This window comes from Pararge aegeria, chromosome 5 (genome assembly GCF_905163445.1).
Source record: "Pararge aegeria chromosome 5, ilParAegt1.1, whole genome shotgun sequence".
NCBI classification, from domain to species: domain Eukaryota; kingdom Metazoa; phylum Arthropoda; class Insecta; order Lepidoptera; family Nymphalidae; genus Pararge; species Pararge aegeria.
This window is the reverse complement of record NC_053184.1, coordinates 11,725,340-11,797,428: the sequence shown is the minus strand read 5'-3', so window position 1 is coordinate 11,797,428 and position 72,089 is coordinate 11,725,340. Positions and strand designations below refer to the sequence as shown.

Sequence of the window (72,089 nt, the reverse complement as noted above, 5' to 3'; positions counted from 1 at the left end):
TGCCGGCTCTTCTCAGGGGAATCTGCCTTCGGTACCGGTGGAAGAGTCACTACAAACAGACTGACTTGACGTTTTAAAAGTGCTTATAATTTAGGCCTACTTGAAATAAATGAATTTTGAATTTGAATTTGATATGGCAATAGAAAAAAGATTACAACATTTTGATTATCTTTAGTATTCTTTTTCTATTCTGATAACAGAAAGTTATGAGAAAGAAAATTGGCCATTTAGTGTTTTAAGACATCTTGGTTTTGAAATTTGTCATTGTGTATATTATACTAGCCAATCTATTTGATGTCCATACTGAGGGATTTGTGAAAAATTTGTAATCCGCCATTTTGTGACGGCGGCAATCTTGGGTCGATTTTCATCAAACAAAGAAACATTTACAACTAATTCACCTTTAAACAAAAACAAAATCAATATTAGTAAAGATAGATATGCTAAATCTTAATAATATAAAAAATCAAAGAACCTTTTGCAAGTAATATGCCGAGCCGAGAGCCGAGGATCATCCTGAAATCCTTAAGGAGCATATGTCATATTGCCGCAGGTATTTTTAAATGTTAACCAGGTGCTTAATCCATTATGCCGTATGCGTGATAGCCTGGTATGACTGCTGCCAACTTAAACGCGACCGATTCTACGTCACTGCTTTGTGCACTTTTCTATTTACACCTTATTTTTACCAATTTTAGTTGTTTAAAAGACTTGCAACAGTCTCCTAAACGTTAGTTTTCTTCTTAGTTTTACTTTATGCTAAGTGACAAAGACAATTTTTTTGATAAGCTATTCGGCAAGACCTTACAAAATGTACTCTCTAGGCACGTTTTGCTTTGACACCCACGCGTCCTCAGATGTTGACTTTAAAATGTATACGTTATTAAAAAAAACTTTCGTTTACTGTAGCTATTACTTAACATCGCCAAAAAGCATAAACTAAAACTAGCCCATAGACACGTCAAACTTATAACACCCAACCTGTGGCCTGGAGGGTTAAAAAACAAGTGACACCGCCGATCTAGAATGCGACGTGATACGCAATAGATGTATCGCCAACTTGTTGTCGAAGCGGTGTTCGGGATACGACGTGACGGCTTAATTGAGCTATTTGTGTTAGTCAGCCGTGACATCACAGCCTAACTTAATTATCGCCATTGTTCACACGCTGTACTGTGAGATTATCAAAAGCTCTATTCAATCCAAGTTGTGTTCGACGATATCCACACCCACACTTCCACACTAATATTCATCAATAATTTCCTAACTCCAGTACTGAAAATTTCTTGCCAGTAAAACTCAATCATCATCAACTCCACCACAGGACGCCCACTGCTGGACATAAATCTTTTGTAGGGATCACCACTCGTTTTATTTCGTCTGTCCAACTCATAAAGCGTACCAAAACTGAGCTTGCTAGTGCCGGGTCGCCACTCCAGAACCCTGGGGAAAAACTCCATACCTTACGTTTATTTACCGCGCCCAGGACTCCGGACCTCATGAACTCGACCCCGGACCTCGTTAGTCGAACGTATGCTAACCACTAGACCAAAGAGGTGGATATAAAGTCACATTATCGAGCTATCAAATATTCCATACATGGTGCACTCGAGCACAACATCTCTTTGTCCTCTTAGAAAGGAGATGTCCTGGATGAAGGGATTTGAACTCTCCACGGTTTTGTGCTACTAGTGTACAGTAACTCACTTGATGCCATCTCGCTATACCTGGGGTGCAGAGTCCATCGATTATCTTAGCTATATTCATTACTAATTTAATTTTGCACGTCGTCCAGCCATTCATGGTGTACCTTTTACTACACTTATAAGATATCCTGAGATAAAAATCTTCGCTTCAAAATATCCCAATTCCAACCTTCGTCAATTTTCGCCTTTTAACGAATGTGTTTATATAACAACTTAAAAACCCTGACAGTGCCGTCTTTCGACTGAACAATTTTTTCTTTCAATTTGATTTTATTATTTTTAACCGGACTAACTTCAATGTTGTGTATACCTGTACTATGACTTTAAACTATAATTTAAAATTATCAATAATAATACAAGTATAGTTTCTATATCTACAGGAAAAATAAAAAAAAATACCCTAGGATGAAAGTATTTTTTTTTAGATCTTGTAAAGAGGAACAATATACTCGTACCTATTATTTTGTAAATATGATATTATTTTGGCGTAACTTTAACTTTAACGAATTTTATATAGTCTTTAGCCTTCCTGGATAAATGGACTATCCAACACAAAAAGTATTTTAATTCGAACCAGTAAACAAAACACACCCTTCCGCTTTATAAAATTAATAGATATATTTTACTACACAACAAAAGCGTGGTCGAAATAGACATTTTAGACCGCCATTCTAAAGTTTTGTTTGGGAACCGTAGGTACACTTGGATGCTGTGCTCATGTTGTGTCTAATGTAGTACTTGGCGTGGACACACGGCGCCATCAAAATACCCTCCACCTCCTACCGCTTTTCAAGATAGTTTGATGTATCAATCCAAAAGGAATAAAACTGATTATTAGCGCAGGACACTGATTTTATGTTGAGCATGAATATAAAATCAATAACAAACAAAATGAATAGTAATTAGTTAATTAAAAGTAAAGTCTCTACTAATTTGAGTGTTTAAATACGTAATTTATTAAATATATCTTACATTAACTTTGCAATTTATTAAATATTCTTAACCTTCTTATAATGCAATATGATATTTGATTTCTTGTCAAAAGCAAATAAAAACTACGAAATTCATTTTCCTTTCACTCCCTACTTCGTCCGTGAAAGTGTAATGAAGTATTTTCAAAAACTGTGAAACAATTGTATATTTTTATATGTATTGATAATATACCAAATCCTCATTTATGCTCATATTTAAGTTTTATAATTCTTTGAATTATTTTAGTTCAGTTAAACAAAAGACTTTATATGTACTTACTTATTACTTAGATAAATATCTTTTACTTCAAATTGTCCTCGTCTGAGGTTTAGGTACATGTCAGTTCTTGTTATTTTCATTTCCTTCAAACTGTTGATACGATTTTTCTTTTATGTTATCAGTTATAAAAAGAAAATTATCGTATTAGTATTTTATATTTTTTTAAGTAGAATTCCTTGACCATCAAATATTAAAGGAAAACAATTATAATATGTATAAAGTATAAAGTGGAAAGATCTATAGCACGAGTAAGTTTTGCTTTCATCTCTAATATCATTCTGGTACTATTAGAGGTCAAAGTGAAGTACGTACATTTAGATGTTATGTAAATGTCCTCATAAAAATGCCAGCTTCCATATACCGGTTTCAAAACTAGTGATTTTAGAGACATAGTATCGTCGTATACTCATTTATATTTTTGAGTTAGTAAGGTGAGAAGTATACAGTTTTTAACACTTCGTGATTATGTCAATATGAAAAACATCATTGATTTTTATATTGTTGCGTTATTAGTTCTTGATTGTACAAAAAAGGGTTGTTGCGCAGAAAATGGAGCTTATAAAGGTATGTTCTGCTTATACTTTAATATTATGTAATTACAAGCAAAAGCTAAAGTATACGATTGTATACTTTAGCTTTTTGTTTTTAAATACTATAAAGTTTTTGTTTAAAATATCGTCACTTCATTTTCGGATTTTAGCTACATAGCATTATATATAACTTGTCATGTTAAAGCCTCTTCCGGCCCAATACAGGGACCGCTCATCTCTCAGAATGAATAGGGTTTGGGCCGAAGTTCACCACGTGCGGATTGGTAGACTTCACACGCCTTTGACAAAGATAAGAGAAACTCTTTGGCATGCAGGTTTCCTCACCATGTTTCCTCCACCGTTAAAGCAAGTGATATTTAAATTGCTTAAATTATAAACGCACATAACTCCGAAAACATAAGAGGTGCATGCCGGGGATCGACCTAAGCCCTAAACATAGGTACGAGTAAGTATATAAAATTCAGGTGAAAGAAATCATTTTTACGATCAAGTTACAATGACTGACAGGATATTATCATAGTAAAGTTGATCGCAGGTTCAAAAAAAAAACTAGTTAATCTCGTTGCCCGCATCTACCTTTACCAAACTCCATTTTCATTATTTGTTTATTCAAATATTAAGAAGATTTGAAGTGAAATTTAAAAGGTGTAAAACATAAACTCATAAAAGGAGTAGGTACCTATTCATAAATGGCCAGAATTCTTTTGGAAGCCATGACGAAGTTTTCGTGGAAAAAAGTAAATGGATGAATCGTTTTTTAACTATATACCAAAATAAATATTAAGTATCAGTTAGTCACTCGTGAACCTACATCGCAATATATTTGTTCAAGCTATTTACAATGTTTAGTACCTACTAGCTACTAGTTGTTCGCCGCGGCCATACCTGCGTAAACTAAGGACCGTAATTAAATAAATGTTCTATGAAAGCATAATATTAATATCACTTATTTTACTCGCTGAGAGCGTAGCTTTATATCGGTGATATTTTATTGAAATCGGTTAAGTAGTTTAGCGGGCAACTATTTTGATCTCCGGCACTTACCTACAACATTTCGGAGTTATATGCGTTTTAAGAAATTAAATAAATATCATTTGCTTTTATAAATATAAAATTGTATGCTTGAGAGTTTTCCATGATGTTCTCAAAGGCATGTTAAACCTTTCAATCCTACCTACACCTAACTCTTTCTGAGAGGATACCTGTGACATAATGTTGGACAATCAATCAATCATCATCATCAATCAATCATCGTCAATCAATCGTCGTCATCAATCAATTAATTACCTACAAATGAGAAGGGTTAACTCCGAAGTCCACCACGCTGGCCCTGACCTGGCTGGCTGGGATTGGTGGACTCGACAAGCATTTGAGAACTCTTAAGCATGCAGGTTTCCTCACGATGTTCTCCTTCACCGTTAAAGCAAGTGCTATTTTAACTGCTTAAAATGCACATAGCTTAGAAAAGTTATAGTTACGTGCTAGGATTCGAACTCTGCTCCTCGAAAGTGAAACCGAAATCCTTACCACCATTCTATCACTCCGCTGGACCATTATAGGCTGGTAATGAGATATAACTTTGTAGCTAAGGAATGTTTAAAATTTTCCGTAAGATTTATTTTGTTGTGGACTTCTTTTTACACCAGGGTGCTTTCGGAACTAAGTTTTAACTTAATTTTTAAATCTTCCAGTTACAGTTTTATTATAAGTATAGATATAAAAGTTCTTTTATATCTAATTTTGATTGGGGGATGCTTTATAATGGATACCGAGCCCAAAACAGATTTTTATTTAATTTTTGTCTGTCTGTCCGTCTGTCTGTCTGTCTGTCTGTATGTCTGTCTGTCTGTCTGTCTGTCTGTCTGTCTGTCTGTCTGTTTGTCTGTCTGTCTGTCTGTCTGTCTGTCCGGGCATCACGTGAAAACTAATGAACGGATTTAAATAAAATTTGGTGTACTGGTAGCTGGTATTCCGGGTCAACATATAGGCTACTTTTTATCCCGATAAACAATAAGTTTCCTCCAGGAAACGGGATGAAATTTTTTATAAATTTTACTTCATAGCTCCGTTAAATTCAAACCGATTTTAATAATTCTTTTTTTATTTGAAAGTGTATACTAACAAGCATGTATTGTGTAATTTTAATGAAGATCTGATAAATATTGTTGGAGATAAAGGACATAACTCTTCACAGATACTAGCAAGTCGCAAGGCATATGGCACAACGATTGAATGTAAGCGTACCATCCTATTTCTGTAAATTGGCTGAATTATAACGATGTTTTGTAAAGATGTCATGCCGAATTTTAAGTCACAAAATGCAGCGGGCCGCACGGCCGCGAATAACATAATTTGGAAATAAAACTGGACCTGGTAGCGTTGCAATTTGTTTCTAGGTTTTAAGATATTGAAACCTCTAATAACCGATTCGGTGCAGACGAAGTTGCGCAGGTCAGCTAGTATTGTATATAATCAAAATGTATTAATAATAATATCCCAATAGTTAAAATAAATATGTGCGAACGCTTTAAAAGTTGAAGAAGGAATGTTTGAATTTGGATTGGATTATTTACATAAGATGAGATAATTAAGTTAAATTTACGTTTTTTATCCCGGTATTGAACACCCTAGCACGAGATCCTACTAAATCACTCTTAGCCAGTTTTTTTATACATATACAGCTTTTCGTCTCGGCTTTTCCTAGCTGAGTTTATCAAGGAGATAAATTTAAAACTGCAATAAATATGCCAATTAAAAATAATATTTGAATCATGATGCTATTTGGTTTTACCCCAAATGACCTGTTTGTTATCTTCATGTCAAGTTTATTACAGATAAAGACGTAAAAGCCGTAAATTACACGCGAAATATAATATCTTTTGGATTGTAGACCTGACGTAAAAACCCATTTCACACGTCTGCCTGAAAAATTTCTAAAAAGTCAATGATTTTCGGACGTATGTTTGTATACTCTCGAAATTCCTGACTGGATTTTGATTTATGAGCTATCTGTTCCTTATGTAAATCATAAGGAGTGACACTAGCTAAATCCCTACTAATATTATAAATGTGAAAGTGTATCTGTTTGGTTGTTTGTTACCTATGTTTGGCTCGACCATTGAACCAATATTGTTTGAATTTTGCCCACATGTAGTTAGCATCCAAGAGATGGATTATCCCTAAAAAGTTGCTAGCAAAAAAAAAAAAGCCTACCCACGGGATTAAAAAAACATATTTGTAACTATATTTGTTTATACATGGCTTAATCACGATCTTATCTTAGAGAACTTTTGCACTTTTGTTCTACTGTAATATTTTTATACTTTTTGTAATTCTGTACTAACTTGTTTCAGAAAATAAGGCACCGCTGCACATCTTGGCGCGCATAAATCTAGGTGAAAAAATGGATTTCAACACTGCATTTAAAAAAAACGATGATGATCTCGAGACTGCCCAAAAAAGTAATGAGAGAAGTTTTTCAGACCCAATATATATCAATTATAATAGATCAAACAGCGGCGGGATATCGGGAAACAGCGAGTTGTCAGTAAAAACCAACCCAGACAGAAGTAAAAATGATCATTATATTCAATTTCAAGAGGTTTCCCAAGAAGAATATGACAGAGAATTGGCAAATTATAACGAATATTATAAAACGGCTCAATATCGCAAGATATATTCTCCTTATAAGGAGTTTGGTCTATTTCCACTCAGAAAATCTGCCTCGGGGGATCAACCAACTTTTTGGGAATCTCATATCAAATCTCCTGCCAATACCAGACCACCGTCGCAGTATAGACCTCATAGTGTATTATATATTAATCGTAAGCCGCTTATTAACAAAGAATCATCTCCACATGGGGACGCCCAATCTTGTGAGGACAAGATGATCAGTAAACCACCTTCACACATTGGATATTTTCAAAACGATAGACTACCTCTCCATGGTGATAGAAAATCGCCTTTCCATAGCGGATCTTCTCACCAAAAAAGTTTACCTCCTCCTCCTCATAATCCACCGTTTTACGATAAAACAACTTCTCACAGTGGAATTTTTCAACGTGGCAGATCACCCCATCATGGTAAACCAAGCTTACATGGCGGATCTTTTCACCACAACAGACCACCTACCCATGTTAAACCACCTTTCCAATCTTCTCAACTCGACAGACCACCTTTTCATGGAAAACCATCTTGCCATAGTGAATCGCCTTATCAAGACGAGCAACCCCATTATATACCACCATCCCAGGACGAATTATCTGCGCATTACAGACCAGCTTTCTATGGTAAACCACCTTTCCAAGGTGGATCTTCACACAGACCACAGCTTCACGATAGTCCTCCTTCAGATGGCAGACCTTCCCACCATGAAACGCCACAACCAGAAGGCGCATCTGCTCACCCTAATATACCGATGCACATCAGCGAACATTCTACTCATGATTTTCATCATCTTTATGATACATCACCTCCCCATAGCGTTCCCCTCAGTAGACCGCCTCCTAATGACAATCTTTCATATGAACATCAATCCCTACCAACAAATAACGAACCAGAATTTCATCACGAAAATGTGGATCAAAATTTTGCACATATTATTCCATCTGGTGTACAACCTGAATTTGATAATTTTGGCGTCGATGCCGCTACTTCCATAAACCAAATGATTAATGACGAAATAAGCTCATCGCCAAAGCCTGCAGTTATTATTAGCAATAACCTTTTGCAAAATGCACAACATAATATATCACCTCTATCTTTATTTCAAGCATTGCCAGTTATTCCTATAAACGAGATACAATATGGATACTTTAATTATTACTATGCACATTTGATAGATATAAAATAAAGTGATAAAAAGAACTTCTTTCTAAGCAAAATAAACATGGGTATACATAATATTGTGTTTTAGAAGTCAAAATAAGTTCGGAAGCCAATTAAAAATCTTTAACTGATATTTTTGTTAATGAATAAAATAGGTTCTTAGAACTAAATAAGTTATGTTTATTTTATTTTGAAATGTATTGTTTTCAGATTATTTTTACACTTTTGTTTAATAAATAGATAAATTAATTTTAGATTATTTTTCAATTTTAATGAAATAAAAAGGAAACATATTATTTGATGAAATAAATACATTTTAAAAACTAAATTGTATTCTTTACTCCACCTGTGCCTACATGTGGTGATTAGTGGTGAATAAGGTGTGAAGAAAACATCATGAGGAAACTTGCATCATCCTCAACAGCCTATTAAATCCACTGCTGGAATAAAGGCCTCTCCCAACTGCAGGATTTGCCCATAATCACCAAGCTGGGCAGGCGGATTGGTGATCGCAGTAGATGGTAGTAGTAGCACAGATGACGCTGCTGCCCGCTCTCCGTTATATTCCCTTAGTCGCCTCGTACGACACCCGCGGAAAGAAGAGGGTTGATGACATCTGTATTTTGATCTGCCGCCACCACACGTAAACCTGCATACCTAAGAGTTTTCCATAATCATTCTAAAACGGGTGTGATGACTACCAATCTGCATTTGGCCTTAACCCAAGAGGAGACCCGTGCTTTTTAGTGGGCCGGTAATACATTGATAAGATGATACAAAATCTAGCAGAAAGTTTCCGGTTTTTTTATCATCGTCAGCATCATCTTCTCCAACACATACTAAACCAATAACACAGACCAATGTCGGGCCGAAGCGATCAGTATAGTCCTGCGCTGACCAACCCGCCGGCCCAGCGTAGTCATTATCGGAATATTATGTATACCTATTTATAGGTCTGTTTTATTTATCTATTGAGTTACAAAAATATTGTATCTGCCCTTGTTGCTCTAGTGTAACCATTGGAGCTCCGAATAACTCTGTTCTATATGAGACAATAGAAGGAAATATACCCAACAGTTGGACATATTAATACTCTTATAAATAAACACCAGCTGTTCGGAGCGACTTCGTCCGTGTTTGTTTTTGTTTTCAAAGCATGTAAAAATTTTTGTCATGTAATACATAACTTTTATGTATAATCAAAAGTTTGCCCAGCGCACTTTAAGACGTAATGATTTTTAGAGGCAAAATTTTACTACTTTGGGTAAACTGCGTTTTAGTACTTTGGGTATTTTCTGAAGGATTCCAAATAAAAAAAAAAATAGTTATAGTTTAGCTTTTTTTTTGGCAAAGAAATTGTTAAAATTAGTCCAGTAGTTTCGGAGCCAATTGGGTACAAACAAAAAAATAAAGATTCCTGTTTATAATATTTGTATAGATATAAACAAAAGTCCAAACTCATTCGCTGACTTATCACCGCCCAGCTTATAACCTGATACTCATCAACAACATTTGTAGGTATTAGTAGGTATTTTGTACGTAGTTCGAAATACTACGGTCTGATGCCGCTTGGGTCCATCGGCTCCCTGCGACTCGTTTGATGTTAGCTGTACACCTCGTCGGGGGTCTACCAACGCTGCGTTTAGCTGTGCAAGGTCGCCATTCCGGCACCTTAGGATCCAAACATCCATCGGTTCTAACTTCAGCTTCGCTAATCGTTGAGCTATATCGGTAATTATGGTTCTTCTACGGATCTCCTGATTCCTGATTTGATCATCTAGATACACTCCGAACATAGCTCTCTCCATCATCCGAGTTACTCTTTTTACATATAAAAAGTCTTCGATAGATGAAATTACGTAGTACACAACGTGACAGTTGATATCAAATGTAAAATATTAAACTAAAAATACACGACTAAGCCTCTGTCAATATGCTCATGACTACTGAGTCATAACCAAACAATAGTCAAAAAATTACGTGATCAGAATAAACGTTAGTCATGACTGAGTTCATCGTCAACGATATGAGTAATAGGCATTCTTGTGTTGTACTGGATTTTTTGAGGCGGGAATCGTATGGCAACTACCCGAAATACCTATAAGAAGTACAATAATTCGTAAAAGTAATTTTTTTTTCAGCAGCTCTTTCCTGAGTGCTGCTACAAAAACTTAAAACCATTTATGACATATGAAGTGAAAGCGATAAAAGATAAGTCATTCTTGGTTATCAGCTTTAAACCAGTAAATAAAATTGAAGTACGTTTTTCTCAGTTATTATTAAAATTTAATTATTCTGATTTACTTATTCTCTCCAAGTGTATGTCAAAACAATTTAATATTAATATAATAATTAAAGAATTGTAGGCAAGTATGAGCTTTAATCGAATTCAAATGAGTTCGATTTTACTCCGTCGTTCAAGTATTTCCATACTCGTAAACATCTCCTCGATTGCGAGCGAGCTAATTTTGTACTACTGCGTATTTTAGTATTGAAGTCTCATCAAAATCCAATAACACTTAGTCGTAATATACAGTAGGCAGTTACTTAAGGCTAGAAAGTAGAAGAGAAAATTATGTTGGAAAAAGCAATCTGCTGAGTTTCTTGCCGGCTCTTCTCAGTGGAATCTGCCTTCCGAACCGGTGGTAGAGTCACTACAAACAGACTGACTTGACGTTTCAAAAGTGCTTATTAATTAAAAAATTCATTTATTTCAAGAAGGCCTACTTCTTGAAATAAATGAATTTTTTAATTTTTGAACTAAGTGTTCTCCTCTCAAAATGGGAAGGTAAAGGGCACCGCGCTGACCTAGTGAAGATTGGAAAATTTTTAAATTTAAATTTTTCTTCACTATTACAGCAAGTGATACTTTCAGTGCCTTTATTTAAAACGCACATGTGCATTGCACGTACTGGGATCGGGCTCGGTTCTTTTGAAAGGCAGGCTCAAGCTCAAACCACTAGACTATGACTGCTAGCAGTGGCGTGCAGAGGGTTTTTCACCAGGATAGGCAAAAAGCAGAAAGATAGGGTAATATAGAAAAATCCTACTCATAAACTAGCTATAGGAACAATGTTGGGTAGTCAGTGCTATTGTGCATGTATGAAGTGAACGCCACTGACCACCAGTGGCGTGCACTGGGTTTCTTACCAGGGTATGCAAAATTGCATAAAACGGCAAAAATTCTCCTCCTATACGAGTTATATTTCAATTTTAGAGTAGGCAGTGCTTTTGTGTATGAAGTGCACGCCACTGCTGACCGCTAGGAATGTCCTAATTTAAAAGGAATAAGGTGCAGGTATAAGGAACAGGTGCTAAAAAAAACCAATGAATTCAAAAGTGCAAAATGAGATCGATACATGAATTCACTAGGAATGCCATGTTTACCTATTATCCACCATTTGACCTTTCTTTTAAACTTGGCATAAACCCTAAGTTAATTCAGTGATTGATAAAAACTAAATATGCTCTGAGGCTGGTATTGCCGGCCCGTAATCATCATGTGGGTTTAAACGTTTACGAGTATAAAGGTGGTGTCACATCTGCGACGCGATGTTTGGCAGAGATGAGCGTGAAATGAATTTACTCGCATATGGAAAAATATACTTGTTATTATGTAAGGCGGTCGGCGAGAAAAATTGCTACTAAATATAAATTTTTTATTACCTGCCTTATAATCTAAGCAATGTTTTCCTTACTTTTTAGTGTAAAGTTTATTTTAAAATTATCAAGAAAATATTAACAGCGCGCGCACGAATGTAAACGTTTGTTTGTTTTTATTTTTTATATCGCAATTGGTTTTTTTTACATTATCTTATACGTTTTTTACATTATAAGACAAGTGAAAAAAATAGACTGTATAATCCCGTTCTAGGTACTTCATTTTTTAATTTATTTTTGTTTTATGTATTGTTTTACTAAATAACCTAGACAATCATGACATTCAAATAATATTATGATTTTCATAGCATGATTGAAATTATAACTACGTCTACTACGATATGTATAGCTTTACTATAAAAATAAAGATGAATTTGATCAGTATAACTACTTATTATTGATATACTACTTATTATTGATAAGTAGTTATGAAAACCATTTTTTGCACACATTTTATAATTTCATTAAAATAAGGCGTTCCACCTCACAAATAAGTCTTACTCTAGGCATTCCAGCCTTTCTAACGCCGCCGGTGTGAAGCACCTTAACACTATATCCTACTACTTTTCAGGCGATTTCATCCTTGGTGTTTGTTTTTCCGGCATAATTATTATACAAATCGCAAAGTAAGATTGGTTCAGCGTTTGAACGATATATAAATAAGACACGAACGAATTTTTAAATTTAGCTATTTTTTTTTGCCTGTCTTTTCGCGCATCAAACAAAAACTACTGAACGAATTTGAATCCAACTTACCTATATTTTTACATAATTAATACTCTGGGTTAACTTTATGTAGTTTTATATCCATAAACAATGGGGTGAAAAGAAATACTTATTTTTTACCCCTAGTAAAAAATAAGTATTTCTTTTTACATATTTGAAGATCTGATAAATTTTATTGACCATACAACAAGCTTTTCATGCCACATAAAATTTAAAAAAAAAAATGTTACTAAATCATAGCCGATTGAAACTACAACTATAGGTTTCGCTTCTTTTATTCATTATTGATATTAACTGACGACTTTGTAATATTTACAGATACATTAGTATCTGGGATTATTATTAATAACAGTCCGATTTTTTTTAATGCTTAAACAAAAGCATAATTTAAATAAGTTACAGAGAAATAACTCCTTACAAATACACAAGTTACAAATAACGCAACAATATTAAAAAAAAATTATTTCAAAAGCAACTACGTACTACATTAAAAGATAATTGATTCACAAAACTTGACTAAGATTCAATGGTACCTATTCGATAGCTATGGCTGCCAAATTGGTCAAGTAATAACTGATAAACTTTTCTCGTTTATGCAAAAAGCACCACACTTCTTTTAGTACCAAACCAAGGTTTACCTACCGTTATTAAGTTAACATAGTATACCTACTAAAGAGACCCTATTCTTTACAATATTGTTCAGTACAGCATATTATTCTGAGTATACGTTATCTTGTTGACCTCACTCAACTTGCTGGTATATAAAGTATATCATTCTTAAATGTACCACAAGTTGTATTTGGTGTCCGAGAAGACAGACGCATCACGTGTTTTTATTAATATAAAATTCCAACTATGTATTACTCGTCTGCCTTTGTGTTTTGTTTAGTAGCAGTGGTCAATATATCATTAGGTGGAGCACAAAATTTTGGGTTTGTTTTTTTTAATTTAATCCAAGCATAATATTTATCTTAACACAATATAGTTTTAATAATAAACAACACAGCTACAACGATTATCCTGGAGTGTACCAAAGGAGCCTTTCCTGCGGTAATACCTACTTATTATAATTAAAAATCCAATTGTATAATATTTGGTGGCATTTGATTGTACAATATTTTTTTTTATAAAATACTAGGCAAATCCGGCCACGCTTCGCTGTCTGATAATAATTCCTGTATATAACTTATTGCAATACTCTTGAATATAGATATGTGCAGCATTGCAAAAACAATCTGGTTAATCCATTGTCTATTATTCGAGTTTTGCGCACACTTACGGGAGCTGTTATTTTTATACGGAATTGTATAGTAGAATTTATAATAACATGTAACGAATTTTACCTGTGTTAGTAATTACCAGTAAATTATTCCGCGTAGAGTTTATGATATTCGGTAGTCTAAAAATGAATCCAAAAACAATTGCAATAATGTTTAATATCGGTTAAGTAGTTTATGAGTTATAAGATCACAAAAGACACATTTTCAGCACTTTATTTTCTTTTATGTCTGAAGTATTATCATGTATTCTACCATCCCTTATGTTTTGTTTTCAGGAATAAGCCTAATTCAATATTTTATTACTTAAATTGTTTAACCTAATTATTGATTTTCATGTATTTGCAGAAGCTTTACTCTCTAGGTAATTAACACGTAACATAAACATTCTTTTAAAAATCATTTAAAAATTGCAAATTATGCAATAGTATATATTATACAGTATATATACAAATTTATAAAATAAAAAGTTTTTAAAGACAGGTAGCATATAGATACTGGCAACCTCTCTGTCTGTTAATTTAATAATCATATAATAAAATAATTAAATAAACCATCTAGCCCCAAAGTAAGCGTAGCTTGTGTTATGGGTACTAAGATGACTGATGAATAATTATATGAATAACATACATAAATACTTATAGTATATAGATAAACACCCAGACACTGAAAAACATTCATGTTCATCACACAAACATTGTCCAGTTGTGGGAATCGAACCCACGGCCTTGGCTCAGAAAGCAGGGTCGCTTCCCACTACGCCAATCGGCCGTCAAAGTTAACGTTTACAAGTTTACGTCCCGAGATATACTTTCCCCAGATTAATTATTATCAATTATTCATATTGTTTTAATTATCGTAAAAATAATTTTCTGAACAATATACCATAAATACTTATGAAATAATATACAAATAAACACTGAAAACCATTAATGTTCATCACAGAATCGGTTACGGGAAACAGGTTGTTACTCAGAAAGCAGGGCTTTTTCACATGTTGAAGGAAATTTGGAGACAGATTATATTGCTTTTCTTCGCTCATGCCCCCTATCCCAACTTAGCCTATATATGCCTATAGTAGCCCAATCACTATACTTTATTTATTTAATAAAATTTATGTACTTTTTCTTTAAATTGAATATTTTATTTAATTTGAAATTAATTTATTTCGAGAAGCCTAATACGTCAAGCCTTAGTTTTGAAGTAACTCTACCAACTTTTCTAAAGGCAGATTCCACCAAGAAGGAATGGGAGAAATTCAGCAGTTGCTGTTTACAATTTAACATTCATTATTGTATTTTGAGAAATGTAGCGGTGTGCGTTAAAGCAACCCCTTTTTTTCACTGTGAATAACGAATAAAAGATTATTAAAAGATTTAGTACTTTAAATCTCATTTCGCAACTTTTTATATTTTTCAGACACCAGAGGAACACGGAACGCGAATCGCTGATTAGGGTAAGAAAAAAGTACCTACCTAATTGTTTGTGTACTTTAAATTGGCTGAAATATAACGATGATTGTTAGAGATGTCATACCGATTTGGAGCTTTACTTGCGTACGCCGCGTAAATGTTTGAAGATACACAAAATAATGTTCCACATGTTTAAAGTGAGAATTATTATCTACAAAAAAGTCCACGAGGCTATGTGTCTAACTGTTATAGTTAAGACACAATGACCGCTTTTTTTTATAATTTGTCAATCAAAACCCGGGTACATTCAAGATGGTGACATTCCTATCATGATATTAATCCTTATCCAAATAAATAGTTTGATTGTGTACCAACAAATTCATTTCTAAATTATCCGAATTGGACCTATCGTTTAGAAGTTACGTCAATTGTTACGAAAGTTTGCCAACTGAATTGATTTTTGTAAATCGGTTAAAAATAGAAGCTTATTATTAGGATTTTTAGAAAGAAAGGCATGAATGTACCTGTAATGTTTATTAACCAACTTAAAAATAAGGAGGTTCTCAATTCTGTTGTTCTTTTTTCATGTTCGTTAGCTCGGAACTCGATTTGAATTTTTTTTTTCGAGACGGTTTTTTTTTTGTTTAATACGGTTTACTTTTTTATGTTACTAGAAGTAACGACTGATACTTTCGTTGCTACTATATAAAAAGGAATGCGAAGTTTATAATCTGTACATAGGAACTTTCTACATTTTACTTGGCTCATATACTTATAATTGTAGTAGAAAACTAAAATATGTATTTCTTGCTTTTTAGTTGAATAACAAAGTTCTTTTTTGTCAAAAATTGGTAAATGGTATTGTTTTTTGTTTAATGGTTTCAGTTGCCTTCATCATAAGTTTAGGTGACTAAGAGAGAATATGTAAAGTTTCATTTGAAAATACTTAAATCGCTATAGATGTTCCTATATATGTTCCTGTATATCCTATACATGCTATGGAACCATTAATAAAACATCATTTATTTCTGTACACTATTTACTTACCTATTTATATGTCGAAATAGTTTTAGCATCTAAACATATTACTACGTTATATTATAAAAGAGCCGATGCCGTCAACAAACTTTTGAAAGACGTTTGAAAAATATCTTACTCTAGTAATTGTCCCTCGATTTTCCAGGATCCGTGCAATGGATCTTCACCAAATTAATATGAGACAATGTAATTTATTTTCAGCCCCAAACGTATTCCAATCCAAATACAGTTGTTAATATTGGAAATGGAGTTAATAGAAGAAATATCGTCACTTTAGACCAGGGGTCCAATAATGGCGGCAATAATCAACGTGGCCCTGCCCAGGCTGAAGCTGAACCACTAAGTAACAGATTTAATACTAACTACGAAGGCGCACAACGTCGGGTTGAATGGTCAAGTCCAACAGTTAATAACATTGGAAACGGAGTTGAAAATAGTAACACAGTAATGTTAACAAGTAACAAAAAACCTATTCCAAATATCAGGGTTAATGGAGGACAAGCTTATGAATCACGGAGTGGAACTGACACATTCAATGTTGGTTATGGGCCTAAAAACTCCAATAAGATCTATATTGATGGAAGAGAAATACTTCATTCAGCAAATGGCGGTACGCCTCTTCAAACCCATACCTACGCCCAAAATGCTAGGAATAGTGGTGGCTTTATACCGAACACCCAGATTAATCACATCATGGTTAATGGGAAACGAGTAACACCAGACTATGTGGACAATAATTATAGTACATATAAATTAAATGGGCAAACAATACACGTTCAGAATGCAGGTAAAACATATTTTCATTAACATTTATTTGTTTTTAAAACTCCTAACAGTTACTCCTATGCTACAGGAGAGTGCATCTTTATCTTAGACCAGTTAGGTAACATCGCTATTCACACTTTGCACTTAAAAATAAAAGCAATACAACTTGCATCAAAGAGTAATCTAGAACCAGCATGAAAATAACAAAATAGTAGCTTTTTCGGCACTAACTTTATTTTAAAAGTTCATAGAACAAACAATTTTACTCTATGTTATAACTTATTTAAGTTTTATATGCTTTACTTATTGAATAATAACTGCATTATAAATAATAAATAAATAATTTATATACTACGACAACGCACACATCGCCACCTAGCCCCAAAGTAAGCGTAGCTTGTGTTATGGGTACTGGAGATGCCTGATGAATATTTTTATGAATAATATACATAAATACTTATAATATACAAAGGAACACCCAGACACTGAAAAACATTCATGCTCATCAACACAAACATTTTCCAGTTGTGGGAATTGAACCCACGGCCTTGGACTCAGAAAGCAGGGTCGCTGCAAACTGCGCCAATCGGCCGTCAAAATATAATTTTAAATTTAAAGTTAAATTTAAAGTTAAATTATGTCATCATTACTAATTAATATAATAAATGCGAAAGTGTGTTAAGTTGTTTGTTTGGTGGTCCTAAGCAAACCATCAGCTTAATTTTAAACTAAGAAATAGGTAGTTCAAATGGAGAGTAATATAGGCTACTTTTATCCCAGGAAAACAAACGGTTACCACAGGATTTGTGAAAAAACAGGAATAAACGCGGAGAAGAACGCGAGCAACAGCTAGTAAAATATAACATGTAAGCCAGAAAAAAAAATTACAATTGATCGAATTTTACTTGTAACTGAATCGACATTAAACGGAATATACCACTGTTTATTTAATTGGGAATGGAGAATAAAAGTGGAAAGTAGAGTGTATACTCTAAGCTGCAGTGTAATAAAAGACATTTTATACACTAGGTTTCAAGAAGTACGATTTTAAATCATCAATAGCCTATAACAGTCCACTGCTGGAGTAAAGGCCTCGCCCAACGGAAGGGTCTGGCATAATGACCACGCTGGTTTGGCGGGTTATTGATCGCAGTAAATAGCAGTAGTCAGGGGACGCTGGTGCCCGTTCTCTATTAAATTCCCTTAGTCACCTCGCACGACACTCGCGAGAAAAGGAGAGGTGGTGATAACAGTATTCAGATTTCACACATTACACACAATTTTTAAATAACGCTCTTTCAATATTTCAGCGTCCCTACAACCGGCAGCGGCCGACAGAGCAAGCGTGCAAAGATTGTACAACATCGACGCAACTTTGAAGCAAGTTCAAACGGAATTGCGACAAGAAGCTGCGAAATTGAACGTTAGATTATGAAGACATAATATTTAAATCCAACAAAAATATGTGTTTATGAAAAATAAACCTCTAACAATATTATTTATAGCTTTGAATTGACATGATCGCCTTTTTACATTAAAATTGCTTAAAAATGACAATTACAGTGTTTAATAAATTATTATTTTAATTGATTCTTTAAAAACCCTTAAATTATATAATAGAAACCACTGTATACACTGAAGCGAAAATTTCATCCTCTCGGAGACTACACTGCGATTTCGCGCGCTCAAGAGCTAGCATGCAACAATAAATAAGGTACAGAGCTAATGCTGCAACTGGAAGAGATAGTAGTTTCTTCTCTAAAATAAACTTCAATTAATTGTAAATAAATAAAACGAATCGTATAATCTAAAAATATATTTTAAATTTTTATGACACCACTTTTATTGGCATAATGAAATAAGATTAAAACGTTTGAAATCATTTCAAAGAAAAGAAATACATTTTGGAAATAAATAACACCCTGAATACCACCGTGGCTAACCACCTTTTTTGTGTCTATTTTCGGCGGTATTTAATAATCACCGTTAATGACCAACAATCCTCAGCTTATAAATATTCCACTGCCGAGCGCAGGCTGCATTTCTCACAGGAGAGACGTGGCTGGAGAACGTCAGACTCTCTACGCTTCTTTATCGTTTATTATCAAGACGAATGTGATAAAAACCCGTACCGGTGGCCAAAAGTGGTCTCCGACTCATGTTAATGAGAGTCTCCGACTCATGTGGCTGTTAATGAGAAAATTTGCCAGATAACCCAACTACTTTCTGATCGTCTGGAAATCAAACCCAAAACCTCTTGATTGACCTTGACAAACATGCTCACCTTTAGAATAACGAAACAACTTAAGCTCTTCAATCTTTTAATTATAATTCTATAACATAACAAATAATCCTTATGATGAGAGGCAGTTATTTCGAAATCCCAGACAAACACTTCAATTTTATTTTTTTCTACATTGTAGAGCATGTTTTAAAACAACTAAAAATACTTTATCACCTATAGTTTTGCCTAAATGTAATAATTCTTTTGAATTCAGACAAATTAGCAGCTCAGGCATTATTGAAGCCTTAAATTATTAAATAATTGTGCGCCAAATCGGTTATTACCTGTTCACCTATCAAGCACATAAGTTTATTAAAGATTTTATTTAAACTAAGATTTTCGTGGTTAATCAACATTTCTTAAATATAGTGCAACGGGTATAAATCTGCAAATTTCAAAAAAAAGATTTGCAAATCCAAAATAACATACCACGATGATATTTTGGATTTGTCGATATTTCGACCCAGTTGCATGGATCGTGGTCACGACGGGACTCCCGGGAGAGTCACAGGGAGTCCCGTATGTACCCCTTGAACTATATTTAAGACAAGTTTATATCAGTAATAATATCCCATTGCAGCGCCACTTACTGGGTCTAACTGTGAACAAGAACTATCCTTACGTGTGCAAAGTTCTATAAAATTTGTTTAAGACCTTTCAAATTTAATTCGAGATAACCTAGACATGTTATTAATTTTAAACTTAGCTTTGCCCTGCCGAATTGCCGAATAGCAAACATGGCATGGCATTTTTTCAAAATCATGCTTATTGAAAAAAGATTTTTTTTAAAGACCTATTTGCGTCCATTTATTGTGACGTAAGTGAGTCGTAGCGGACGTGGTTATGATTTGAACTTTTATATCACGCTTTATTATCCGTCGCCACTCTTCTTTCGCAGCTTCCTTGTTCAGCTAAGTAACTGCCTTGCTCTGTAAGTGCTGCCTTTCGGCACGTCTTATGGGCGATCTTCTGGGTGTTCTGGTGCCCTCGAATCTCCCTTGGACACCTAAACATTCGAAACTGCTAAACTGCTTAAAAAGCTTACTTTTTGGCTACTTACCGTATGGGGTAACTAAAGCGAAATAAGGAAACCAAAAAGAGAAATAAATTCAAAAGCAGGTTATCTACCCTATGACAATAATAAAATATTTTAGTTAACCCATTCTATTATCATCTTGACCTCGCGTAACGAAACTGGCAAATAAGATAATATATAAAGTAAAATGGCACATTACAACTATTCCGTGATTAAACGTTTGAAGACACGGTAGCTTTAACAGTCCAGCCAATCGACTTGGGAAAACTTTAGCAATGTATTCGTCAATATTGATTCTTAGTTTTATTGTTGTGGGCAATTTGTCTTTGTGTGATGCAAATTTTGAAAGGTTGGTATTGGAAATACATTTATTATTTTATCTTAATATATATAATTAATTGAAGACGTCAGATTATATTCTAAAGCAATACCATAGTCAAGTAGAACAATATAATTGACCCTATAGGAATTTGCGGTACAGCTACGATAAAAAAAGAAAGCAGCAAAGCGCTAATCGGAATTGTCTATACAAAATATTAAAACTTTTATTATGTATATAACGTTTATATTAATTTAATAAAGTTTATCAATTTGTAATACATAACCTATATTTCTGACATTAAAACAAATTAATAAAAACATTTTCACTTTCAGGAACTTTAAGCCGCCCTTAAACAGCAATAAGGTGAGAAACTGTATCTATTTTTGTATCGAAATATTCTAATTACGAATTTGACAGCAAAATCAAAATGGAAGCCAAGTATTATAGATAAGAAAATCATAATAAACAATTTCAAGTAGGCCTACATATTAGAAACAACATAATAATAATTACAAACTAACATTAATATTTACAATAAATATAAGCCGTCTACCGTACTTTATGGGCATGGTACCCAAAAATGCTGGCGCTATAACCAAACAATAAACGTAATCTTATACCTTTAAACGAGCAATTCATGTATATATATAATTTGAATCTAGGAATGGGCTCCAACGATTTTCATGAAATTTAGTATACAGGTGGTTTCGGGGGCGATAAATCTATCTAGCTAGGATACATTTTTAGAAAATGTCATTTTATTCGTGTTTTCCGGTAATAACCGATTTGGTGCAGACGAAGTTGCACGGGTCAGCTAGTAGCTATAATATACCATACCATGATGCCTAGGTGTATTATTGCAAAACAGCTGAAACTCACCTGCCGTAAGCAAGAAAAATAATATAAATTTCAACTTAGCTACCTATTTTAAGTAGCTATTTGCATAGAAAATTTGGGATTACTTTAGCAATATTCATTTGTGTTATTTGATTTTGAAAAATAAATATCTATATCGACCATCGTCATCAGTCAACAAATTGGAAAATACTCACCTCATTAGTTGACTTTACTTTATAATAATTTATTTTCCCGGTCGCAGATGAAATCTTTTACTTAATTAGCAATCTTAATACTCATACTGTCCTATTATGATATTCAACAAGCCTCCATATTTCATAAAATGCACTCCAGTTAAAATGACCCTCATTAAGTAACAGTGGCATAATATATCTATAGCCATCTTAGTATCATAGAAAATACCATAAAAAACAAAAAGAATTTTTTTGAGGAAATTATTGAATTACTAACTCTTGCCTGTGACTTTGGATTGTTTCAAAAGTCCCAAGGATGCCATTTAGTTTCCCGGGCTAGTATTCTTTTCATTCTCCAGGATTATTATTATAATTTATTTACAATTTTAATTTTATTGTTACAAAAAATACTTATAGCTTGCTAGCTACATCAGAAAACCACCCAGGTTTGTATTAAATGCTTACAGAGAATTAAGTATACGTAATTTAACTACAGAACATTATTGCGGTATGTATGCTTTTATAAAAATAGGCATTGCTTTGAAGCTTTGCAAAGTTGACAATGGTCATTTGTTTAATTTGCGCAGGTATAATAAAAGAAGTAGTTACCCATGTCCATCTACAGATTGCAGGTTATTGATTTACAAATTCTTAAAGAACGACCTCATCATAAGTAACAAACAAGCAAACAGGTCAACTTTCACAATTATACCTAGTTTAAATATGAATTTTATAAAGAGGTAATATTTGTGAGGTTGTAGGGGTTAATATCTGGATTAACCAACGACTTCAATAGATCGATCTACTGCACCGATTTTGAAAATTTCATTACCAATAAAAACTACATTATTTTATGTTTGTTTTTCCAAAAATCTTTTAATTTTTCATTTGGAAACTAAGTCGGAAAAAATCAAGCAAACGGCAACATGTCTTACGAACGCTGCCTTAACTATGAGAGATAGGAGTACATAATTGAGTTCTAGAGAAAAGTTGTAGAACTTGATAGTGCCTACAAAAAATCAGCTACAGCATATGTCTTACTTTTATATTCAAGACGAAAGAATAGATATTTTCAAATTTATACCTATTGCGAACCCGTAACTGGTCGCTAGTAATGATTTCACGTTTTAACATAACTAAAAATTCCTATTCACTTCCAGATACCAGATGATGTAAATAATATAAATATTGGAAATGCAGGGAGGAATAGGAGACCCAATGATTATACTACTCGTGGTCAATCACAGACTGGTACACTGACCAACAAATTCGGCGAAGATATTACGTACACTTCTAGCCAAAACCCCGGACCAAATCGTGAAGAACTTCCGTCGCCAAATCCAACTTCGTACAATGCCTATTTAAAGCAGTTACAAGAACAACAACGAGAAAAACAACGACTTGAACAAAAACGACAACAACAACAGCAACAACTAGAACAACAACAACTACTTGAACATCAACAACTAGAACAACAACGAGAACAACAACAGTGGCGAGAAAAACAACAACAAGCACAACGACAAATACCAAATTATGCAGGTAATTGTGTAGAGAAAACAGTTTCTTTCTTAAAAAATAAGGTTGAAATAAAGTTATTTTTACAAGGATATTTGATGCCAAATCACGCCTGAAAATCACTCTATCTAAGAATAATGAATAATACAAATTGTGTTTAGCACTCGAACCAATTTAAAAAAAATGATTTGTCCTAAAATCCATAATTATTTCCAAACCATATAGCAGTAGGGTAAACGTAAAAGAAGTGAGATAGTATGCTAATGCTGCTTAAATAAAACACCTTCGCTCTTTTAATTAACAACACAACACCGGTTCAACGACGACGGTTCTACTCCAACTTTCGATTCAAAGATTCGATAACTCGTCAAACGTCAAACTCCGCTAACGGCATCGACTATCACTCCGAACGATTGATTGATGGGACATACTAATATTACACTCCAAAGAGTTTTTTTGCATTTGATAGCTCCAGAAAGGCTTTTATACTCGTAAACTCAATCACTTTTAAATGTTCGACAATAAACCTGCGTTACATAGGACGCATGTTATTTATAATATTAATATTTACGCTACTATTATGACATTTAAACCCCCTAGGGCGTTTTTCAAGTTATATCAATTAGAATTAGTATTTTGTATAAAATTATTGAATTCATGATTTTTAGAAATTTTACCCCTAAAAGGGGGGGTTAATTGGGGGGTGAAATTTTATATTCCAGGATCAAGCGCGCTAAACACAGTTAGTCTGATTTTAAAAATAAGATGGGCAGCCAAAACGAAATTCGGCGTCGAAAGATATCGTATAATTTTGCAACAGTTTATAAATCTTTGGTGCTTCATCACTAAAGCTGTTCGAAGCGAGGCTCTGCTAAGCTGTCAAAATACACTTAAAATCGTTGAAAATCATTGGTAGTACCGAAAATGTTCGTGCCTTAAATCTATAGTCATCTTTTCACACTTCGTCGTTTTTTTTAACCCAAACAAAATTCTGTAAATGTAATAACAATTTTTGACAGTTAGATTTCTTCAGCCAAAGAGTTCTATTTTGTGCTTATTTATAGTAATGACTTTTTCAATATATTTTATGGAAATGGCAAGTTATACAAAATTTAAATTAACTTTGATGCGCATCAAATTTTATTCATATCAATACGGTGGAATATACTCTTGCATTAGCGATATTATTCTATCTTGCTGAGAGACAGCGCAAGTTAACTCCTGGTGTCTAAGACGTTATCAGTAGGTATACAACTTCATACAAACAGAATATAAAACATGGCTTTATAGGCATAGATAATGATAACGTACTAAATACACAAGAACTACGTACTAGGCATAAACGTAACAGACATTGCTTACCATAGGAACTTGTTTATGTGTGTTCTCTTTGTTTATAGGTACCTCACAGGACATGAAAGACGTGTCGTAGTATATCTTCTTTGCCTTGTGCCCCATCTTTAACGTCATATTCATAATGAACATTAAAATGACTCCATAGCATTTATTCCAGCTAATCTTGTGTTTGTTGCAGAGAGGCAGCCGTCAGCATGGATGCTGGAGCAGCAAGCTGCAAACGAGTTATTATTGAGAAGGTTGCTGAATTTATCCGAACAATTACAAGAAATTGTAACTCAATTAATTCAAAACCAAAACCTACCATAAAACTTAAACCTTAATGATTTATTTCTATTAATTATAATAAGCATGTTATTATTAATATTTTTGTACTATGTGACGTACTGAGACAATATATTTTTTTTAATTATAGAACTGAAAATATCGTTTTGGAGTTGTTTTTATTAAAATGAAATACTTTTATTGTACCTGTGATCATCATTATAAATTTATTACCGGCCCACTACGGAGCACGGGTCTCGTCTCAGAACGAGAAGGGTAGGTCGTAGTCCACTACGCTGGACCATGTGCGGTGCGATCCTTCATACGACCATGAGAACATTATGGAGAACTCTTAGGAATGCAGGTTTCATCACGATGTATTCCTTCACCGTTTAAAGCTCAAGATGTTTTTCTTTACCGTTAAAGCATGAGATATTTAATTTCTTAAATTAAAAACGCACATAGCTCAGAAAAGGTAGATGTGAGGGCGGGGGTTTGAACTCTGTCCCGGTATGTGGCAAATAACATCATTCTTATCCTGTTAATATAAGTACTATACAAGGGTTAAGGTTCTCTCTCTCACAAAGGAGAGATATTAAAGCTTAGATAATCCATGCTTTACTGAGCCGGGGAATTGAATCCTCGTAATCCTTAGTGGACAAGTTGGATGCTAAAACAACTAGTTTCACCTGCGTGAAATAAGAATAATAACGTAATGTACAACTGACACTTCACATTTAAAGATTCACTTGACCAAGCGGTAACTGGATTTAGCTACAGGAGTTTATTTAGGTTATTTGTTGGTTACACAATTTACGGTCTTGAAGGTAGCTGGCATCCTAGAGAAAGATATAGAATTCTTTTTATCCCAGAAGAGCACCCGTTTCCATAGGATTTCAGTATTAAAGTGTGTTTCTTAAGCCCTTTTTTAAAAAAAACTTTAAAACCAATATTGACGAAATTTGTATAGAAATAGCTCGCGACCTTAACACGCACTCTGAGATCCAAATGCAAATTCCATGCTTTTCGTTAGCAAATGATCAAGTTACTTTAAAAATACTCAAATCGCTATAGGTGTCCCAATATTTGAAGAGTACCTTCGATTTCGACAGCCGACTGGTGCAGTGGGCAACGAAACTGCTTTCTGAGTCGTGGCCGTGGGTTCGATTCCCAAAACTGGAAAATGTTTGTGTGATGAGCATAAATGATTTTCAGTGTCTGGGTGTTTATCTGTATATTTATAAGTATCTCAGTGTATTATATTCATAGAAATATTCATCAGCTATCTTAGTATCCATAACACAAGCTACACTTAGTTTGGGGCTAGGTGGCGATGTGTGTAATGTCATAGTATGTTTGTTTATTTGTTGTTGTTTAATTTCCCTAGGATACCTTCAAATGATCTTGACCTGATGAAAATGGGACCGTAATGGGAAGTATACCGTCTCAAACAAAACAAAAAAAAATATTTTTTCAAATCTGTTTATAAATGACGGAGTTCTGAGTTAAGAAACATAAAAAAAACCTCCTCCTGGGTCGGTTAAAAAGCGTTGAAATTTTTAAAGGACGCAGTTTAACTACATACGATAGTGGTTAATTATCCATTTTATGTTGGGTATTTAATTAAACTAAGATAATTATCTCAACATAATTATTTTGATGAATTAGATGATTTCACAAGTGTTAATGCTCACGGTTAGGCTTTAAAATCACCTTTCAATTTTAAATTTCTTTTTGCCATTAAATATCCTCTCGCTTTATTTAATTTAACACACAATAAATTATTATACTGTTTCGTGGACTTTTAAAGTCACTAACATAAGCTTTTCCTTTTTTGACCAAAAGTCATCTCGTGATTTTTTCAGCAATAATAAATAAATATTTTCCATTGTGCCCATTCCCTTTTAAGTATAATTGACATAATTTGTTGATATTCAAATAAAGTGCTACAAAATTAAAGTGGTTATCAATTTACCACCTCATCCCAATCCTATTTATCGTTGCGACTGTGAAAGTGTGCCAGAATATCAACAATGTATAAATTCCTCAGTATGCAGATTATTTTGCATTATTTTGAAATTGTTTCGTTTCCTCAGTTATATGCTTACAGAAGCATATAACCGAGGAAACGAGAATTTTGCAAGTAATACTTGCCTCGAAAAGAAAAGTGTGTGTTTTCAATATGGGTATCAAATGAGAGGGCTAGTAGAAAACCTATTTTTTTACATTTTCCTATGTATACGTAAAAAGGAATACAAAGGGCTGCCAGGAATAGAAACAAGCGTTTCAAACTTTCAGTTTGTATTTTATTTTTGAACGGTAGGTTTAAAGAAGTTATTATAAAAATGGTAATGTTAAGCAATTTACATTTTGTGGAATATGAATCTTTCCTTAAGTCCTATGGTTAAATAACCGTAGTATATACTCGTACCGTATAAATAACGCTATACCACGGTTTTTGATTTATAAATTGTTACAAATATCATCACTGTACTGAGTTGCTCTTTATTATCATTTTGACCTGCCTCGAACCGCAACTGCGTAAATATATAAAGTAAAATAAACTTACGTGTATCACAAGTCCGTGACTAAGCATTCAAGAAGACGGTAGCTATTTCAAATATTTATAATGTTACATTATTCTTCGTCAATATTGGTTTTGGTTGTGCTTATGGTCAATTTGTCCTTATCTGGAGCACAATATAGAAGGTATGTAATTAATCATATTTTTTAGAATAAAATATATAGCCATATACTGCGGTGAGGTACGGAGACTGGTAAAAGCCTAGTGGTCGAAACTTCAGTCTACCTTTCGGGAAGACAGAGTTCGAGAAAGGTCTTTTAACTTTTCGGAGTTATTTGTATTAAAGCAGTATATATAATTTGCTTTAATGGTGAAAGAAAACATCGGGAGGAAACCGGCATGCTTGAGAATTCTTTATAATGTTTTGGAAAGTCTACCCTATCGCACTTAGCAATTCGTGGTGGTGTACACCCTTAATCTTCTTCTTCTGAGAGAAGAATTGCACCCTGTAATGGGTATACTGGTAATGGGCAAGGAATAGGTTCAATGATGATGATGATACCGGTGCTTGTTCTAACGATTAGCGTGTTCAACTAGGGACCTCGAGGTTGAAGCTTTATTCCCCAGTCGGGCTATAAACTTATTTATTTTATTTTCACACAAAAAGTACAGAAGAATAAAAAAAACAAAGACAGACGCAGTATACAAAAGGCGGCCTTATCGCTTAGTAGCGTGCTCAGCCAGGTAACCTTACTTAATTACACCACTCAAGTTAAAGGCATCAGATAGCCGATTGGCGCATTGGGCAATGACCCTGCTTTCTAAGTCCAAGTCTGTGAGTTCGATTCCCACAACTGGAAAATGTTTGTGTGATAATCATGAATGTTGTTGTAATATATTTATTTAAACCGTGATTTTTTAGAAATAAATGACGCTACTTTTTTATTTATTTTCTAAGCCACTTACACAGATTACACCAGTGTTATATACGTATATACCTATTTTATTATACAATGTTTCGTAATTTTATCCTAACTAATCTGTGTGCTCTTTGGTAAACGCCCTCTCCAATCCTTACCAATCTTCTCTATTTATTGAATTAATGAATACACTTTTATTGTACACTAATGCTCATCTCGTCCAAGTTTGACGCTTCTTAGTCGTGCATAATACTTACTGCTTAGCACGGGCCTCCTTCCTCGTAGAGGAGAGGGTTTAAGGGCATAGAAACACCACGGTTCAGGTTGGTGGGCTTTAATGTTCTCTCTGAGCAACCAAAATTTTTCACCTTTGGGCTAGTAGGTGCCTAAAATTTTAGACGAAATATATCTCACAATCTCTCCACTCTTTAAATTACTTATTTATTTATTTATTTATAAGGTTTACTTACACTAATAAAACCGTTTTTAAAATTTTAACTATTCCATTTAAGTGTAATGTTTTCTTAAAAGTAAAAACAACATATGAAAATGTATAATAACACCATATAATGAAAAGAAAAGGTATCGTGAATGAGAATATATTAACAAAATATCTCACACACTAAAAAAATAAATCAAGGAAAAGGGTCAAGTGGTCCATGATAAAAATATCTTATCTCTGAACTTATACAAAGAGTCAGAGTAAATATCAACTTCAGGGCTAATGTGGTTTAGGGTCTCACATAATCTTGGAACAGGGGAATTGGCACCAAGAACAGATTTACGCAACTGAGGACAGAGTGGATTTATAGTTTTACGGGATAATTAACAGGTACCCGAAATTTAAAACTGGATAGTAATAAAGGACAGTCAAGTTTAGCGTTTAGAATCTTATAAAAAAAAAAGCAGGCATTACTTGGCAATAAGGCCACCTTTGCATGCCTACATTTTAATTTTATTTATTTATGTTATTTTGTGTTATCTGCATTATTTGCTGCTTCAATTTTTGCCTAGCCAAAAAGTTTAAACTCTATTTTGTGTAAGAAAGTAGACCTGAACCCAGCAGTAGAACTTTAATAGGATTATTAAAGTCCTACTGCTGGATATTCGTCCACGTTTATCACGGCTTTTTGGAAATCCCGTGGGAACCGTTCGTTTTCCTGAGATAAAATGTAACCGTCCTTTCAACTAAATCAAGCCAAAAATCAAGTGGAATAGTTGCTTAGTTAGGGCGAGAAAGAAGTAAGTGCAAACTAACATACATTTATAAGCAAAGTGGAAAAGCCGTTAACGGCACTGACCTGTGTTCTTCACGATTGGACTCATAACAGAAAAAACCCACACCTTATCTTGTATTCAATACAAAGGCACCAAGAGGTCGTCGGGTTTCTTTTGGAGATTCTTGATTAAAACTGAAAAGTTGCACTAGTAAAAGTTCACGGTATCTCATCTATCAAGAGAAGTAAAATTTTGTACTGTGATTTTATTTGAATAATACAGCTTTAAAAATATGAGTAAATAAGTTAATTAAAATAAAACATAACTCAAAGCAGTTCAGTATTTTAATAACAAATTATTATATAATATTTTTTTTTAAATACTCTCTTAACAAGCAACACGTACCATAAACAAAAACAATTCTGTTAAAAATAATCACCATTTTGGTGTCATTTACTCGTTAATAAACAACGTTGCCATAGCAGGCTCCATATTGGATCAACAGTTTATTGCTAAAGAGCTTTGGTAAAAACCTATATATAAAAATAATCATTCGCACTTAGAGTAAAACCCTTGATAATAATTACCTTCATGTGACGTTAAAAACAACGCACAATAATAATTATTGTATAAACAAATCATAATGAATCATCAATTTGTATTAAAGGAATTAATAATTGTAGGTATAGGCTATAGATTATTCAACAAGCGATCAAGGAAAAACCAGTCATACAAGACATATACATACTCTAATGGACATAATCCCTATCCCTACTACCCTACTAATATTATAAATGTCAATGTAAGTTCGTTTGTTACGCTGTCACGCAAAAACTACTTAACCGATCCTAATGTACACATATTTTTGGTACTGTTAGAAGTAATATAGAATACTTTTTATACCAACATTAAGCTCGGTTCCTTTGGGAGTGGGGACGAATGTGTTTGACGATTTTTCACCATAACTCCGACAAATTATAACCGATTTAAATAATTATTTTTGTACTATAGAGGCTATAATATGTATTTAATTTTGCCCAAACTTTGTGTATATCTGATGAATGTGGTTGGAGATAGAGCACGGAACTCCTCAGCGGACAGCAGCAAACCCCTTATTTAAGGCTTAGCGATACTGAATAGTTTAATTTTCTTTAGAACTACAACTAAATTGAATGCCACATTAAAAAACAAAATCAAACGCAGACGAAGTCACGGGCAACAGCTAGTATTAAATATAAGGTTATATTGTTGCTCAACATTTAACTTTGATTGCGCCTTTGATTAAGTAGTAGTAGAGCTGATGTCGTTAGAGCTCCGAGGAAGTGATACCGCCATACTTATATCTGCCGCCAAGCAGCATTGCTGTGTTCCGATATGAAGGGCGTGGTTGCCGCTGTAATTACAGGCACATGAGTTTTAATACCTACGCCTCAGGATGATGGACACGGGGTGGCACTTTGTAGAACGTGTTCCTTGCATGCCCTGTTATATAAGTGTTGCTCTGTTTATAGGCAATAGTTTTCTTCTTAATATAAGTTGGGCTTGCCGCTGATCGTACATAACTGCGAAAAGCTAGAGGAACGTGCTTTGATTGGAATTTGGCGCCCCGTAGCCGAAGTCCTGACCTAGTCTATCTATCTATATACTAGGTCATCAGCGCTTCACAATTTCTATTGCTTAAAGTTAAAAAGCCAGCATTCATTACTTTAAAAAAACTGGTTGCCTAATCGCATTTAAAAAAATATAGAAATCAACAATATAATGTTTATTCTAAGAAATTATTTTAAAATTGGAACATTGAAAAGAGGTAAATTTATGGTTCGCGATAATTATTTGTAAAATATGTGCCTTTTAACCAATTAAAATATCACTTACTTCAACGGTAAAGTAACACATCGTGAGGAAAACTGCAAGCCTGAAAGTTCTCCATATTGTTGTCAAAGGTGTATGGAGTCCACCAATTTGCACTGAGCCAGCGAGAAGGAGGAGAAGACGCATGCCCTGTAGTGGGCGGGTAATGGGTTGATATAACGATATGATGAATACAAATTGCGATGAAATTAATTTGGAAAAATCAAGAAGCGAAATTAAAGATCCACTCCTTATTCAGAAATAGACAATAAATGCAAAGAAGTATTTCAAAATCTGTTGCACCAAGGGAAAAACAAGTGCAAGTAAGCATACGTGACAGTTTTTCAAACTTAATTTACTGACCTATCTAAAAATGTATATACCTGTCATGTGAGGCACATATTCTTAATATTGAATATTAACTATTTATTACACTGACGTATATTATTTCTCATTTATTGTTTAATATAGGGCCACTTTACACCATTCAGTAGATATCTAATAAAATCTAAGCACTCGCTATTTCAGTGCTAGTTTCTTGGGAGATACAGCTGAATTAGAGTGTAGTCTGTGCTAGAAAACTAAGAAAATATCATTGATTGTATATGTTCCTTTATAAGCATTCTGATATAAATCATATTTTGGATAGTCCGTTTATAATAAAATACAATTCCACTGGACCTGCTGTCACTTTGTTTTTGTCTTTAACTGAATGACGCCATTTCGGCGCTTAGAGTGGTCACTGGTGTTCAACCAGGAACTTAAATAAGAATTTCTAAAAGCCATGTTAATATTAGTGCCTGAAACACTCGTATGACAAAAGAGGACAGAATTTTAGCTGTCTTTTGTATAGGAACGGCCACTCCATTGTTAATAATAAAGGTCAGTGCTAGAGGCTAAATGATAAACTTTAGTACGCTTTAAAAAACGTGTATAAAGATTATTCATAATTCATAAATGAATTCATGTTCATCCTACCATAATAATAGTAATAGTAAATAATAAATATACTACGACAATACATACATTACAATCTAGCCCCAAAGTAAGCGTAGCTTGTGTTATGGGTACTGAGATGACTGATAAATATTTTTATGAACAATATGCATAAATATAAAAAACATATAAACACCCAGCACTGAAAAACATTCATGTTCATCACACAAACATTTTCCAGTTGTGGGAATCGGCCCACGGCCTTTAACTCAGAAAGCAAGGTTGCTACCCACTGCACCAGTCAGCCGTCAAACCATGATGTCAACCAAGTACATCATACCAAGTACTTTCTTCTTTGGATGCATACAATTTATTATTTGTTTATTTTTCAGATACCGACGTGATCGTTGGAATACATATGACGATAACTCTTACGATATGGTAAGTATTTATATTAATTATTGAGGTGACTGTTAGAATATCGAACTCAATCATTCAAAAAATAATATATATTTGTAAAATCATTTAAAGTAATACCAATTCACATGGTTGAACTGAGAAACACAGTCACTCAGCATGGCAATGAATAAAACTGTGCTCTGAGTATCTCAAAAAGTAATTCAATCAGAAATAAGAATATCTTTAGAGGAACTAGTACTCTCAACATAGCTCTAAATAATAAAGATAATAAAACATAAAGTTGTAGTAAACATTAAAACTATTAAATATAACGACATTTTGAAGTATCCCTAGTTGGTCTGAAAATCGTACATCCACCCTTTCTAATAATAAGATTAATAACAAGAGTATTATTAGTAATAAACTAAACTTTTAGTGCAATTATTCATAATGCTTACCATATTTTATTTTCAGCCAAATACCGGGCACCAGGGTGTAAATATTGGAAATGGAGTGAATAGAAAGAATGTCGTGATCATTGAAAATCGAAACTCTGATCATCGCGGTAATTCTCAACCCGGTTTCACTACTAATAACATTGGAAACGGAATGGGAAATCAGAACACAGTTGTAATAGGAAACGGCGATCGTAGACAACATCATAGCGACTCCGATAGTTGGAAGCAGGGTGGAACTATTTTACACAAGGGAAATAATGGATTCGATGTATTCAATGTTGGCTATGGTGACGGTAACCAAAATCGGGTTACTGTTGATGGTAAAGAAATAGATCCAGGTAACTGTAATGCAATTACTAAAGATGAGTTTTAAAATATTGCAATTATATTCGCCGGTCGATTGTTGATTACGTACTTACGTTTGTACGAACAATTCTATGTGCATCGCTCCTTTGAAAGTTTGTCCGTTTGCCTAGTCGTTCTTTACCTGTCCGGAAATCTTCTATACATTCATGATGCTGTAAAGTTTTTTTCTGCTATTGCAGCTGTAGCGCAAATTTCAATGGTTGGCATTAACCAAGATTCAAACGTTAGGATAAGAAAGTAATAATAGCAAATGATAAAGTAAAATAATTTTTCCTCATACTATCTCGAGCAGACCCGGGCTAACAAAGGATTGAAAGAAACCAATGTTAATTTTACAATAGTTACTTCTACCTTATTTCAATTTAGCATTTCCACTTATAAAACCACAGAGCACACCACTGTGGCAGGGAGGACGATAATAGCAACTGCTGAGTTTCTTACCAGCTTATTCCTAATCAGCATTCCTAACTGACGTTAGAGGTGTTACAAATATACAGACTTGTCGTTTCAAAAATACTTATAAAAAAAACTTACATTAAAATTTACTTTATTGACTTATATTAGATATATTCTTGGTGTGGTAACGGTAGATCAGAACACAGCTGTAGCCAGCCCACCTCTTCCCGCGGGTATTGTACGAGGCGACTAAGAGAATATGACAAAGAACGGGCAGCGGGATCTTCTGTTCTACAATTATCTACCATCTACTGTTATCACCAACCCGTTTGCGCACCTTGGGGATTTTGGGCCCTCCTATCGTGTTTAGTACAACAGTGGACAGTTTCAGGCTGTTGATTTTGATGACCAATTAAAGTTCACAATTATTGTAAAATGACATTTTTTGTTTCTTTAAGATTGCTTTGGAAGTTCGTGTGATAGAAAAGCGCCTCCAAGAAGAATAAGCAGTGCTGCTGGAACAAACAAAGCGTTTTCTCTATTTCTTACGGTTCTTAACATTTTCTTTCTTAACTTAATATATCCTTAATATCATGTATAGATATATAGATAAAAAATGTGATTTTGCATCACTTTAATCAAGATTTTATTAAATCAATTTCATCAGAGTACTATATAATTTTTTTTAAGAATCTATATTTCATATTTTTCCATCATTATGTTGAGTGTGACATATGTAAACTTCAACAAAGTATAACCAATAATAACTAACTCATGTTCTATAACATATAATTATATATAAGTTCAGCAAAAAAGCCTGAGATGAATCACGGGCCAAACTTTTTCTTTGATTTATCCAAAGCATTCGATTGTGCTTAACATGAGACCTTAGAAAGAAAAATATCACCTTCGTCATCATCATAATCAATCAAACTATTACCGGCCCAGCAGAAGGTCTCCCCCACAAGCAAAATGGTTATGGCTGTAGTCCACCACGCTTGTCCAGTGCAGAGAGGGATTCCACATGCCTTAGAGAACATTATGGAGAACTCTCAGGCAGGCAGGTATAATCACAATGTTTTCCTCCACCTTTAAAGTACGTGATGTTTTAATTGCTTAAAATGTGGCAGCCCCCCGAAAGTGAAGCTAGTTTTACCACCAGGCTATCACCGCTTCTCTACTACTATTTAAAATAATGAAAATACACTGTAACAATCTCAATATTATCAGTAAAATGAAACTATTAGTGAAGTTGATTACGCGACGAGGTTAAATATTATTTTATAACAAATTGAGATATAAATAAAAAAAATAAGATGTAACCCAATAAGTTCAAAGTTGCATAAAAAATTCCAAGTGGTTACACATTGAACTTATTGACAGAATTCTCAAAACTTGTTTGGCAGTTTTATTTTGTGAAATAGACTAAATAAACATAGCAAAACTTGAGTCTACCTTGAATTAACTTAAAACAAATTTTTAATGTATTGAATCAAGGTGCTAAATAAAATAGATGCTTTCCTTAAAAGTCGAAATCAAATGACTCAACTATCAACTGCTTAGGTCAAGATTAAATTTAAAGAAACTAACATCATACATCGTTTAGTAAAATGTTGGCCGGTTTCTTCGCAGTAAAATCTGTGTTTCAATTCGGTCGTAGAGTCACAACACGCCGACCGATTTCACGTTCGTAGAAAAGACTCATAAGTTAAGACTAAAAGAAACAAAGCATATTAAATGTTTTATTTTTTAATTAAGTTGAGTGGGTCTACACAGACGTATATTTTTTTTGGGTATTTATCAGAGTTAATTTATACAAGTATTGTTTCATAGTCCTACTTCACCCATAATAAAATAAAAAACGAAATCATATATTCAAAAATATAAGCGATTGCTTAAAACGGCACTACACATCTACCGTCTTCAGTTAGTTTTCTTCCAGTAGAGCATGCACCTTTAAAGTTTTCCCTTCCCTCTTTATCATGAGTTGTTGAATTACTCGTTGTGCCATTGGTACCTTGTAGTTTATATGTTTCAGTTGTTGAAGATGTCATAAATATTAACGGCCTTTCATCGGCATCCTGTTCTACGTTAGCAGGTTTAACACTTGATGTATACGTAGCTGGAGTATTCTTTAATTGCGGTGTAGTAGTAGATTCAGCAAATGTAAAGACTGGCTCATTTGTTTCATCATGATTTACGGTGTCTATTGCAGGATACAGTCCTCTATTATTAGGTCCTTCTTTCGGTAGAAACACATTATGAACATCATCATGTATTTTATGAGCTGTATCATGAATTGAACCGAGGAGCCCTTTAGCTAATCCTCCGTTTGTAATCTGGAATAACAGAAGTAAATTTGTGAAAAAATAAATAATGTATACCATCTTCATTGTGCACTTGAACACACGATACGTTTATGTTTCAACAGAGTTGAACTTATACTGGCTAATAAATTATAAATTATGGCAGCAAGATAACAAACGTGACCTTATGCCTCTAAGACTGTTTATGAAAAGCGATAAAGTAATATATATAATCCAACTTAAATATATTCTGCCACCAAGAGAATTCAAGGAATCGTTTATAGCCGAAAGGCATAGGTATCATTGAACAACAATTATCAATAAGTAATATTTTCCTGCAAGCAATGTGTCAGATAGGATTTATAATATCCGCATGAACGTTTAACAATAGGAAAAAACTACATTGGTAAATAATGAAGCCGTATTTAGTAAAGCAGTAAATTTTGGGTAAACTAAAAACGCAGCTTCATCACCAATATAATTTCCATCGCTCTAGGTTTTCATTTTCGTATTCCATCTTCTTTTGACATGAAATATGAATTGTAAAACGCATACCCAAAAATACCCCGGCACATAATGCTTAAGCTCACATTAATCCACTGATGAATCAGTCCTAAGAGAATACTAGAGAATACGTAGATTAATATGTATTCAAGTTATTTAACGATCCAGCAAGCTAGTTACCATATGTGAAGTGACAATAATCGTTCATATAAACCTCTGCAGCAGCCATCGTGATGGCCACAAATGCAATGGAGAAATTTATCTATTTACCTCCTGAGAAACATACTCTTGCGTAAAAACAGTGTGATGAAATAAACGTGAGGTACAAATAAACACAAAATAACAAATGTAATACTACACTGGTTCAGTGTTCCCACGTATAGAGTGTGTGAAATGAATAGAGGGCTACCATTCCACCCGCGCAGAGGGTCTGGTAATTGAGCGATATTAAATTATTTCATCATCATCATCATCAACTCATTTATCGGCCCACTCAAGGGCCCTCTCATTCTGGTCTCCCCCAGAATGAGAGGGCTTCAGGCCGCAGTCCACCAAGCTGGCCAAGTGCGGATTGGTAGACTTCACACGCCGTTGAGAACATTGTGAAGAGCTCTCAGGCATACAGGTTTCATCACGATGTATTCCTTCACCGTTTAAAGCAAGTGATATTTAAATTGTTTAAATTAAAAACGCACATAACTCCGAAAAGTTAGTCGTGCGGGCCGGGGCTCGAACTTGGTCTCCACGAAAGAAAATCCGAAGCCTTTACCCACTAGGCTATCACTGCTTTTTAGAATTATTTACAAAATTTATATTTAATTATTTATTGACTTTAAAAATTATCAAGCTCAGGTATTTATACTAATAAATAAAAGTATTTGGCTGGGATTTCAAAATAAATGCAACTCATAATGAACATTTAATTGTTTGAACGATAACGAACACAAATTGTTGACATTTTTGCAACTCCTCAAGAAACAGACCGTGTTCCACCTCGAACTGAGCAACATACAGCAGTTTTAAGGTTAGTCTTCAAAATGGCTACAATAGGTCTTAAACGTAGCATACTTTTAATCGGAAATAATTAGATGAAATAGATCTCCAAAGATTACTATGCAGAGACATTTAATTTACATAGTTGGTGTTGGCCTTCAAGACGTTTTAGGAGTTCTAGATAAGAAACTTTCATTTCGTATAACTTACCGGCACTATTTCATGCGTCTGTAGTTGTCACTAAATGCGCAGTTTCCATCAACGTTATTCTTACGTGACTCCACTTTTATATAGAATTTGCATAACAAGACAAGGCGAGCGGTCAACAACAGACACATATTTAAGACACATGTATGATATCATCATCAAATAAGTATACATACCTCTATAATCTCTGTCGACATGTTCCTTGCGAATCTCTCCTAAAACCATCCTGACACTCAAGGTCCGGAACTCTTATTACTTGACTTGTGTGAAGTTTTTCAGTGGTTGATGAAGTAGCCGTGCGAAGTTTATCGTGGAAATTGAAAACCACTCCAGTTTCCCCCAAACCGAATGCACACATTGCAAGTACTATGGCAACGAGAACGATTTTTACGTCCATTTCGACGTAAAGTATTGACTTAACTGCGCCACTTCGATTAAACAAAACTAGTCTATGACCACGGGCTTCTACACAATCCGTTTATGTCCTTTACGGTACCATCGTTACACGTATTACCGTTATTTTCGGGCACTTCTATCATTTTACCGCCGGTTCTATCTTTTGTAACGTTTCCGGAATTATATTTATCATAAACAGCACTTTTTGAATTGTTCGCTTGTGTAAACAGTTTAATGAAGTCTTTCACAGGATTCGCGAATAAACTAACAAAATCTCGAGGAGTATATGGAGATCCGTTCACATGTATCAGCAATTGAAGTATAATAATTTGGAGCACAACTATTTGCTTGAACGGACGCGTCATTTTATTAAGAATAGACGCGGTGGGTATCAACTACGCTCTTATCATCGGCAGTCAGCTCGTTGTGTTATCACAAACATTTATTACCTATACATTTTTCTACATTCATTAGTACAGTATAATTTTATCTATACCAAAAAATATGATTCAAAATCATTTTTTAATAGCTTGTAGGTATCAAACGCTTGATTAAATAATGGAGATCATGCTACCAAAAACAATCAAGAGGGTAACAGAGTGCATATTTATTTTTGCATTTTTTTTATGCTAACCTCATCTGCCCGCGATACCCACTGCTAACCAGGTAGCGAAATTTTAATTACGAAAAATGCCACGACTGATTTTTATCGCCCGCCAAGGTTAACCGACAGGTTAACCTTTAACAGCCGAGGTTAACATCAAACCTTAATTTATCATAATTATGAAGGTCAATAATATATTTTATTTAAGAAAATTCGTACTATTTTGAGCTGCATAAAACCTGCTGGTTGCTGGTTCACAAAGAATCTGTTTTACCCGGTTAAATTGAAAATGATCTACGGTAAAAATAAAACACCCGTGTCTAGTATATGTAATGTGAGCCTTATAAGGATGTGATCAGATCCACGTTAAAAGCAAGGGTGATGAAAATTATAATGAATAATTAAAGTAGATATTTATTAGACTACTAATAAATATCTACTAGAATATGCAACCGCTGGTATATAAATAGACATTAGATTAATATAAAAGAACTTTCGTAAACCCCAACAACATAGATTCATAATAACCGACACACCTCTTTTTATTATGAATACTGAGTGCTCTCTGTTCATCATTGTAAAATTCTCGTTAGCCAAGCCCGCAATTCAGGCCCGCTTCAGCGATTTCATTCGTTCGGGAGGAAGGCGGCTAATTTTCTCGAAATAACTGACCAATTTGAGATTTCAAACCAGATTTTATTTATTCATCATTATTAATAATAATAAGGTTTGAAAATTATAAAACTTCAATGAACTTTATTATTATTGGACTACCGTTTAATTCTGCTTATAAACTAACCAAACCAACCTTTCTCATTGTGGGAGGAGATCCGTGGCCTGTAGTGGACCGGTAATGGGTTGATATGACCATAATGATAAACACTTGCAGTAATTGCAAATGATTTTCTGTTGTCCGTGACTAGTTCTGTATTCTATATCCGAGAAACTTTACCAAAATATTAGTTGACACTATCGCTACAGATGAGCCACTACTCAATTATTACAAAAAGCATAATTGAAATCATTTTGCCCGATGAATATAACTCATTTTCTTTTTTTATGTACTTTTTGTGGTGTGCAATAAAAGCATATTCATTATTTTTTTCTAGAAATGCAATGCAAACTTCTAGCCGCCCCAGTTAGATCGTACTTACGTATCTAAAAGGGCATGCTCCTGCCCACTGGGCTATCACCGCTTATTCATAATTATAACAAAAAAAAAATTATAGTACTTATTATGATTAATTTCCAGCGAATAACGTAGATGGCAATCAATACCGGGAAATAGTGATACGTTCGAATGCGTCAGCGTATATTAATACACTATCATGGTCGACCGCACTTGCTAAGCCCGGACCAGTGTCCAACTCAGCAGTGGGTAGCGGAGATCTCCGCACCCGTCGGAGATTGGTCGCCAGACTCGATCCGGATCCGGTGCATGTACACACAATTACTAAAGCCTATTTCAAGTTTGATCCGTTGTCCGGTGTTACCTTTTAAAGGTCGTCTACAGGAGTTTTAGTAGTAGTAGAGCTTTTTGTGACAGAGCTCTACCGATGAAGTACACCGTCATGCTTATTTCTCCCGCCAAGCAGCATTGTTGCAATGTTGTGTTTCGGTCTGAAATGGCCGGTGTAATTTCTGGCACATGAGGCTTAACATCTGCGCCTCAGGTTGATGGACACAGGGTGACACTTTCAAAGATGAGTTCCTTGCATACCCTAAGAAGTGTTGCTTCGGTTATAGGCGTTGGTTTTTCACTTAGCATCAGGTGTTCAATTTGCTTGCTCCGTCAATTATTAGTGTAAGAAAAATAACGTACCTAACGACTAGGTAACGACGTAAAAGTCTGTCACACATTTAGGAAGATGTGTCAATATTCACGTCACAAATGTTACAAAGTTAAGACCTTAGGTAGAGCTCTACCGATGAAGTACACCGGCATGCTTATTTCTACCGCTAAGCTGCATTGTTGCAATGTTGTGTTGCGGTTTGAAGTTGCCGGTGTAATTACAGGCACATGAGGCTTAATATCTGCGCCTCAGGTTGATGGACATAGGGTGACACTTTCCAGGATGAGTTACTTGAATACTCTAAGAAGTGTTGCTTCGGTTATAGGCGATGGTTTTTCACTTAGCATCAGGTAAGAAAAATAACGTACCTAACGACTAGGTAACTACGTAAAAGTCTGTCACACATTTAAAAAGATATTTAAATATTTACGTCTCAAACGTTACAAAGTTAAGATTTCGAAAACATAGAGGATTGGGGATCCAGGTATGGGCATACCTCAACTAAAATTATGAAAATATTTATTGATTTCCGAAAATACTCAATCTGCTTTGTGCAAATTATTGTAATTATAGTCAAATTCAAAGCAGCCTTTGACCGTAATATTACGCCCGCATGAAAAATTCTGCAAATACAGTACGAGTAGGGTGGCCAACAGCCCTAATTTCGGTTTGAAAAATTTTTTTTTCCTTTTTCTCCAACTTACAATAATATAACTCTGTAAAAATATTAAATCAAAAGAAACGTATTTATTTTATTGAAGTTAAGGAAAATAGAATGTGTCTTACATATTTTTAAATATTCACATTCTATTTATAAATACAACTTACCAACGAGTCTCTTTATATTATCAATACTATATACCTATGTCGAGAAGCTACCTTGCTTATAAATTTCTTCACAATACGCGATCTTTGTTTGAATATTAATCGTAGCTCCTATATGCAATATAAATATATTTTCGATTTCAGCCATACAAGACACCATAGGGTATTAACGAATTTAAGTACGAAAAAAACAAGCTTGCATTAACGTCAGCAAACTATCGAGTTTCAAATGACTTCGTAGATCGCTGAGCTCGTGTCTATGTGAAATGAACCTTCTAGTAAAACTAACAAGGAATCAAGGATTTACCTTGAAAAACCTATTTTATTAAAAACTCGATAAAATTAGAGTAAGGTATTTATCAATTTTGTTCATATTAATTAGCAGAGTGCAGAGTAAACCAGAGTGATCTAAGAAAGTTTATCGTCAATATAAAAATGAAATTAGTTACTTTGTTAATACGGAAACATTATCTTGAATTCATTTTTAACTCCCGTATTAGTTTTAGTTGAATATGTCACCCTATAAATACGGGCATGTAAGCTATTTTAATATTAAAATGCCTACCACCCTTTAGTAACGTGATAATATTATTGTGCAACTTTTAATAATGTGTGTTTAAACATTTTAGGCACGGTTTTATACTACCTTATAAATTTTTCATGAGAAAAAACTGTAGGTTACTATTAGAAGAAATAAAAGTCCGATGGATATACATGCAAATCATAACTTTAAGATTGGTTTTATAAGATACTTAAGACTAATTAACGATTAAAGTAGGTATTACATAATGTAACTTGAACAGTTTGAAGCGCTCACTAGTATTTTTTCTTCAGGTGTTTTGACTTCTTGGGCTGTGGAAAAATACATTTTGTTATAGGTCATAATTTAAAGAAATGTAAACATATACTTAAAATTCAATTTAATCACGTAATGGATGATATTTCTTTTCGATTTATTTATCATTTTTAATAATCTCAATGGTTGGTGTATTTATAGAGGTTCGTCAAGATGAGTTTCTAAGAAAATACGCAGTACATTAAATAAACTTTTGAAATGTTAGGATAGTCATTCGAATGTGCTGAAGTCGCGTCATTGGCGTAAACTACACAGTAAACTTTTGGGTTCATTTGTAGAATACGATGATTGTCATATATCAAAAATTACCCTATAACATTTTCTTAGTACCACAAAAAATTATACGAACGAAAGAACTATCCGGAGATTCCCAAAGGTGAGACTAACAACCTAAGTTAATTAAAAACTAAAACAACTTCAGATGGCATATTGGATTTAGTAGAGCTATCCTTTTTCTTCTCCTTCTAGTAGATAGGGATATATATATATACTAGCTGTTGCCCGCGTCTTCGTCCGCTTTTGTTTTTGTTTTTCAAAAGACATGTGCCTCATAAATGTGCACTTTATGTATTTAGGATATCTAAGCCTGGTGTAAAATCGTCAAACACTTTCGTCCCCTCTCCCAAGAGAACTGAGCTTAAATCGGCATACTATATTACTTCTAATACCTTCAGGAATATGTGTACAACGTTTCTTGATGATCGGTTTGGTGGTTTTTGCGTGAAAGCGTAACAAACAAACTTACATTCATTCACATTTATAATATAAGTAGAGAAGTATTGATCAACGCCTATACTAGGCAAATTACTTTAAGATATGTTTGAAATCGCGTACTATATGACCCCATACATAATAAGTATCGCTAATGCCCGATTTAGAAAATGATTATAATTTCGTATTTAATGTATTTCATTTATCATATAATATTAGCCTAATAAAAATTATAACCCTAACTTATTTAAAATGTAATGACTTGAAGTAACATTTACACGTAAGTTTATGCGTTCAAGGTGTGTATGAATTGTTATTGTTTTAATATTATTTAGGACCACAATTTTTTATGCTTTTTAACAAAAAGGTAAATATTAAAAAAAAACATATTATTAACAACTATTCCACGTATTATAGACTACATATATATATATTTCTTATTGTTTATTTTTTGTTTTCACTTTAAATTCATTTTATTTCATTTTTACTTTTTGTTTAATTTAATTCCAAGTTATGTACACATACATACTTTGGGTATTAACTTAGAACAAAACATGATATTATTTATATTTAGACCTATCTTTAGTTATTACCTGTTTTGTATACCTAATAGCAATAAATAAATAAATTAAATAAATTTCTTTTATTAAACCGACCCCATTGACCCATTTGACCTTAAATGTAGAAACACCTGATGTTATGGTAGTTACTGTCACACAAACAAACACGTCGTTTTAGACAACTTTGTACAGTTACTTCACCAAAAGTATGTATTTCAAGAAAAAGTTATATGACAATTATTTTTCATTATTATAAATACAATTTTCCTACCATTGTCGAAGATAGCTATAATTTTATACACGCGTTGACCAATGCAAATACTTACCTGATTGCTGGATTTCTTTTTCGAAAATTGACATTTATTATTCCCGTCCTCTTCGGATGATGACGAGGAAGAAGATGAATCACTGTGTTTTTTTACGTTGACCTGTATTTTAGAAAGCATAGGGTTACATTAATATATTTTCTATAGTTAATTTTATAGTTAACCGTTTGAGTACTGCCATCGAATACATTTCTAGCAGCAGTTGCGGGATGGAATTCATATAGGAAATATTATATAACATATGCAATAAAGGAGCATTAAGGTTGAAAATCAGACAAAGTAAGAACAATGAATAAAAAAAGCATAAATTAATATTTTCAAAAATCCCGACTTTCAATAAAATGTACATTAATTATTCGGATTATTCCTATCTGTATCCGTGCTCCGTCCGCTAAGGGTCACAGATTTACTACCCTTATTGAGCCCTTTTATTTAGATGAAATCAACCAGTTTGTAGCGGCGGCCACAGACAGACAGACACACACACACACACACAGAGTCTACACGTCAAACTTCTAACACCCCTTCGTTTTCGCGTCGGGGGTCCCCAAACAGGCTTATTATATTCAACCAACCTTATTACAATCATTTTCTTCCTCCGATGATGATGATGACGAGGATGATGATGATGATGATGACGATGAAGAGTTGTCATCGCAATGTTTCTTTCCTTTACCCGTTTGACATGATTTCTGCAAAAACGAATAGGACAAAAATTATCACAATTTGGGCTTCCGAAGAAATTGACCGCAGTAATTTGAAATTGAAAAGCGTGCTACTATGACTGCTCTTTGTTCTATTTGGAGGCTAAGGCCGTGCCTAAATACAACCTTTCCTATAGAACCCTTAGATGTCGCGTAAAAACTGGGTACTTCTCTTTTGTCCGTGTTGCCCTCTCTAACAGTCAATCCAAAGCTTTCTCTTTCACCTCTTTATAAGTTCCCACCCCAACCTTTCTATTTATTTGTCCCACAAAATCCAGTCTTAGTCGTCCTCTTTCCCTTCATCCTTCTTCATTTCCCTCAACTATATTTATCATAAATACAGATGAGACTGCGTCATCTGCATAATAATTCGTTATAAGACTGAATTATTATGCAGATGATGCATGATAATTTAGTATTATAACGAATTAGTTTATGCTTATTAAACAGAAGAATACCTTGGTACAATCGTTATCTTCTTCTGATGATGAAGATGATGACGATGATGATGATGATGATTTAGCGTTGCATTTATCTTTTCCTTTACAAGAAGATTTCTGTAATTTAAATGAAAATGTATTAAAATTAAAAAAAAAAGTAATAAAAGGTAAAAGTGACTTTTTTTTTTGTTTTACAATGTGATCCAGATAAGTAATCAAGTTAAAAAAAATTAAGTTAAAAATGCAATCACCATTGCTTAGTATTTCACAAATTATTACATCAATCTTAAGTAGGTCGTGTCAGTAAAAATATAATAAGGTTAAAACATAAGAATTGGAGTATTGGTACAAAGTATTGCCAATATTATATTGAAAATAATATTGATTGTGAGCGGTTTATAGCCTCCACCTAGTTTACCACTTGGTTTAGGATATTATCGAACTAATTTACCTTATTACACTCATTATCTTCTTCTGAAGATGATGACGACGATGATGATGACGAACCATCGCTTTCACTTTGTTCGTTGTGTCTTTTACATGTGGATTTCTGAAAATATATTTGTAACAGATTTTTATTGATGTACCACACTAAATCCATTAGCTTTGTGTCTCTTACATGTGGATTTCTGAAAATATATTTGTAACAGATTTTTATTGATGTACCACACTAAATCCATTAGCTTTGTGTCTCTTACATGTGGATTTCTGAAAATGTATTTGTAACAGATTTTTATTGATGTACCACACAAAAGCCACTTGCTTTGTGTCTCTTACATGTGGATTTCTGAAAATGTATTTGTAACAGATTTTTATTGATATACCACACAAAAGCCACTTGCTTTGTGTCTTTTACGTGTGGATTTCTGAAAATATATTTGTAACAGATTTTTATTGATATACCACAATAAATCCACTAGTCAGGGACGCTAAGTCACTCTAACTTTATTTTCGGCAATAGCCCACTGGACAATCAAAAGTCTACTGCTGGATGAATAGCATCTCCAGACAGGAGGGTATGCCCATAATCAACACAGGTAGATGGTTTGGTGATAGCAGTAGATGGAGGTAGTAGCGCAGAGGACCCGTTCTCCGTTATATCCAAATTCAAAATCGAATTCAAAAATTTTTTATTCATACATATATGTTTACATAATAGTAAGGGAATGGTGATAACTTCGTTCACCAACGTAAACCTAAACCTACGAGAGTTCCAAACGCGCCCTGGCTGGTCTAAGAAGAGCCCAAAACAAACAAAGTACCCGGGTAGGGTACTTTTTTTGTTATCACATCCACCACCACCACAGTAAATTAATATTGAGCTATGAAGTTAGAGCAATTCATCCCCAAGCTTTTTATCGTTTAGTTATCCTTAACATTATAATAGGACTTTTCTGTAAGCTTACGTTTTTTATAAACTTTGAACTTATTGAGTGACATCCCAAAGATTTCATTCGGCCATTTGTTATAAATAAATATATAATTACCCTTGAATGAATTAGCAATTTTATGTAGCCTAGTAAACGTGTTTATTTTTGCTTCCAATATCTATATTACAGTCCATTTTCTTTTTGAATTTTGTTATATTTTTATGGACATAAATTAAATTTTCATATATGTACTGATTATGTATCGTCATTATTTTAACTTCTCCAAATTTATAATTTAAGTGAGTCAACTTGGGCCCCTTTTATATAATGCACGAGCAGCTGCAGTTCGAAGATAGAATCTATATCATCAGTATTACCCCATAATAAAATTCCGTAGGACATAATGCTCTGATAATAACTAAAATACACAAGCCTAGCAGTTTCTATGTCTGTCATATGACGAATCTATTTAACTGCGTATGCTGCAGAACTAAGTCAGTTCGCTAAATTATTTATATTCCCTTAGTCACCACGTACGAAAATCGCAAGAAAAGGTGGAGTGGTAACTGCGGTATTCTGATCTGCTGTGACGTCACGTTTAATACACAGTTACTACCATGATTGCTAATGAAAAATGGGTTTGCGATGTCTTGTATTAAAAAGTACCTTTTTGTCATCATTGTCCTCTTCTGACGATGATGAAGACGAAGACGATGCATCGCAATTGCTCTTTTCCTTAATTATTTTACATAATAATGATTTCTGTAACAAATATGATTCATTATTTAATTAAGTTTTATTCTAGATCTAATTAATTGACCTGCTATGGCCTGTGATGGTACACTGCTAATGAGTTTCAAAGTTGTATATGATCTGCAAAAATATTGTAGTCTTCGGACGAGAATTTAATAATATCTAACTAAATTTTATTAGGTATATAATTACTTGTATTTTTTTTAGATAACGAAAGCTTTGATATTACAAAGATGCATGTTTGTACCAAAGTCTGCGTGGCCTGTTAAAAATATTAAATATGCCAGAGATAAGAAGTTCAAAGATTCACTGTGACATGTTCCCATTTATTTACACTTGATAACAGGAAGGTAATATTTTAAACATTCAATTAATGATGCGTATTACCTACTGTTATTTGTTTATTTGATGTTATAGACTATTATCCCAAAACTGCCTCTTTTATCTAGTGGTGAGGTAACTTAGGCCAGAAAAAAATTGAAAGTCACCAGGCTATCACCGCTTTTAAACAATATGTCAAAAGTAAACGTGAATTCAAGAATAGTTGGTTATAATTGAAAACTTCAAACCTCATCGCTTCCGACATCGTTGGCGCTTTGGCAGATCTTCCTGAAAAGGGTAAAATTGTATGCCAGTAAAATAATATTCGATCAGTTTAAAAAAGTTTTATGTAAAAACTAAATTTAATCTAACTGTCAAATTATCTAATACTTATTTATGCGTATAGTTTGGTACCATTGCATTTTACAGTCGAGGCGGTATAAGCCGCATGAGCTAAAAAAGTCGACAGTGTAACACGTAATGTACCATACACGTTTCATACGACGATTCATCACACTTGCGAGAAAAAAGCAGTATAAATTTTCAAATACGTTCTTAGAAAATAACTGACCATTTTTTGCTGTTTTTCCATTACATGAAACTTTCAAAGGCCGCTCTCTAGATTTTGGTCGAAATAGGTTATTCCCTCGATTATTATTCCCATTTTAAATCTACTATTGCTCTAATTTCCAATTTAAACTGGACATTTTAAATTAATAACAATAGATATAGATATATTAACAAAATATTAATCACGAGAAATGGTGCGACGGCTTTTTCTCGCGCGCCAAGGTAAACCGATATAGGTACATCCAGCATCATTCGGTGCATACAGCCTATATTATAAATATTTTCATTTTTAAAACATGTTTTAAATATTAAGTTATGAATAATATAATTTGAAAATATTAAACGTTAATTTATCATAATTGAGAAGGTAAAGGTGTTCATTATTATAATAATATATATATATATATATATATATATATATTATAACGATTATAGGATATACTATATTTAGCCACATAAAACCGACAAGGTTAAAAAAATAATCTGTATTACCCGATTAAGTTAAAATTTGCCCAATGTCAATGGCTTATATAAATCGATGTAATGGTTCTCGTTATGAGCAAGTTAGATGAAAAATAATATTATAGTACATTACGAAAACCTGAAGTTATAAGATTAAGACAAAGTTAATTAGAAGCTTCTTTTCCTTACTTAATATTATAAATGTAAAAGTGTTTTTGTGAGTTAATTTGTTTGTCCTTCCTTCACGCCCTTAGTAGGAAACGAATCAACTTGTTTTCTGCCAAAGGGATCTTTGAAAAGACGGATAGTAACATAGGCTACTTTTTATCGCAAGAAAACTATCGGTTCCCACTGGATTTGTAAGGAACCGTAATAAACGCGTATGAAGAATGCGGGTAACAGCTAGTGCAGAAATAATTATCATACACCATCGACACAAGGCAAATCTAGATATAAAGTGCGCTCCTTTATAAAGACTTATTAACCTTTTTTTATTATTGAATACAGGCTAGCGCAAAAAAATGATGTTGTCTCACAAGAGCGGATGTGACCTAAATGGAAGCAGCTGGCTTATTACCTTCATCTTCTAGATCAGTCTTGTGTTAGGTTTAGAATTTAAGAATCAGAAAACTATTAGAACCTAAAAAGGAACCCATGCGTATAAAAAAGAAGCTTTATGAGACTGTTGGCTAGTACAGCCCGGTGTCTTACGGTACTATGGTAAAACATCTATAGCGATCTACCAAGAAGTCAGTGTTTCGTGGTACTTCCATAAAGAAAATCTGGGAACCGTTTTCAGACTTAATGCGGATTATAATGTGAACTGCAGTATTTTAAAATTGATGGTTAATTACATTGGCCTACTTATGCAGTTGAAAAAATTTTAAAAGTATTTTTTATACATTGGAATAATAACAACACTTACCTCAATGACTTTCCTTTGGTCATATGTGCTGATGCAATTATTATAGTTGTAATAATAATAAGTACTAAACTGCGCATTTTCGTATTTCTATTTTGAAGCTTAAAATTCAAAATATCCCGTTCTGCGTTGACGTACGAATATTTGAACTGTAATTTATGAACTGATAAACCTTTTCTGTTTTCATATCCCAATGTATGATAAGATGGTACACTTAAACATATAAGTGTAATTTAAATTACAAAAACGGTATGTTGACATATTAGTTTGTACCTTTCCATTCTATATTATACCGCACTTAACATAGTTTGTTAACTTATTTTTTTTCGTTTTTTCAGTATGGCATTTCTTATGATAGTGACCCTCACAAGATAAAGGCAAATCGATTCTGTAGGAAAAACCAAAAGAACAAACATACACATATATACATAATTAAAAAGATTACTTCGTCCTTTTTAATTTTAATTTTAAAATAATATTATACTAATAAAATCATAATATTCAGGCATCGAGGCATATATATTTTTTGTTAGTAAAAGTCCTTTGCATGCGATGAAAAAACATAATGTAGTATTGATAAAGTAAATAAAAAACATAAGTACAATTTGAAAGCTTACGCACTCAATTCAACCAGCTTTATCGAGATTATTCGATAAATGCTCCTCCGTTGAGAAAACAAGCTTCTTACACGAATAGAAGGGATTTTAATATCCTTAAGTAGTGATGATACTGGTTTTCTCTCCTATAAAAGACTTGCAAAGTAATCCATAGACGGCGGGCAGATATCTTGCGAATCTGCTTGAGTCATCGCATCGTTCGAAATAAATAGGGTCCGAAGATGTTCGCAACGAAACGTTTTTATTGAAAACAGAATAATGTTTATTTGGCAAAAGGGTGATCTAGTATCTACAAGATGTGTGCTGTGTCTTTCTGTATTATTTTTTATGCCTAATAAAAAGGTTGTTAGAGTTTTTTTCTTATAAATAAACTCTTTGTAAGAAACTCCGCAGGTTTACAAAGCTTGCTGAGAATCATTAATTTCGGCTAAATAGGACTCGCCAATAAGAACAAATCTCTAAGACTGTGCAGATAATTAAAATGTAATCAAGAGAAAGATATATTGATATTCTTGTTAAATAATATATTCTTATTTCACTTAGATTCAATTTACATGAATGAGCATTTATAAAACTTTAAAATCCTCACATCCTAACTGTTTTATAGGTAGGTACATAAAACTGCTTGCAAAGAGTCATAGCGTATTTCTTAAACGTTAAGGACTTTCCTGCAATTTGAATGTATTACTTTCAAGTTAAATTACAACCCGGTTTGAACTTCCAGATGAAGTGGAGTTCGAAAATGCTATTATAAATTCAGCAGTTTACAATCACAGCCCTGCCTGGCGAAGGAAAAAAACCTTAGCGGGGAACTCGTTTTAACTTTTCCTATTTTTCTGCGTTAATTTCACCTGAACCCATTAGAGTTTGCAACAATTCTTAGTGCGAACCTTTCTATTAGGATGTTTAAATTGCATTTTAAATGACTTTTTCTTCGGAGAGTAAGTAATGGAGGCATTACGTAGGCTCCAATTTTGTACAACTTTATAATAAGCTCCTCACAGTCCTTCCAATATCTGTAGGTTAAGGGTAACGAAATTAAAATAAATGTTTGGAATTAAAATGAACCTAAAATAAATAAGCTGGCCTAGAGCTGGAGAGAAAATGCTTAGAATGGAGATACAACCATTTGAACTTGACTAATGTTTAAATATATAACAAAATATATAGATCCTCATTAACCCATTACCGACCCACTACATTGTACGAGGAATCTCTCTTAATGAGAAGGGTTAGGTCCAACACGCTGGACCAGTGCGGTTGGGTTGACTTGACATACCTTTGATGACTTTACAGGGAAACCAAATTTCATTAAGAACGCTTGAGCCGAACGTAGGTAAAAAGCAAACAGACACCCTATTGCATTTATAATATTAGTATGGATTAAACCAAACCTAATAATATAGGAGGAAATTATAATATAATATCATGGAGTTAAAAGATAAAAATAAGATATTAATTAATATTAAGAAAAAAATACCTAACCTTTTGTCGTATAAAAAGGTAATCCCAGCTGTGGGACATTAATAATAAAGTCAAAGTCAAAGTCAAATATTTCTTTATTCAAATAGGCACATAGATGGCACTTTTGATGCGTTATTATATACAAAATGTGTACATAGCAGTGAGTAGTGATGGCGATAACTACAATCGTAAACTTAAAACTAAAGCTACGAGGGTTCCAATCGCGCCCTGGTCTAAGAAGAAGCCCACAACAAACATAGCCGGGTGTTCTTTTTGTTATCACCATCTCACATTGTCATTAGAAAATATTTAAGAAGCAACCTGGTTAGAGCAATTGTTTACACCCAAGCTTTTTTATCGTTTACGTAATCCTTTATACTATAATAGGACTTTTCTATAAGCTTTCCCTTAATACAAACTTTGAACTTCTTTAGTGACATCCCCAAGATATCAACCGGTAATTTATTGTAAAATTGTATAATATGGCAAGGTGAATGATGAAAAAATTTAAAAACAAAAGTTATTATAATATAACTAGACATACCGGTAAACTTTTTAACTTCTAGTCCCATACAAAATAACCAATTTAGATTTTTCTGCTGTTTCCTTAGGTCTTTTCTGAATTTTTTTTTAGATATAAAACATATAAGAATTCTTATTAAGTTTGAATTAACGTTTTTTTTTTTATTTCACTGTCTGCAATCTAACCTGCTGATACGAGTAGGTGATAATGATAAAGACCACGATGGGAATGGGGTAACCTTTTAGGGGTATGTTAGTTATATTAAACCCATACACCTAAATTGGTGTCTACGTGACACCGCACCGGAACAGTAAATCGCTTGGTTGCACTTCTTTGTCGGTAGGATGGTAACTAGCCACGGCCGAAGGCTCCCACCAGACAAAAAACACTAACGATCATTTAAAGAGACTACAAACAGCAATCTATTCGACACAATACTGGCCTACTAGAGGGCACGGGTCTACTCCCACCATGAAAAGGGTTGAGGCCAAAGTTCATCACCCAGGTCGGATCAATTCACACGCCTTTGAGAACATTATGGAAAATTCTCGGGCATGCAGGTTTAAGCACGATATTTCCCTAAACCGTTAAAGAAAGTGATATTTTAATTGCTTTAAAAACTTAGAGGTGCGTACTGGGATTCGAACTTAGCCCCTCGAAAGTGAAGCAGAAGTCCTAACTACTGAGCTATCACCGTTTAGTTAAGAAAAAATAGGTATAGCATTGAACCAACTAAAGTTGAACTGTGAAACGTTAAGGATGAATAAGTTAATTGCCCTCTAGAGCGTATCGGCGAAGCCCTTTGCGGCGCAGAGGAATGCATTTAAATTGGATTTTAAGAGCACAAATCACCGCCGCTCTCCACCTCTCTCAGCCTTATTAGAGTCAATCTCCAAGTTTATGTAAACTAATAGCACCTGAAACTTTATTGCTACCAATTTATACGTTAGTAGCTGTTCCCCTCGGTGTCGCTCACATAAACTATAGAGCTTATTCACAAACGTTAACTCCTGTTTCAAAATGTGCGATATACTATGTGACAAACGAACATGCTATAAAGGGTAAATTATTTTTACCTTACCTTGATAATAAACTGTATGTTTTGTGTAAGGATTATATTCTTTACCTCATTAAGACGGTTAAAATCATAAATATGTTTTATTACTAAATTTTTTTCTGGCTGGTTCTAAGGCTGTATGGATCCGCAGATTTTTTTTTATCTATTAAGCACCAATATTTTTGTAGTACGTAGTATGTGACCATCCAGTTAGTCAGCGCATACCGATAAAGCAGATCGGTAGCGTATTTCTTCTCGCATACTTTACAAATACCATTATTTTAGGCTGAAATCTTATTTTTACTGAAATAACTTACTAGTTTAAAACTACCGATTTGTAAAATAAAGTATTTTTACAAATCGGTTCATAATTGTGGTAACAAAAATAAAATAAAAATTTAAAAAAATCAATCGAATTGATAACCTCCTCCTTTTTGGTGATTCGGTTAATATAAGATAATTCTTTATCAACCTAACCGTGAAATATGTATTAAAGATTTATCATTGAATCAGGTTCGGATGTGATACAGTAGTTTTAAATGGGTTAAATTGGATTTTAAAAGCAAATGCCGCTGACGCTTTCCGACTCTACCAGCCTTGTTAAAGTCAATCTCAAAGTTTATGTAAGCGAATTTAAAGCGCTTTAAACTTTATTGCGATCAATCCAAACTTATTTCGTAATACTTTTAATAGCTTTTAAAGGACCTTAGTACTTGCTATTTAAAATATCAGTTGACGATAATTTCAAACCTATAGTTTAGTTTTTTATCTGGTGTGGTGACAAATTATTATCAGTATATCATTAAATTTAATATGAGGTTTGGTTTATTTAGACTGACTAACAACAGAGAAGTTGGCACAATATGTCTCCTCCTAAGTCTCCTCCTCCCAAACTTAATATGTGTAGTTATTATAAATCAATAAAAAAGGTTTAATCCCATATTGCAGCATATGTACCACAGAATCAGAAAATATTTAAGATTTGCTAAATATTCGACTGAGCTAAAATCGTGGATGCCAATTATTATGATAATAATATGTGGTACTATGGTACTATGGTACCAGAAGATGGTCAATGGATATTTAACGAGGATTTACCATTTAAATTTATTTCGGTTCACAGATGGTTGACAGATGAGGGAATCAGGGCAGCAGGCACCAGCGAATGAATGTTTTTTTTTTTCGTTTGTTGTTGACTATGATTAGTTTCTGTGACGACTTCTCTGACACCGTGGTTAGCGCTGTGTTCTTATAGGAAATCCCGAGTTCGGTCCCCAGCATTTTTTTTTCTGGTCTGGTCTATTGGGTGTTTATTAGGCCTTGGCTAGTTACCATGGCAGTAACCTACCGACAGAGACCGCCCTACCGCCAAGGGATTTAGCGTTCCGGTACGATTTCGCGTAGAACCCGATTAGGAGTATGGCTTATAACTGCCTTACCCTAACAGGTTAGTCAGCTACCATCATAGACTTCGTCGTTATTTACCAAATGGTAAATTATGATACAGTCAAATGTAGGCAGTCAAAGGCTAAGATTAAAGTGAAAAAAAATGTCCAGTACACACAAAAATTCAGAGTATATCTGAACTGCTAACCTAGAAAAAAGTCGGCTAGGATCGTTAGGAAAGTAAAGTAATAAAGTAAAAGAAAAAGATGATTCAGTTAATTGCCTCTGGAGCGTATTGGCGGGGCCTATTGCGGCGGAGTAATGCATTTAAATTGGATTTTTAAAACAGAAATCACCGACTCTACCTACTTATTTCTCCAAGTCTTATTAGAAAATCTTAAAGTTTTCGTTTGTATATTATATATAGATTTTTGTGTTTATAATAAGAGCTTGCTCAGATAGCCGGCGTTAATAGCGCGTCGTATCGTATGTTAATTTTAAGTCGGGCTTGTCGGGCATTGAGTTCGCTTTCTGCATGTGGTGAAGGTGAACGTGGAATCGACTATATTTGATTAAAATAAAACGTAAAGGACAATAATGCTTTTACCTAATTCACAGAGCATTCTGGCTCGCTGTTCTATTTTAGTTTCGAAAACGTTGTATCCTAAACTCGAGGAATATGAAAGATATTTCCATTTTCCTACGACTTAATACGTCGATGGCCCATGCTTAACTTTAATTTATCGAACTTATAAAGTCTACTGATGTGATCATCTGAAGAAGCTTTTATACTGGTTAGACGAACCCATCCGGTGGCACCCCTTTTTTTCGTCTGGCGAGAGGTCCTTACGCCGTAGCTAGTTAACAACTTACCACAATACCGACAAAGACGTGCCGCCTAGCGATTTAGCGTTCGGGTACGATGTTGTGTAGTAACCGATTTTGTGTGTGGCTTATAACTTCTATTCCCCTAACAGTTTAGCCCGCTAACATCTAAGACTGCATCCTTATTAACCATCAGCAAAAGTTGCAGTCAAAGGCTATCTTATAGTGAAATAAAAAAAGCCTCGCACGCCATTCGTATAGCTGTTGTAAGCGCGTGTTTTGCTTACGAGCATTTGACGCCTGTTATCTGAACGTGCCCTAAGAGCTCTGGCAGACCTACTTTTAACTGGGTACTATTTGAAATTTAAGTTTTTTTTTTATAGATGTCTAACAGATAGACGTACGGGTGGAAAATGTGGTAATCTAAGTATGCTGAATACAAAATGATCCTTCGATCAATATTAATCGTAGCTAAGCTAAGCTAAAAATATTACAATGAACAGGAAAATATAGTGTAGCGACTTCGAAGAATCTTCGTTTATCTTTATTTACGTATGAGTAAAAACCAATGTCCTCAATTCACATACCACGTACGTACGTACCCCTTACCACCGGTTTCTGAAACTCTAATCAATAATAAAATTAACCTAATCGATGACCATTATATTAATTGATTCAGCCTATTAGTCGAAGATCATATACAAATGGAATAACCTAGTTAATTTAATTAATATCAACACTAATTAAACTTCACACTAATATATTTTTTTTAAAATAATAATTAATATACTACGACAATACACAGATCTCCACCTAGCCTCAAAGTAAGCGTAGCTTGTGTAATGGGTACTAAGATACCTATATACATAAATACTTATAAAATACAGATAAACACCCAGACACTGAAAAACATTCATGTTTATCACGTAAATATTTTCCAGTCGTTAGAATCGAACCCACTGCCTTGGCCTTAGAAAGCAGGGTCGCTGCCCACTGCGCCAATCGGCCGTCCAACAAAATATGTTAATGCAATGGAAACCGATGCCGGAAAAACATCAGATGTTGACTTTAAAACACAAAAATTCATAATTATACTTTAACATCTAAGCATACTTCACCGTAGTTATTGGAGAATCTTATATGAGATGAACAAGGTAGCAACGTTTCTACAAAAAAAAGAAACTTCCGAAACAAATGTATGTCGTCAATATATTATGTATCAATCGCGGTTGATTAGATATAAATTTTTGAAGAGATCGTTGTCTGTCTCCAAAACTCTTCATCCGATCTATATAAATTAATTAACTTAAATGGAAACATTTCGGAATAAACTCCTTGAAACCAGAAAATAATTTTGCAATTCCGTCTATGAATGACGGAGTTACAAGTGTTCCCGAACATTTATTTTAAAAAACATCTGAATTGATAACCTCCTCCTTTTTGAAAGAAGTAGTCAAAGAATATGAATTACATCGTACAAATTTGTCTGCTTTTCTATTATTATAGCAAAAATGTTCAAATATAAAATTGATATTAGTTAGTACGTTGTTTAATTAATCAGCCTTTCATAAACTTGGGAGTACTTATCATTAACCTCTACAGGGTTCAATTGTGATGTGTCATGAAAACACACTGACAGCTAAGAAACCAGTGTCAATCGCCCACTGTATTTGTTAAGTGAACTCATTGAAATACATTTATTATTAATAATATAATAAATTATTATAAAAATGAAATTTCTTATGATAATAACTTGCTTGACATTTTTTGTATTAAGTGAGGCGAGGCCAAGGTAACATGTGGAAAATTTATGTTCTAGTTATTCTATAGTTCGAATTCTAAAATATTTTTTACACCTAAATATAGGACATGATTTACTGCATTTTACGCCCTTGATTGTAGATATTACAAGTGTACAATAAAATTGTCATCTATCTCGAAAGATCCATTTTTACTAACCATAGGATAAAAACTATCAGTACGTAATGGTCTAAATAATAACGTCCTTAATTCCTCGGTCGATTTTTTCTGTTTCCAACATACGACTAGCATTACTGGGGTTTTTCTAATTCACTTGCGTAGACTTATAATATTTTGATGCATGATATCTACCTACATACATTATAAAGTGCATTTTATATACCTACATAATAAATAATGAGAAAATAAATAAAATATGTATCATCATAACATTCAACTGAGAGATATAAGGCGTAGACCCATCATGATGTTCTTAAGTTGTCGTATATAATACTATTTAGATAAAATAAAAAAAAACACTATTCTTTTCGTTACAGTGTAGAATTCCAAAACCAAGGCGAACCAGCAACATTAATCAATACAAAAGATCATGCACGAGTTCGACGACGGGTAATTGAATTACGTTTTAAATATGAAAAAAGTGGAATAAATATAAATAATAAATATTGGATCGTTTTTAACAGATTGTTGTCTTTCTGTCGCTAAAGGTTATTAAAGTGGTGATAGTCTAGTGTCTAAGAGTTCAGCTTGCCTTTTGGCCGAACATGTACCTCCAACTTTTCGGAGTTACGTGCTCTTTTAATTCTGGCAGTTATCACTTCCTTTAATAATGAACCAAAACATCGTGAGTAAACTTGCATGCCTGAAAGTTCTCCATAATTTTCTTATGGGAGTGTGAAGTCTACACATCCGCACTTGGCCAGGACGGTGGACTACGTTATAAACAATTTTCACTCCGAGAGGAGACCCTGTAGTGTGCCGGTAATGGGATGATGATGACGATGATGGAAGTCTTCCTGTCGGTTTGATATGATAACATCCAGTGGCGTGCATAGAGGGTATGCAGATGATATAAAATTAGGAAAATCTTCTGTACGAGTTATAAAAAACTTAAGAATAGGCATTGTGAGAGTTATAAAAAGCCTATCCTTTATTATTTATAACTACGTACTGGAGATTTTCTTTATTTTATATCATCTTCATACCCTTTGCATACCCTTTATGCACGCCACTGATAATATCTTAGAAAAGGTAGCAGTTTGATGCTTTGATCAATATGAGTTTATCTGTTTTTTAATAACATAATTCTTTTTAGAGCTTCGATTACGGAGACTACATGGACAAATTTTGGAGAAACGTGTATAAGTGCACTAACTGCAATACGTTAAATATCGGAAATGGTTATAAAAACAGTAATAACGTTTTCTTTGGTGAAAAACAGAAAGAACGAACTGGAAACAATGATGTAGTGAATATTGGAAATGGATATAAGAACACGAATAAAGTTTACTTTGGTATGAATCCGAGATCGCAAAACCAAGACCCATTTAACTCCCCATTCTTTAATGATTAACGAGATAAACTTCTTAATTTTATATTGTAAGATGAGTTTTAAATTTATCAACAATCCTAAAGATGACTTCTACCAGTGTATCTAAGCTATAAAACATTTTATTTAATTTTTTTTGTTTGAGAAGTTGTTTTTTATTTTCTTTGAAGAGAACATTGTATAACAAATAACTGCCAATAAAATATGTATTTTTTGAGTACTTATTTATCTTGTTTTGTGTAACCAATTATAAAGGGGTAGCATTGAAACCGTAGATGTATGATATAGTTAATGGTTCTGGAAATAAGCATGGAATATATAGAGCGTAAAAGATTTTTTGTCAGTCATTGCTTAGACTTCACTTAAGTGTAAAACGAAACTTGTTTATAGCCACATACACAACACAACAGTGATGACTTACGGACCATGTCGGTCGCTAACTATGGGCCTCATAAGAAGACTCAGAGTCACTCAGCGGGCGATGGAGCGAGCTATGCTAGGAGTATCTCTACGTGATCAAATCAGAAATGAGAAGATCCGTAGAAGAACTAGAGTTACCGGCATAGCTCAGCGAGTCGCGAAGCTGAAGTGGCAGTGGGTAGGGCACATAGCTCGAAGAACTGATGGACGTTGGGGTCTTAAGGTGCTGGAATGGCGACCCCGCACCGGAAAACGCAGCGTAGGTCGGCCCCCAACGAGGAGGACAGATGACATCAGGCGAGTCGCTGGGAGCCGCTGGAGGCCCAGGACCGTATATTGTGGAACTCCCTAGAAAAGACCTAACTAATCAATTGATATGAGTATTTGATGCTTAACTTCAAGATATTTCTGTATATTGCCTTAGATAAAACCGTTAAAACCGTTTTTGAAATAAATCCCTGGCATGCATATGCACTGACGTAATAAGAAACGTGTGACGTAAACAGACGTTTCTTATAACGTTAGTGCATGCATATAATAATTTTGTTTTGACAGTAAGCATGCCTTATTAATATTTTTTACAGCGCCTGGCCTTATATATTGCCTAATCCTATCTCAAATTAGGTTCCCTGTAAGAGAACACTACTGAGCTATATGGCCGCCTTTTGGTAACTTCGTGCGTGTTCTTCTCGGTTTTTCAGTTCTCCTTTTTTATCCTCTAATTAAGAAGAATGCAAATATACACGATTAATAAATAAATAATAGTTAAAAAGTAATTTTATAAACGCATTACAAAGATCTGACTGACCTGTTAAAACGAAATCTTGTTAAAACATCTACTTACTAAATCTGCCCACTTACGTTGAATAATGATGTGCGACGGGAAGGGATCGCACCAATGAACCAGAAAAATGCCGGACCCTCTGTATCAACCATTAACCAAATATAATAGTACTAAATAGTAAGAAATATTCAAAATTAAACGTTATGTAACGGTAGCAAGCCGATCTAAAAAACATGATAGGGGCCCATCAGACAATGTTTTTTAGATCAGCCCCTCGAGCCCCTTTAGTATTAATACTTTTAACCATAAATATATACCATAATATATTTTCTTGGTGATGGAAATGTATTACTAATTTACAATTTCGGCACACTTTATAACATTAAGTTATTATAGAATCAAGTACCTACTAGAGTATGTAGGCATCCGCAGGAGAACCAAAGTCACCGACATTGCCCAAACTATCAGCAAGTTAAAATAGCTAAAACTAAAACTACCATGTTTATGTAAAAATAAATAAAATTTATGGGTGCGATGGCCTTTCACAAAAGTTCTAGAGTGGAGACCACGAACAAGCAAGCGTAGTGTTGGACGCCCTCCAGCATGATAGACCGACGACATAAAGAGAATGACGGGCTTTGGGTGGATGAGGAAGGCTGAGGACCGGGTGTGGTTGCGCTTCTTGGGAAAGGCCTATGTTCAGCAGTCGACGTCCGTAGTCTGAAATGATGACATTGTCCCTTTGGCATACTTTTTAACCCAGAAACAACTAACACAGTTCCCGCGCGTTTCGTAAAAACTGAATTTCACGTCGATAACGATATTTTCCACTGCAAACTACCTCGAAACCAGTTTTATACTAGCCGAGCCCTGCGGTGCTAGCCCCAGGAAATAAGTCTAAACGTAACTTTTTTTAATAAGTACAATTATGTGTAAGAACAATTAACAAAAATTTTAGGTGACCCAGGGTGCAGGCGCAGCCTTTATGTAGGTATACAAAGATAGATTCCAGATAGATTCCTTAGAATTAAAACAAGCTCGACCTAATAATAATAAATGTAAGTATAAGGCGGGCCTGCAGCGGTGTGTAGCCGTGGAGAGGAAACAGTTTTCTTTACGAGCTATTCCGTCGAGCCAATATTTCTTCGCGACAGTACGCGCCGCCATAAAATAAAACGAAAAATTCCAACGTAATGCCTTCAGCCGCCATGAAAATCATAAGAGGCGAGATTTTATGAGTATCGCTACGGACAATACGCTTCCACAGGTGATTAATAATGGACAAAAACTTTTAACTTTTCAGAGTTATGTGCGTGTTAAGCAGTTAAACATTCAAAGGCTAAAATTGCAAATAAACTTTTCAATTACTAGTATGAATGAATGAATGACAACACTTTTATTGTACACCAAAGAAAAAACAAGATATAAATGTACAACAGTACAATCGCTACATGTCGATTTCTACCAGGCAACCAAAGGCGTAAAAGGAAAAAACATATACAAATAAAACGTATCGTATACAAGATAATTTTATTGTCCACTGTCATTGTCTGCGAACTATACTTGTAATAAAACTGTTAAATTAGATAACAATTAACAATGTATATAGTTCCAGGACGTACGTAGCCTACTTAGAATAGCGTTTTTTTGAAGATCTTAAATTCAATATACGAACTTGTAATTCGTACTTCTCTATAAAATAATTGCTAAGACTACTACCGCGTGGTTTGGTAATCCATGCATTTGCAACAAAGCCTGTATCTAAATGGCAGATTACCTGAAACTTTAATGATTATGTACCGGTGCGGATGTATGGAGTGCACTTATTACGCCGTATTCCCGAGCTCGCTCGTACGACAAATGCTTGACAAAATACTCTGCCAATTGTGTCGGAGCACCGCCCTCAATTGTTCGAGATGAAAAATGGCCTATTCGGATTGTTCGCGAACAAATGCGTACCGTGCGGGTCATTACGCTTTGTTTTAGAAGTAAGTACGACAAAAAATTCATAGGGAAAAGCCGAAATTCTCGCTTCCGCCCTCTTGAGCCACGAGCGCTGGTATTTAAAGTACGGCCAATTGTTTCGCTTGGCAAATCTATTTTTTTTATTTGCCATGAAAGAAAACCATCCCTAAGGAACAAATTTTTATAAGAGACAAAAACATAGCCGTCCGCGAGGTTCGCGCCTTTTATATTTTTAAATGATATACTATAAAATGTGCCTCATCCAGCAAACAAAACCCTGATCTTAACTACGTTCGAAAAGTTATTAAAATCTGTAGGTCTAGGAAAAATCTAAAATTGTACTGGCAGTGAGCTTAAGTTCAAGAAAAATCATTCTTGCAGCGGTGTCACGGCTTGTAACCCACACTTTGAAAAATTGTGTGGAGATCGATAAGCTCAGCCATCCCATAGATGGGGTAGGTTTATTTTCTTAATTCTTTGTCGAAATGTATTTTATGTCTCGTTCATAATTGCAGTTACGAATCCTTCGTGGAAATGAGGCAAGCATATCCCGAACCATGGTAGCAGGCACGTTGGGCTCAGTGACCGAGAAGTTGCCAGAATACCAACTACAACCTTCTGCGTTTTATGTGGAGCGCCATTGAATCGCTGTCACATATTCGACAGTCACGCTTCCACGCCTACTAAAGAGCCTGTCAGTGTTTCCTACGAAGGTTTTAGGGGGTGTGCTCTGTCACCTGCCACAAAGTGGCAGTGCCTGCTGCATGAACCCACCATGCCGCTTCATTCAGCCTCATTACAATTTCGTAGTATGAAATTATTGTCACTGCACATTAAACTTCGTAACGGAAAGACGGAGTCTTTTACCGTTACGTAAGAAAACTTGGCATGTCTACTTTAGTTATCTAATTCGTACTACAAGAAGGTAAAAAAAAAGAATCTGCAATCTAAACTTATAACATTAATATATATAAATTCTGCAGGTACATCTGATTATTTTAAATCAAAATTCAAAACAGATTATAACCTCATCACATTAAAGTTAGTGGGAGATGAATGGGCATTAATTAATTAAGCCCGAGCCCTTCGCGATTACTCCCAGAGGATCCATTACTTAATTAACATTTCTCATGCACTGATTTGAAACAACTTTTCAATGTAGAATCAACAAACAAAGTTTTTATATGAAAATATCACTATACGGGATGTTATTTTGTCAGCTTGTAGAAAGACGAATACTTTAACTTTAAAACATACAGTTTTTTAAACGGATTGATGTAAAATATCTATTTTTAAAAATATTAACTGATTATTACGTTCATTACTCTAAACCCCCGCTCCTATGTAAGAGGTATATGCCTAAACGCCCGAAAACGTTATTTGTAATAGGTTTTCAGGAAAGTTAAATTGAAAAATTTGCGGATAGTATAGCGGAAAATGCGGGAAAACTGAAATCGATTTTTTAAGGGATTATATTATATTAATAACTCTATGTACCAATTTCAATAGGAGAGCGTCTGTTAAACATGAACTTGCTCAAAAGGTCTGATAATATTTTGTATGTTTGATATCCTAAGTGAGAATGCCTGTACCCAGGCGGGACAGTTGTTGGCATAGGATAATTTTGATGACCTATTTGAAATTTTGGTAACAATTTCTTTATTTTGCATCTGAATGCATCGGTACGAGATCTAGAGGGTTTGGATATCTCTACAAATGACGTACTGGTGAGTAGTGGGCTTCCATCAATTCAGACCATTGTAATGATTTTATAAATACCGTAATATATTACCGTTTTCTAATGTTACTTTTTTAACGACTGCTAAAAAAAAGGAGTGTCATAATATTTAATTTTGAGTTTTTTTATTCGTCTAGTTTTAGATATAAGTTTTATTTGTTTATTCTTTAAAATAATTGTTTTATATAACCTAAAATAAACTATTTAAAACTAAATAAAATCTAAAACGTCCTCGAAACCACCGCAGCGAGGCACAGTCCCTAAGATGCCGGCAGCATTGCCCCTTTGGATGGCCAAACTAATTCGTTGGCCAAGGTAACTGCCCGCTCTAGGATCACCGGAAGACTCGATAACCCTTTTCGATAATTCTTTGAAAAGGGCTCTTGCCTCCGGACCCCACGGTCCCAAAGTCTCTACTCCAAAAGGCACAAAAATTAAGCTGCTATCCAGGTTTTCATATTTACGCCTCTTGGCCTGCTCGGCACTGGTAGCAGCCGCACCTACCATTGACGAGGTGGCCTGGATGTGTGATGCAGCTAGGGTATCAACACAAGTTGCATCCCACAGAAGTGACCTTCCAAGCCTCCAAGGTATGAGCGTCATACCATCAGGTCTCTTGCCATCGCTCCGCGCCAAACCAATAGCTTCTAATACAGCTGGTACGTGAGCGGTAGCAAGAGATCGTCGGATGATTTCGTTGATGGTGCTATGGCGTGAGAAGCGAACAGCGCTTCTTGAATAGGAGAGTCCATGGTGACCATAGGTGTCAACGCTGTCACCGCAGTGGCATCGATGAGGCTGAATTATAGAGGCGCCAAGCCTAAGGCTATTCACCACCGACAGAGTGGTGAGAAGATATAAGATATAAGTAAATCTGGATCAGATTTCTATATATGTTTGCTTGAATACTTAAATCATCCCCGGTGACATGAGCCATTGGATAAAAATCAATATGGCGGCGGCGCAACTCTATTTACAAATGTAAATATTCGAAAAATTTTCTGTCGTCGTTTTTTTTTTAAATTAACTTAACATTTGTTCCTTCCATAATCGATATAAAAAGTATATTATGTATAGCTCGGAATGCTGTTTGCGGATAGAAATGAATAGTTTTTACCCTACTTCTTTAATAGATTATTTTATTTGGTAATGTTATGCTGTATTTAATGCTAAGGTTATCCATACCAGGTACCACATAATTTATTTAGGGAATCCATATTTTAAGTAAATTTCCGAATATTTAAAGTTCAGTTTAGTTCAACTTCAGAGAGCGAGTTAGTGGCATTATGTAAACAGACCTTATAATGCATTTTATGATCCTGTCTAATAATTTAAGAGGACCAGGTGAGAGTGAACAAGGATTCCCAACTTTCAAAACAAATTTTATTGTTTCTGAAGTTCGATTAGGTAGGTCATTATGCAAGTGCAAATGTAGGAAACAAGTACCTACTAGTACTACGTGACCATCCTTAATGCATTCATGATGGGTCACATACTTATTAGGTACAAGTACAAGTATGTGAAATAACACATTCATACATTTAGTAAAGTTAAAGACATGTTGTACGACCCTCTTCAATATTCTGCGAATCGTATAGCAGCAAACAGAGCATTACCTTAGTAAATAAGACAATTTTTCAACATAAGAAGCTAAATATTTTTGAATAAAACCCCGAAAAGAGTCAAATTAAAGTCAATTTTGTATCGAATTTTATATTTTTTAAAGAATTATTTTGAGTATAAGCAAAGAGGACATAAACACTAGATATATTATTGAAAGTATAAGCACAGAGAGCATAATCGTCGTAGGAGTTGTTACTATTAAACTGCCTCGTTGACCTAGTTGTTTGCATATGAGTACGAATCGGGGAGCTATTCCCTGGTCGTGCGAAAGAGTTATGAGTAATTACTAATGTTTAAAAACAATTTTAAAGCCTTTCTGGCACAGTGGTGAGTACTGTGGTATTTTAATTGGGAGGTCCCTTGTTCGATACCCGCTGGGACAATTCGGAAATTAATACCTAACTTACAAATTTCCCCTGTTCTGGTCTGGTGGAAAGGCACCCATCGATTTAGTTTTCCAGCACGATGCACGTAGAAAACGATTAAGGGTATGATCATAGAATGCATCGTCACTTACCACCAGGTGAGACTGCAGTCAAGGGCTAACTTTTATGTCTTTTATTTTATATATTTTTGTACTATTATATTATTTTGCTATGAAAAAGTAGCACACTTTGATTCGGAATTTTATTTGGCTCAGTGAAACTCACTAGGTTGGCGTTATTTAAAGCAGTATTTACTAATTCATTTTATGATCCTGGCTTATATTTATGAGGCCCAGGTGAGCAAGGATACTCAACTCTTCGAGAGTGATATACGCACAGTTCTACATTAAGTCGTTGCAAACTCTAGAAATCATTAGTAAGTGTAATATTTTATTTAGGCAGTAATCCATAACGCTGGAGAAGTGCGGATTGATAGACTTCACACGGCCTTGAGATTATTATAGAGAATGCAGATTTCCTCACGATGTGTTCCTTGTACATTATTTTGTTCATTATAATAAACCGCTCTTTACCGTCATATTGAGTGTGCGTTTGTAATTTGTACAATTAAATATCAAAAAGTGATATTTAATTTACCGTCATATTGAGTGTGCGTTTATAATTTGTACAATTAAATATCAAAAAGTGATATTTAATTTACCGTCATATTGAGTGTGCGTTTATAATTTGTACAATTAAATATCAAAAAGTGATATTTAATTTACCGTCATATTGAGTGTGCGTTTATAAATTGTACAATTAAATATCACTTTTTAATATTTAATTGTACAAATTATAAACGCACACTCAAACGTAAAGAGCGGTTTAAAATAATGAACAACATAAATTAAAAAAACAAATATACTACGACAATAACACATCGCCATCCAGCCCCAAAGTAAGCGTTTTTGTGTTATGGTTGCTAAGATGACCTTGGAATATTTTTATGAAAAATATACATAAAGGCACTGAAAAACATTCATGCTAATCACACAAACATTTTCCAGTCTTGGGAATCGAACCCCGGCGTCCTTGGACTCAGAAAGTAGGGTCGCTGGCGTCAGTCGGCCTTCTAAATAATATAACCATCAGCTTTGCCTTAACTTCCAACTGCCGAGCACAAGTTAGTGTCCACTCGTGTATGAGAAAGTACACTTACCAGTACCAGACTTACCACGCGGCTCCAATGCTGTTCAAATTAAAATACTATCGCCGACTTCATCAGACTTCATTGAGATCATAGGTACAAATGAAAATAAAGTGAAAAACAAACTTTAGGTACGTTTACAATTTTATTTTCATCCCGAAAGCTCACTGGGTTGGCATTATTCAAAGCAGACTTTACTAATGCATTTTATGGCCCTTCGGATATTTATGAGGCGCTTACCTGAAGCGCAGACCACAAGAGTACCTACCCCTCTCATCGGTACTCTTTTTTTATTACTTTCAATTTCACAAAAGTGTATACTCGTCCAGTACGTGAGGTTTGCAATGGACGGTATTTATAACACTTTGCTTGTTAACTATATAGATTACTAGCTGTTGCCCGCGACTTCGTCTGCGTTTGATTTTGTTTTTAAAGTATTCAGTATGGCTAAGCCTTAAATGAGTACATGTGACTGTCAATTAATTATAGACAAATAATTTGCAATAAAATAATATTGCGGCTATAATGAAATATCTAAGCTATCCTATCTCTTAAGTTGGACCAGACTGCTCACGGTGTGCCAATTTAATTTAAAATCGGTTAAGTAGTTTAGGAGTCCATCGCGGACAAACATCGTGACAGGAGATTTATATATATTAAGATTAAGATGTTGTGTTACAGTAGTCACAAGAGTTTTAGGGAGGGTATCCATTTTATTAGATCAGGGTTTTGGATTTAATATAACTGCCATACTTGAATGGATCATCACTTACCACCAGGTGAGATTACTGTCAAGTTGTATAGGAAAAAAATATAACCACCAGGTGAGATTACTGTCCAGTTGTATAGGAAAAAAATATATTAAGTTTTTTTCATTACTAATTAGTCTCGACTAGCGTTAACTGCTGATTTGAGAAGAGTCTTAGATGGTAGCGGGCTACAGGTTAGCTCGAGAGTTAGCTCGAATTATCCTAAGTACGTGGTATCGTACCGGAACGCTAAATCACTTGGCAGCACGTCTTTTTCGGAAGTGAGGTAACTAGACACAGCCAAAGTGCCTTACCAGACCAGTCGAAAGACAATTCAGAAATTGTAAATTCCTACATTACCTATCCATTTCGGGATTGATCTCCGAAAACCTACCTGACGAAGATTTAAGAAAAGTTCTTAGTGTAAAGGTTTTTTTCTAATATAATCTAAGCAATTACAAATTGCAAAAAAAGTGGAAATAGGAAAGTGCATTGAACTAAATTCGTAACAGGTTTTGCGCCGCTAATTAGAAACATGAAATTTGTACAGCGATAAAAGATCGCATACTTTAAGATTCAGAATAAATATTATACCTACCTACTAGTAATTAGCTCATGCCAGACATAAATGGTGAGACAAACTGACAGTAAAGTTATATAAGAGCTATATTATAAGAGCTTTTACCATTTTTAGAGTTCGGAACTCTAATATTATCAATGGACTCACCGATCTAGTAGACAAAAATAAGATATCCATCTGCACCATTTCCCCTGGTAACAAATGAAACAATAATATCTGATATTTTGCGAGGAAATTCAAATGTTTGGTCTAGCTGAATTCGTTCCTGAAAGTAATCACTGTGACTAGATCATAGAGAATTTTATCATGCTCAAAGAGTTTTCCGCAACTCTGCTGCGTTAAACTACTGATAAGTAAGATAATTTAATTTGTTAATTTAACCAAAAGAAGTAACACAATCTTAATCAAGAAAAGATGTGGAAAACGAAACATTATCTATTATCTATCTATCTTCTATCTATCTATATATATAAAAGATAAAGTGTGGGGGTATATTTCGTATAGGCTCCGAAACGGCTGGACCGATTTCATTGAAACTTACAGGGAATCTCCGAATTTACCTGGCGAGTAATCCTGTAAAGTTTGGTGACGATCAGAGTATTTTTGAACTGTCAAACTGTCAAATACAGCTTTTATTTACTATGATGATATTCTATTATTTGGTGTACATGGGTGTAGATAATGATCTTCCTCCGCTCGAGAAGAGAATAGAAGAGAATGAATACGGAGAGAAATAAATGATTTAAATTAAATTAAATTAAAATTAAAAATTTAATGATGTAAGTTTATTCTTTAAATAAAATAAAGCAAAATCTAGCCCGGCGAAGCGGGCTGGGTACGCTATTTATATATATAAAAACAACATACGAGATCTCCACCTGTGACCCTAGAGGGGTAAATAAGAATTCAGGTATCATTTACCGAATTCAATCATCTCTACATCAATTAGAGATGAGCTAATTTAAAGAAACAAATAATTTCCTCATGTTATGTCGTATCAGAGTTCATGATTAAAACAAATCACGTAAGTATTTAATAAATCCTGTCCTATTGACAGTGTAGTACTGATTAAGTATGTAAATGTGTTATAATTATTATAATAACGAATATTATGATTGACACGCAGTTTAAAAATTTTGAATTAAAATTTTCATTGTTCAAAATTAATTCAGTTTCCACCAAATTGAATTAATTGTGGACAATTAGCATAAATGGTTGCAAGCACAAATTATCTCATAATGTTACAACGGTCTCGGAGCTTCCGTACATCTACCGAAATGGGGCCCTTTATACTTATACAACGAAATGGCTCTAAGTAGGTATATTACTTCATTTAGAGAATTCGAGGATATTCTTCAGATTCCTATAAGGATTTGCAAACAGTAACACAACTCATATGCCGTCACGGCAAGCGGCACGACGCTCTCGTGTTCCGCCATGCCCCACCTGTACCCCATACATACATCCTTTGTATTATTATTCAGTAATATTATTATAGTAAAAATAAGAAGAAAAAATATTTTTTAGTTTATTTTATTTGTACTTGATATATTCCTATCAAGTTTGATGTTTCAAAACTCTTGATGTTTCCAGGCAAACTTTTTTTTCTTCTACAATTTTAAGTCGTAATTGAAACATTAACAACCCACGTTGGTCTACATTGTGGATTTATAATGATTACTGATTTGAGCTCCGATAGCATTTTCTATTGTGTATGTTTAACTTTTAAAATACTTTATTCCTACTACATACCCAAATATAATATTTTTTTTATTGCCACCACAACTTTATTTTAAGTTTGAATAAAATATTCATAAAGTTGAAATAAAGGTGTCTATCATCATCACCATCACTATCAACCCATTACCGTCCCACTACAGGGCACGGGTCTCCTCCCCAAATCAGAAGGGCGCGGATTGCAATTCGCGTGTCTGTTCTGAGACCAATATGGGGATCTTTCCGGCGTGCAGATTTCCTCACGATGTTTTCTTTAACCGTTATAATACGTGATGTTTAATTGCTAAAACGCACATACCTGTGAAAAGTTAGAGGTCGGGATACGAACTCAGCCGCCCCGAAAGTAAAGCCTAAACTTTAACCACAAGGCTATCACCGCTTATTAAGTACCTACCTTATATTCTTAGAATTTTACGTAATTAGTCTAAACATCTAACACATACTAATAGCTTGTTATCTTTCTTTTAGCACCTAAGCTTTAAGAAGCTATTCTTTAATCCCAGTATTAAGAATTATGCGTGGCAGGGGATTTGTAACGTGTTTTCCGCCATTTTCCGAGGGCATTCGGTCGCAGCCGCTTTCCTCGGGGATTCCATTCCGAAAAACCTCCATAAATATTTCTTACAGTATTTGTATCTTCCTTGGAGGATCGTTAGCGCAGTGTTTTCCTTTTTTCTTGTATCCAGTTTACATCTGCTCCTATAAACATAAATTATTTCTAAGAAAAATCGTCTCCGTAAACCGTTGTTATTTAACGCCGTAGCAGATGGTATGTTGTCAAAAAATATAATATAATAAGCTTTGTAAATATGTTTTGTATTTGTTAAATATGTGTGTGTTAGCATTTATTTATTTCCTATAATAATTTCGCGTAATCAGCAGTATAAACGCTGCGCTAATAAATTTTATCGCATTTGTTTGGAAAGTATCGAAATTCAAACCTAATGGACAATTTACACCGTTCGCTTTTACGCGCTCGCAAACATCTGGCAGCTGATTGCTTACGATTTTATGTTCACTTAGAAACACCTTTAATATTAGGCGCTCGAGTACGATTACAGACGAGAGAAATAACTTGATCGTGTTACAGCTTGCTTTGATTAAGATCTTTATATCTACCTGAACGGTGAAACCTAAGTTCATTCCATTAGTAGATTAGACCTCTTTCAATACCAACACGATCCGATCTTTGCAAAAGATTGCGTATTCAGGAAAAAGCTCCATTCAATGCGTGCGTAAAAAACAGGCGGTTAACAGATTTTCTTAATGGAAATCATGTTCTTTAAAGTAAAATCTGTTGTGTGTGAGTTAGGTTAATAAATAGATGGAAAATATTATTTGTTCTGCTTATTTAAACAAAAGTCGTAAGTTAGAAGGGACTTAACCAACTTTGAAAAATACCAGTTCAGCTAATAGGCGATTGTTTTCCACTTAACATCAGTTAGGCTATCTGATTGATACGCAATTCTGATATACAATGGTCGCAAAATAATAGATGGATAGATAAAGAAATAACTTTTAGTGAATGTTTTGAGATTTTATAACCTAGCAATAAGTAACAAGGCGCACCTAATAAGTGAATTTTAATTTGGCAAATTTTTTAGGTTAGCAGAAAGGCGTGGTTTATCACTTGATACGTTAAAATTAGAGTCACCTTAATGGCTATTTTTAAACTGTAATTTTACAATGAAAAGATTAATTTCATTTAACTTAACTAGTGGGTAAGGTAGGTAGCGGGTGCGATCTTTATTTTTTACGGTGGGTAGTTACTGCTTTACCGACAGATAGGTCGCGCGTAGAAACGTATTAAGGGTATGCAATTAATATGACGCCATACATACCCCCAAAAGGTTAGGCAACTAACATCTCGGATTAAATCATTGCTAGGCTATATTGTAGACAAAAAAAATCTATGAGGCTTTAAGTCTATTTCAATATTGGTTGGTTACTGGCTTGGTGGTGACCAACCTGGTTAAACAATTTACAGAACTGAACGGACTCTAAATGACTGCTCAATATAGGCT

At 34.2% G+C, this 72,089-nt stretch overlaps 5 protein-coding genes across 6 annotated transcripts; 4 read left to right on the top strand and 1 right to left on the bottom strand.

Moving 5' to 3' along the window:
• Nucleotides 1–13,503: 13,503 nt before the first annotated feature.
• Nucleotides 13,504–18,790, top strand: LOC120623999. 2 transcript variants are annotated; one of them, XM_039890301.1, is made up of 5 exons: nt 13,504–13,653; nt 15,418–15,454; nt 16,650–17,235; nt 17,994–18,079; nt 18,524–18,650. In XM_039890301.1, the coding sequence occupies exons 1-4, from the start codon at nt 13,577–13,579 to the stop codon at nt 18,035–18,037; spliced, it is 744 nt and encodes a 247-aa protein (XP_039746235.1). In that variant the 5' UTR covers nt 13,504–13,576; the 3' UTR covers nt 18,038–18,079; nt 18,524–18,650. The 2 variants fall into 2 exon arrangements, with proteins under 2 accessions (XP_039746235.1, XP_039746234.1); XM_039890300.1 differs by lacking the exon at nt 17,994–18,079 and having other exon boundaries at nt 18,524–18,790.
• A 1,842-nt stretch (nt 18,791–20,632) lies between these two features.
• Nucleotides 20,633–25,148, top strand: LOC120623816 (GATA zinc finger domain-containing protein 10-like). The gene is made up of 4 exons (XM_039890074.1): nt 20,633–20,882; nt 21,188–21,218; nt 23,047–23,428; nt 24,939–25,148. Exons 1-4 carry the CDS (start codon nt 20,809–20,811, stop codon nt 25,067–25,069), a joined length of 618 nt encoding a protein of 205 aa, XP_039746008.1. The 5' UTR covers nt 20,633–20,808; the 3' UTR covers nt 25,070–25,148.
• A 2,394-nt stretch (nt 25,149–27,542) lies between these two features.
• Nucleotides 27,543–35,490, top strand: LOC120623688. The gene is made up of 4 exons (XM_039889860.1): nt 27,543–27,733; nt 32,866–32,914; nt 33,347–33,668; nt 34,551–35,490. Exons 1-4 carry the CDS (start codon nt 27,654–27,656, stop codon nt 34,679–34,681), a joined length of 582 nt encoding a protein of 193 aa, XP_039745794.1. The 5' UTR covers nt 27,543–27,653; the 3' UTR covers nt 34,682–35,490.
• Nucleotides 35,491–35,825: 335 nt separating this feature from the next.
• LOC120623689 (growth-blocking peptide, long form-like) lies at nt 35,826–38,415 on the bottom strand. Its single transcript, XM_039889861.1, has 2 exons — nt 38,279–38,415; nt 35,826–36,431 (listed from the first exon to the last, which is right to left on the bottom strand). The coding sequence occupies exons 1-2, from the start codon at nt 38,297–38,299 to the stop codon at nt 35,988–35,990; spliced, it is 465 nt and encodes a 154-aa protein (XP_039745795.1). The 5' UTR covers nt 38,300–38,415; the 3' UTR covers nt 35,826–35,987.
• Nucleotides 38,416–57,244: 18,829 nt separating this feature from the next.
• Nucleotides 57,245–59,121, top strand: LOC120623834. The gene is made up of 3 exons (XM_039890099.1): nt 57,245–57,379; nt 57,885–57,957; nt 58,664–59,121. The coding sequence occupies exons 1-3, from the start codon at nt 57,318–57,320 to the stop codon at nt 58,919–58,921; spliced, it is 393 nt and encodes a 130-aa protein (XP_039746033.1). The 5' UTR covers nt 57,245–57,317; the 3' UTR covers nt 58,922–59,121.
• The last annotated feature ends 12,968 nt before the right edge of the window (nt 59,122–72,089 follow it).

Excerpts from the sequence above, each read along its gene's own strand:
- LOC120623999 (XM_039890300.1), top strand. The coding sequence starts at position 13,577 with ATGTATTACTCGTCTGCCTTTGTGTTTTGTTTAGTAGCAGTGGTCAAT. Across the intron at positions 15,455-16,649 it reads AACGCGAATCGCTGATTAGG|CCCCAAACGTATTCCAATCC; the intron begins GTAAGAAAAAAG and ends ATTTATTTTCAG. Across the intron at positions 17,236-18,523 it reads AATACACGTTCAGAATGCAG|CGTCCCTACAACCGGCAGCG; the intron begins GTAAAACATATT and ends TCAATATTTCAG.
- LOC120623816 (XM_039890074.1), top strand. The coding sequence starts at position 20,809 with ATGTATTCGTCAATATTGATTCTTAGTTTTATTGTTGTGGGCAATTTG. Across the intron at positions 21,219-23,046 it reads CGCCCTTAAACAGCAATAAG|ATACCAGATGATGTAAATAA; the intron begins GTGAGAAACTGT and ends ATTCACTTCCAG. Across the intron at positions 23,429-24,938 it reads ACAAATACCAAATTATGCAG|AGAGGCAGCCGTCAGCATGG; the intron begins GTAATTGTGTAG and ends TGTTTGTTGCAG.
- LOC120623688 (XM_039889860.1), top strand. The coding sequence starts at position 27,654 with ATGTTACATTATTCTTCGTCAATATTGGTTTTGGTTGTGCTTATGGTC. Across the intron at positions 27,734-32,865 it reads TCTGGAGCACAATATAGAAG|ATACCGACGTGATCGTTGGA; the intron begins GTATGTAATTAA and ends TTTATTTTTCAG. Across the intron at positions 33,669-34,550 it reads TGGTAAAGAAATAGATCCAG|ATTGCTTTGGAAGTTCGTGT; the intron begins GTAACTGTAATG and ends TGTTTCTTTAAG.
- LOC120623689 (XM_039889861.1), bottom strand. The coding sequence starts at position 38,299 with ATGTCGACAGAGATTATAGAG. Across the intron at positions 36,432-38,278 it reads TGTCGACAGAGATTATAGAG|ATTACAAACGGAGGATTAGC; the intron begins GTATGTATACTT and ends CTGTTATTCCAG.
- LOC120623834 (XM_039890099.1), top strand. The coding sequence starts at position 57,318 with ATGAAATTTCTTATGATAATAACTTGCTTGACATTTTTTGTATTAAGT. Across the intron at positions 57,380-57,884 it reads TTAAGTGAGGCGAGGCCAAG|TGTAGAATTCCAAAACCAAG; the intron begins GTAACATGTGGA and ends TTTTCGTTACAG. Across the intron at positions 57,958-58,663 it reads ATGCACGAGTTCGACGACGG|AGCTTCGATTACGGAGACTA; the intron begins GTAATTGAATTA and ends AATTCTTTTTAG.